Source organism: Linepithema humile, chromosome 5, assembly GCF_040581485.1.
Source record: "Linepithema humile isolate Giens D197 chromosome 5, Lhum_UNIL_v1.0, whole genome shotgun sequence".
NCBI classification, from domain to species: domain Eukaryota; kingdom Metazoa; phylum Arthropoda; class Insecta; order Hymenoptera; family Formicidae; genus Linepithema; species Linepithema humile.
Window position 1 is genome coordinate 13180811 of NC_090132.1, and position 60948 is coordinate 13241758.

At 28.0% G+C, this 60948-nt stretch overlaps 1 protein-coding gene and 1 long non-coding RNA gene across 4 annotated transcripts; both read right to left on the minus strand.

Annotated features, from left to right (window-relative positions):
- Positions 1 to 23341: 23341 nt before the first annotated feature.
- Positions 23342 to 60379, minus strand: LOC137000221 (uncharacterized). The gene is made up of 2 exons (XR_010890498.1): positions 59579 to 60379; positions 23342 to 24436 (listed from the first exon to the last, which is right to left on the minus strand). It is a non-coding gene; the product is annotated as an uncharacterized lncRNA (long non-coding RNA).
- Positions 35273 to 51949, minus strand: LOC137000219 (uncharacterized). Of its 3 annotated transcripts, XM_067356247.1 has the most exons (4): positions 51048 to 51949; positions 36757 to 36980; positions 36246 to 36491; positions 35273 to 35987 (listed from the first exon to the last, which is right to left on the minus strand). In XM_067356247.1, the coding sequence occupies exons 2-4, from the start codon at positions 36965 to 36967 to the stop codon at positions 35839 to 35841; spliced, it is 606 nt and encodes a 201-aa protein (XP_067212348.1). In that variant the 5' UTR covers positions 36968 to 36980; positions 51048 to 51949; the 3' UTR covers positions 35273 to 35838. The 3 variants fall into 3 exon arrangements, 2 of the variants coding, with proteins under 2 accessions (XP_067212348.1, XP_067212346.1); XM_067356245.1 differs by lacking the exon at positions 51048 to 51949 and having other exon boundaries at positions 36757 to 39032; XR_010890497.1 differs by lacking the exons at positions 35273 to 35987; positions 36246 to 36491; positions 36757 to 36980 and adding an exon at positions 46854 to 47852.
- Positions 60380 to 60948: the final 569 nt, after the last annotated feature.

Consider the following 60948-nt stretch of genomic DNA (forward strand, 5'->3'; position numbering starts at 1 on the left):
TGAAAGATAAAATACTGACAGAATATCAATCTTTTACGTCTAGAGTTTTCATAGGATTGAAGACACTATCTAGTTTACTTGTATTTTGGGACACTGGATTTGGAAAAACTTTATTAGGATTATATATAATTAAGAATATCACATACATATATCCTTCGTGGAGAATATTTATATTTGTAAAAGCTAGTTTACACAAAATTTGGGAGGAAGGAGTATCTGATTATTGTAATAAGAAAGTTGAGATACTACATTATGATGATAATAACGTTTTTTTAAAATTTAAAGGAAAATTAGAAAATTATAAGAACAAAAGAGACAGAGTATTAATTATAATTGACGAAGCGCACAATTTCATACTACGAAATAAAGAAAAGGATTACGACAACAAAGAGAGAAAAATAAACAGATTATACAGACTTATAAGTAATGTTTGTAATGAAAAATACAATAAACTACTTCTAATGTCTGCAACTCCGGTTGTAAACTATCGTTTACATCTAAAAGAGTTTAATATTCTTGTAAATTTGCTTAGAAAAAATATTGTAAATTTTGACGAAAGATATTTTGATGACGAAAAGTTAGTTAACAGAAATAGGTTGAAGAACGGACTACTTTCAATAGTTTCGTACCAAAAAGTTGAAAACGATTCGTTAACAAATACAATTGAAAATGATAATTTTGCATCTAAACGCATTCACATATACAAAATACTAATGACAGATTATCAAGAATCATTTTACAACGAGGCAGAAAAATATGAGTCCTTGAACAAAGATTTGTATAAATTGAAACCTATAAGGAGAATGGTTTCAACATTTGTATACGACGGTTTGAAGATCAGAGAGAAAATGACAGAAGAGGAATTTAATAACTTTATAAAATCAAAACTTTCTTCTTTTAGACGCAGTATAGAAAATATGAGTTTTGATGATAAAATTATCCAGAAATTTATAAATAATGATGATGACAATATAAACGATGAAAATTTTCATAAACTAAAACAATATTCATGTAAATACATAGAAGCATGTAGACTTATATTAAAGTCAAAAGGTAAATGTTTAATATATGAACCATTCGTAAGTTACGAAGGAATATCCACACACTTAAGGAATATTTAAAATTATTTAAAATTAGTTTTATAGAATATTCCAAATTATCAAATATTAGGGAAAGAAACTTATCAGAGTTTAATCACATTAATAACGACAGTGGAAAATACGTAAAATGTTGTATTTTTACTAATGCTGGTAGTGAAGGAGTGTCTTTTACATGTGTTAATGATCTTGTTGTTTTGGATATACCGTGGTCAGAATCTCAATTAAGACAAATTATAGGAAGATCATTGAGATATGGATCTCATTATAATATAGATAGAAAGTATGTAAATGTTCATATAATATTAGCATTTACAAAAAATGGAAAATCTTCTGATAACGAAATGTTTCAACTTATAAAAAGAAAATTAAATAGAATAACTCAATTGTACTCTCTTCTCAAAGAGTCGTCAATTGAATTTATTTATAACAAGTACAATACATTAGAACCTATAAACGAAGAATATATTTTCGATACTATAAAAAATAATAAAATAGAATATGTAAATGAATCTAAAACATATAAGATCAAAAAAGTTATCAAAATAAAGTACGTTATTTCAGATATTATTGAAGACGGATATTTTGATTCTGAATCAAAGTATATATATGACAAAGATATGAATTTAGTTTGTAAGGCTAAAGAAACTAATGGTATTTTGGATTTGTTCGTTAGAAATGGAGAATTGATTTATAATGTTGATAACTTATAAATAATGAAGAAATCACATTTTTGGAATAAATATAAGTTCAAAAATGTTGATGGTATTATAGATACAAATGATCCTTTAATTAAAACAGATAATAAAAATTTTATAGTTGAATTAGCATCTATTAATGATTATGTATGTATTTATTTATTTATGAAATACAACTATCCTATATTGTATGACGAGATATATTTTATGAATTTTCTTAAGTCAGAACATAACTTAGTACTAAAATTAAAACATAATAATAATATAATTGGAATTATAACTGGTAAATTGTGTAATCTTAATATCGGTAAATCATATATAATTAATCATTTATGTATTAAGAAAGAATACAGGAACATGGATCTCTGTACTATATTAATAAGCAAAATATCACGAATTATATATTTGAAAAAAAATTTATCATTCAATATTTTCGTGTGAAAATCAAATATTTAATTTAAAGTCTTTTTCTATAAAATCGAATTATATATTCGTAATAAACAAGATTAAATTAAATAGTAAAACAATTTGTTTATCACAAAAAGATAAAAAATTTAATTATAAATTATTAAATAAGATAATTTCAAAAAAATATAGTATAAATTTATATGATAGGAATTGTTTAGATGATATTCATAAAGAAAATATCATAAAAAATTATAAAAAAGAATGTAAGAACAAAAATTTATATTTAAAATTTGAAAGTTTTGAAGATCTAGACTTTGAATTTAAAGATTGTATATTATTATTTGATAATCGATATAACTTTATTTATTTATCTTTTAATACTATTAAGGATATCAGGAGGTGTTTTGCATCAATTTTTTACATAGATCATTTCACGTTTATAAATAAAGTAATATATCATTTAAACATTAATAACGTGTGTGATATTCTACAGTTCAATATTAAAGAAGATGAAAAATTAATGAAATATTTCATAAAGTTGGAAAGTGAATTATACTATTACTTCTACAATTATAATATGACATGTGAAGTACACGACAATATATATATAACGTAATTACAGTGGCATCTAATAATCTCAAGGATTGTAAAGTACTTGTTTTTTGAAAGAAGTACAAAGACTTTAATAATATTAATTTCTTATAAATTGTATTTATATATATAATCATTATATGTATAAATGATATTTTTTTTTTTTAATTTTCCGCATTTTTTGCATATCCTACAACAATAAAAATATTGTAATTTACTTTCATCGTTTTGTGATAAATACTTATTATCATGATACTTTTTCATTAAATTTGAAAGTTTATCTTTATCATTCATTTATAGCCTTGAAATTTTGAAGTACTAATTTATTGAAAAATTATAAAAGTTATTAAACATTAAATTCTCGGCTTTGTAATTAAATAAAAATATTAATTTTGGTAATTACTTGAAAAATTAATATAAATAAGTAAATTATGAGTGACAATCAAACTTTAAATCACTATCTTGGAGACAGAAAATTGTCAGATAACGAGTGTACAATACTCCAGGGATATTCAAATAAGATTTCAACCATATGTAAGTTTGATAAGCAAAAATTAAAAAGTCTACTTAATAAATTTTCGGAAACGTTTTTTCAGAATGAAATGTCTATAGACAAAAATATTATTACTTATAACAGAATCAATGATAGAGTTAATGAATATTTTAATAGACAAAAGAATTGCAAGTATGATTATAGGGGGATTATAAATATTATAAAATATCAATTTATAGTTGTTACAAAATATACAAGACTACTGGGAGTTTTAACTAAAGAAGATAATCAAGATATATCAAGGACTCACGTAGATGTCAAGTATTTATAAAACCAGTAAATCGAAAGAATACATAAAGAAAATATCTACTGAATACATAAATAATGTAAAAATAAAAGGAAATACTAATGGTAATGTAAAAAATGGTAATACGGACGACGAAGAATTCAAATCGTTGGAATCTATTATCATCAACATTATGAGAAAATCATTATATATACATTCGTATTTAATATGTTATGGATCGTATACAAATCACATAATACATAACGTAAAGTATGAAGATATAGATGTATATTTTCCAGAATCATTCTTCTATATGATTTTACTGATGTTTGCTGTTAAGATGATAACTGGTTACAATCTTCATATTCTTGGTTATCCATTTATTAAAGGACACTTGTCTTTGTTTTATAATAATAGAAAATTGATAGATTGCATATATCTTAGTAATTACACACTCGAGAAAATAAGAACAACAGATATAAACGAAATTAAATTTATAGATCCGTTATTTCAACTGTTAAATCAAATAAGAATAAATAACGAATTATTTAGATGTCATAAAATATATGAAAATAGTGAGAAATATGAATCTGTTTTATACTCTTTTTTACTTTATATCAAAGATAAATATAAGAAGTTTGATCTTAAAAAAGTTAAAGAATATAGAAATTCTATTGACTTAAATAATATTAGTTATAAACTATATGGAAATAATATATGCATGCTTAATATTGACAATTTTATAGATATTGAAGATATAAATGATAGATTCGATAAATTAATTGTAATATTATCTGAACCCGAAGTTATAATAGATGAATTAAATAGCGTCAATGGAGTATATTCAATAAAATATAACGCGTTTCTAAATGAAATCTTTTTCGAAAGTAGGACTGAGAAAGGTGGAAAAAAATCAGAAAATATTAAGAAATCAAAAATCAACAGGAGAAACTTTGGTAAGTATAGTTTCTCGAATATAATAGATAACAACAAACAATATCTGATAATGTCTAATCTAACAAATACATTTTATATAGATATAGACAAAAATAAAATATCAATAAAAAACATACAATCTATGTTGGCTACACTAGCATTATACTCTTTTCTAAAAGATAAAAATGAATACGGATGGAGAATATTCAATTATCTTATATCATTGCTTAAATTTAAAATTGAAGACAACTTCAGCGACTATCAAGAATTATCAAGATACAGAACAGATGGCAATCAAAAGCATATAAAATTGAACATAGAAAACAATACTTTTAACGACTTTACCACAGATAAAAATCAAATAACATCAAATTATTTAGATAAATCAGTCTTTATAGCTACATATGGAAATAATGGAGGATTTTAAATCGCTCTCTTATTATAAATAAATAAATAATGAAAAATATATATTTAGAATTTCTCGAGATGACATTTGTAACTGTAAAGATGAAAATACATTGGATAATTTTATATCAAAAATAAAAGAGAATAAAGAAAATAATATAGATAATTCATTTAATCATTACCACATGTACGATCAATGTCAAAACAGATGTGATGTATGCAGAAAGATCTATATGCTCGTCAATAATATGGAAATTTCTAATGAAGATTATGAAAAGGGAGGTAACAAAAAACAAAAAAGAAAGCCTGAAAAAGAAATTGACTTCTTAGAAAAACCAAGTTATTTTAACATTCAAAATATAGACACTTCCAAGATAGAACGATTGGGGAAGAAGGCTATATATGATTTAATCAATCAGAATATTTTATTATCCGCAAACACCTTATCTAAAGATATCATAGAAACTATTTTAAGAAATTACAGTACTGATATAAATAATTTTGAATATGACGCGTTGGTAAAATATATAGAGGACAACACTCCTTATGTCTTGAAACAACAGATATTAAAAACACATCCATATTTTTCTCTTTCGAATCTTAACAAAATTGTTTTGGATAAACAAATGGAAGTGATATATAAATCACATTCGTATCAAACATGTAATTTTAACAGCAGAATAGTCTCAAAACAGTATAAAAATCTATCTAGTTTAGATAGTGGATTTATAAGAGATGTAGTTTCGTTCGGAAATAATAACGATTTTATAGAGCCTGTTATATTTTGTTTATTTGCAAATAAATTAACATTTTTGGACGATTTAATAAACAACGTTGATCTTCTTACTGTACTGACAGACATGATAGTTAACAAGAAAATAACTGAAGAGAATAAATTTAGAATGTTTTTGAAAGCGTCTGATCCTACAGATTTTATAACAGGAGATACTAAGATAATTAACGGAGAAGTAAGATTAAAACACGAATTATATAGATTAATATATCACAATATGTTAAAGATGATTGTTTTAAACTTGAGACAAGGTAAGTGGTACAGTCAACTGTCAGGAGAGTTATCAAAGATAACAAACAAAATAGGATTCAGATCTTACAAAACCGAAGAAGAAAAAATATTATCAACAGTCCTATCGTGTGTTCCATTTAAGCCTATACTTGTAACAAAAACAACAGACCCTATATCGTCTGTACCTGAATCCGTTGAATTTGTAGAGTTTGATATCATGAGAAATAGATTAGGTAGTATTAAAGAATCTTTGAAGTTAGATAGTTCTGTATTTAATAATATAAGTTACGACTCTCTTACTAAAAGATTGTGTATAGTTAGAAAATCTATTGTAAAGGAGGAAAAAAATTGTGCGTATCTTGGAGAAATTGGTAATTTAGGTCCATTTTTAGGTAATAAACTGTCATTTGATATGTTTAGAAATATAAATAATAATTCTGTTCTATTTGCAAATGGTGTCTTCTTTATTAGTATTTCTAGAATTCACAAGAAATCTTTATCAAGATTTTATAATTCTGGTGCAAAAAACATTGTACTAGACGATCCTATAGATATACCTGATGATCCAACAATCGGAGGCAAAGTATTCTCTCTAATAGGAGCTGTATGTTGTAAAACACTAGAAAATTCAGGAATATACGAAATGTGTTCATCGAAAAAATATATCGGACGATATTCATATAACAAAATTGATGACGATACGTGGATAAAGTATGACCCGTTTGCAATGTCAGTTCCGTATATGAAAAATAAGATCATAGAAGATTCTTTGAGAAAATTGTTTAGAGAACAAAATGTAGAAATAGAAAATTTCGTAATAGATAATGATACTCCTTATGCTATAAAAGAGAAAATTAAAAATATTTCTAATGACAAATTTTCAATAAAAGATTTTCTATATAATGGTGGTCATGTTAAAGACGATATTTCTAGATACGCAACATTATTGGTATACAACAATGCTGGATTTGAGAATATTATTTGTGACGTAGGTTACATATTTAAGGTTACATATTATTTAGGTTACATATTTAATTTTTGTTTAATTTCATTCATTATCTTCTTTGTAACTTTTGTTTTCCAAAAATTATTTTAAAAACAGAAATAATACATTTAAATTGAAAGATGGATTCGTCAAATAATAAATTAAAAATCTTATACTGCGAACTTTATTTCGACGAAACATACGTGTATAATTTGAAGGAAAAATATGATAAGTTAAGTAAAAATGACAAAGAAATTATACAAAAATGTTTGAAAAAAAATTGAAATATAAAGTAAATGAATTATTAAATTGTAAAAATCTTTATGTTGTAGACTATATATCTAATATAAAATATGAAAGTATAGTAAAAAACATAAACAGTTTTAATACTATTATAGATTTATATAATAAATACTACAATGATAAAGAATATGTTAAATGTATTATACTATATATGAAATTTAAAAATAATAGATTGTTCTATACATTAAAACTGGAAGAATCATATTACCATTTATTTTGTATTTCATGTAATAGTATATGTGAAAAAATAAAGGTAAATTCAGATTTGAAAGTTGTTATATGTAATATATTTTGTATACATCTCTCAAAATATAAATACTATTGTAAGTGCAACTATTAACACAATGAATTATCACAGATATATATATGATAGAATAAATTTTGATAAGGATTTAATACTTAAAATTAAATTAAATTATGATAATCTAGATACATCAAAAAAAAAAAAAAATTACAGAAATACATATTTACAAACAATAAATCAAAATTATCAAATATCATTAATTGTAATAATATATATATATAATTCAATATATATCATTATATAATTTGGAATATATAAAAAAAAATTTAGATGATTACGAATATAGTATAAATCGCTACAATACACTATTATCTTTTAATAATTACAGAGAGTGTTTTAAATACAAGGAAATTGTTAATAATAGATTATTTTATTTGGCTGATATTTATAAGACTAAAAGGATTAAGATATGCTTATATATAGTGTGTAATGAAAAAATTAATAAAATACAAATACATTATGTGATATTATTATGTTCAAACTTATGTGTATTGGTATAGATAGATATACTTATTCTTGCAAATGTTCTAATTTACATTTTTATAATATATAACTATATTTTTATAATATATGACTATTATATATGACTATTTTTATAATATATAACTATATTTTTATAATATATGACTATTATTATATGACTATTTTTTATAATATATAACCATTATATATATACTATTTTTATAACATATAACTATATTTAACTATATTTTTATAATATATAAATTTTTAAAAAAAAAATATAAAGAAAATTATATAAACACTACAATTAGACATGAACAAGATTACGAAAAAAAATTTTGATAAAATTAAGGAAATAAGCATACATGAAATAGAGAAATATGTTGATAAATTGAACGAGTTATATCTCATAAAAAGGGAAAAAGTCCAATAGATGATGAGTTATACGATATGATAGTTGAATACTTAAATAATTGTAAAAGTCATAGTTCTGTATTAAAAAATATTGGAGAAAAAAGAGGAAAGGAATTCAAAAAACTTCCAATATATCTTGGGAGTGAAGATAAAACATATGAACACGACAATAAACTAAGTAAATGGCTAAAAAACAATAACATTTCAGAAGAAGATGATGTTGTACTGTCTGCAAAAGCAGATGGGATATGTATATTAATATACAATTCTAATATATATACAAGAGGAGATGGCAATTATGGCAGATTAAAGAACGAAATAAAAGATTTTTTGAATTTCGAAGTTACGAAGGAAATAAAAGTTAGAGGAGAACTTATTATCAAAAAATCAGATCTTGATGAAATTAATAAAAAATACAACTTTAAAAATGTTAGAAATTTGGTTTGTGGACAAATAAATCGGAAGACTATAGACGAAGATATAGGAAAAAATCTATTTTTCTTGGGTTATGATGCAATAGATGATAATATTACACAACTAGAAAAGTTCGATATATTAAAAAATGTATATAAAATTGGTACCGTAAAATATGTGGTTGTGAAGGCTAAACATCTTAATTACGATTATTTAAAAAAAATATTAAGTGATTGGAAATATAATCTTGACTATTATATTGATGGTATAGTTATAAGAGACAATAAAGTACATAATATTTCATCGTCAAACAAATATTCGTGGTCTATCTCATTTAAACATAATTTTAATACGTACAAAGCTAATGTAGATCATATACCGTGGCAAATATCTAAAAGTGGTAGATTGATACCTGTTGCCATATTATATCCTCACGTTGAAATAGATAATACTATTGTGAAAGGAGTAACATGTAACAACGCTAAATATGTGATTGACAACAAAATTGGTAATGGATCTATTATAAAAATAAAATCTGGAGATATAATTCCAAATATAAAAAGTATAATCAAAGAAGGAGATTTGAAATTACCTGAATATGATTATTACTCGAAAGGAGTTCACATATACATAAAGGATTCTGACGATACTATAAATGTCAAAAAAATACTATATTTCTTAAAATATTTTAAGTACGAAGATATAGGAATGAAAACTTTGGAAAAAATAAATTCTGAGCATAAATTGACAGATGTTTTTAGTTTTTTAAGATTGAAAGAAAAAGATTTATCTTTCTTAGGAAAGAAAACGTCATTGAATATATATAATATTATTGATGACTTGAAAGACAAGAAGTTGTTTATAGTCGACTTACTATCGGCTATCAGTATATTTGATAATATATCGCGCAGAAGGTTATTTGAGATTTATAAAAATTTTTCTGATATACATACATATAACAAACATACTATATACGATAAACTAATATCTTTAAAAGGATTTAAGGAGAAAATAACAAATGAGTTTATTGTCGGAATAGGAAAGTTCATCAACGATAGAGACAAATATAATAAGAACTTTAACATCTATTATAAAATCAGTGATAATGATAATATAGTATTGTATGTGTCTCTATCTGGTTTTAGAGATATGACATATATACAAGATAAAATAAAAAACTATAATATTATAATAACGACAGTCAATAAATCTGATGTTTTAATTATTAAAGAAAGAACTCCTAAGAAATCATCAAAAATAATAGAAGCTGAAAAACAAAATAAACGTATTCTTACAATAGAGGAATTTATTACACAGAATTTTCTACATAAATTAGTTTTATATTAAAAAATATCGGTTTATTTTTATTACTTATAAATGGCAGATTTTGATACACTACTAAATGGACAAACTAGTATATACGATACTTTATATTTATTCACTATTTTTATACTTCCATTTTTAGGATACATATCTTCTATCATATACAGCCCAGAGTCTGGGAGAAAATGGTACAAAAGTAATAAGTTTGTTCTTTTGGATTTATCCAATAGTAGTTATGGATTATTTTTTACATTATTCATATATTTATTCGCTGGAATGGGAATCATATATATAGCCAATCATTACCTAGGAAACGATAACTTAAAACTTCCTCAAGGAAAACATTTTACAAGAATTAACGATCCTTTTCAATATTAGTAAATTTTGGGACAGTATAATATTAAGCTTACTTCCAGTAGGATTTTTATTGATATGGATATCCCAACCTCTAATGTTACAATTTAATTCATTAACAATACCAGGATCTCTTTCTATAATATCAACAATTCTATTCCTATTATTTTCAATATATATGATTAAAATACATTGGATTATAATGATTTTATTCCTTCCGTTGTGTATATGGTGTATATATATGTCTGCACTCTACTTTCTCACTCAAGACGAAACATGTAAAGCTAATCAAGATTCTAAAAATGAAGATGAAAAAAAAATAAAGATGATAATAAGACAAAAGACGAATCTAACGACGAGTTAAGACAACCATAATTTTTCTTTTTCTATAGGAGTTCCATCTATTGTTGCTTTCGAAACTGGAGTATAAAAGTTTACTGTTATATTTTTATCTAATTGATTTTTATCTAACTGATACAATTCTGATAAAGGAGTGATTCCAGTACCTATACTTTTTAAAGCATCTATTAAATTCAATGTATATAATATATCTATGTCTTTCTCAGTAAAATTAAATGAATTCTCGAAATTTTGATTATTATTTGAGTTGTTTTTTACAGGCGATGAATTATTTATATTATCTTTATAATTTTCAAGATTGTTAACAATATTGTTAGCAGACATATTATATTTATCATTAAATATCTTCTGTATATTTTCAGACGCTTTGTTTCCAAATACCACGTTTAGAATATCGTTTCCACTTTTAGTTACAAATTTTTCTTTATCAACATTATAAGGTTCTAATTTAGGAATTTTTATCTCTCCTAAAGAAACATTGATAGCACCGCATAATTCTGGGTCTTGAAGTAATTCTTCTTTTGAAATTGTTTTATTCTTTATCTTATTAATAATATCGTGAATACTTTTACTTCCTCCTTGAAAATCGTCAGTTATACTATTTGATATGCGTATGAAGATATTTTTGAAATCGTTTCTGTATCTTACATCATTTCTTGATATAAGCTCGTATAACTTATTTAAATTATCTACAGTCGTTCTCTCAACTATCATTCTACTTCCTCCTTTTTCAAGTGTTTTAGACATAAAATACAAACTTAATAATTTTGTTAATACTTCTGTAATTATAAGATATTCTATCCCGTAATACATATCTATGTAACATCCTAAAGAGTCATTTATCTTTCTTGAATCAAATTTTACAAATAATTTATTAATTTCAATTTCTCCTTCTATAGTTTTTATTATGAAAAATCTTAATATATTTTGAATAATATTAGATAGTAAAACCTTAACACAATCCAATTTAATATCTGATATATCACTAAAACTTAAAATTTTTTCAGATAATAATACATCTCTTATGTTTTTATTTTTTATTTCTTGTGGAATAATATTATGATACAATAATATTTTTATTTTTTTAGATATTTCGATAAGATTAAACTTTCCATTATAATTTATTTCATTAACTATAAAGTTACTTAATTTCTTGTTGTCATCTGATTTTTTATGATATTTTTTTGAAAAGCTTCCAAGTATACTTTTTAACGAGCTATTTTTTATATCTTTTTTGTTATTAATAATATCACTATATATTTCTAATATTTCCTTGTTTATATTATTTAAAAAAATACCCTCCATTTATTTATAATATTTGTTTAAAATTAGAATTGATTAATAAATGGAAACATATAAGTGCCATAAATGTTTATCATACTCGTGTATTAATGTCAATAATGGTTATCTCTGTAAAGAATGTAATGTTCTGTTTTCAAGTACAACTAAAAAATCTAGCAAAAGTAAAACTTTCAACAATAAAAAAATCCATTTTAACAATGTTATGAAAGATATTTCAAAACAATATAATATTGAAGATATTATGGAGATAATATATGATTCTATAAAAGAAAACAATATAGAAAAAAAATTTATAAATCAATCATTGATATGTAGTATATTAAAGAAAAATTCCAACAAGTTAAAAGATTACAAGATGGTATATAATATTTTAAATAAGTTAGAAAATAACGAGAAGAAAATATATATACCAATTGATATGAAAAACAATATAGAGATATTATTTTTGTCTTTTATTAATTTCCTATATTCAAAAAATAAGCTTGTGTGATTCGATAAGCTATAACCTAATATTAAGTAATATATTTAAGCTTTATGGGTTAAATAATACTTTAAAGCCAACTGTAAAAGACGAAAAAGAAGATTTGTGGAATATGTTTATTTATACTATAACTAATAATTATTTTAATAACGTAATTGAGGTAGACAAAATAAAATATACCAATTATAAACCAAAAATGATAACCAACTCTTTATATAAAATTGAAAATAGCACAGACTATCAGTAATTTTTACCTTTTTGTCAATATTGTTATTTTTATTTTATTATCTGACGTTATACAATCCAACCCTCCATATATATACGTGTCAGAAACATTTTTTATTATGTTGATAATTTCACTGCTGTCTTCAAAAAATATTATTGGTGGTATGTAAATATTAATTTGTTCATCTATATATATATATCGTTCAAACAATTTTAAATACGAGCCTTTACAAATCACCGAACAAAAACTTATAAATAGATTATCACATTTTAGAATATTATGATTGTTTTCTATTTCACTATTGCATAATAAACACCTTTTATTATTATATATCAATACTATTTTAATTAATTTATCGTATAAAATATTAAAATCTTTAAATGCTTTTAAGTGAAAATAATAATTATTATTATTTTCATAGAAATATCCTTTGAATTTAGAAAAATCTTTTGTGTCATCTATAAGTCTGAAGATATCATCTTTATTTTCTATAATATTTATGGGAATCAAATTTATATCAACTTTATCTACATAATTAAACATAGTCTATATATTTCCAAAAAACACTTCACTGCACATTATAGAGCAGAAAAATCCATACCTTTTTCTATCCCAAATATATTTTTCTATTTTCCTGTTACAGTACCAGCATATATCTTTATTGTAGTTAAAATTTAACTGAGAATTAATATTAACCCTAAAATTAATATTCGAAAAATATTTATGTGTTTGAATAAAAAAAAATTATCAAAAATTTTTTCATTTATAATTTTAATGAAAGTTTTCATTGGATTTTTTTGTTCATGAAAATTAATTGTATATTATTTTTTTTTTTTTTTTTTTGAGGTAAAACTGATTCGGACATTTTTAAAAATTATTTAATGGGGTATTATTCCAGAATAATTAAGAGCAGAGTTTTATTTAATATTATATATATTATTTATTTTTTTGCTTTTATTGATTTATTTTTTTGATTATTTTATAGATTTAAATCTTTTAATATAAATTCAATAATATATTATATAAATAATTATTTAATAAGAATTTTTGATTATTTAATTATTCATATAATATATTATAAAATTTATATTAAAATATTTAAATCTATAAAAAAATAAAAAAAAAAAAAATTAAAAAAAAAATCAATAAAAGCAAAAAAATAAATAATATATATAATATTAAATAAAACTCAGCTTCCAATTATTCTGAAATAATACCTCAATAAATAATTTTTAAAATTAAATTTTACCATTGACGTATAAAAAAATAAATATCGATACCATAAAAAAATATTTGGAACCGGGATCCGTTTTACTAACAAGCAATCATTACAGCAAAACTTTTATCATTACTCCTTCTCCGATAAAACACGGAGCAATATATTTCGGACACGATATACATAAAGAAATTAATACATTATACAATAATATAAAATTATATTTAGAATATAAAAAAATTAACCTTCTAAAGCCAAAAGACGAAATATATGTACCTGAACACATCAAATATTTAGATAACATATATAATATTATAGATATAAAAAAATTAATGGATAAATTAGAAACTTTGAAAGATAAATATAATAGTGACAACGACTATATAGTAGAAATTTCAGATAAAGGTCCTAGAATTTTAACATTTGACAAGTTTATAAAAAATAAAAATGAAATATTTACCATTATTACAATAAAAATATGATGAAATTAGCATCTATAAATTCTTTATATTTTTTAGGAACAAAATATACGTTTAATAAAGATAAAAAAGGAAAATATTGTTTTGAAATGATAATTCAATCATACGAAATTATAGATAAGTACTTTAAATCTCTAAAAGTTTCAATAATTTTTGATTCATATTATACATCATCTTGTTTTACAAAAAGCAGATATTTCAATCTCGTGTACAGAAATTAAATTTAATGAAAATTTATAATAATTTTAATAAAACATGAATAGAATATACCAATTTCTAGAACACGGAACTCTTCTTGGAATTAATAGCAATAATTCTGTAATTTATGAAATAAACGATTACGGATCTTATACAACATTATCTAGTGACAATATTGTACTTAAAAAAGTTACAAGAAAATTTAGAACCAATATTTTTAAACTATTTGTAGAATATTGTAAAAAACACAGTTTAATAATATCAACTTTTATAGATATTACAATGTATTCAAAAGATAATAAAGTATTACATTACAACACTATTTGCAATAACGTAAAAAATACAAAAAAATATAAATTTAAAATATCAGATTATATAAAATGTAAGCATAAAATGTGTAAACTGTGTTACGATGGTGGTTACGTAATTATGGTATAATAGATAACATTTAGAAAATTATTTAATATTTATCTTTAGTTCGTTTGTGTTCATAAATATGAAATCAATCATCTGAAATAGGTACTATCAAGGATAGAAGATTGGGAGAAGTTAATAATGTATAATGTGATACATGTCAACTTACAAAAAATACTGGATGTAATGGCCATTCTGGGAAAATACCATTAAGAAATAAAATATTCGTACATCCAAGTATGATAAGCGAAATCAAAAACATATTAAGTACTTTTTTGATTTCAAGAACATTGGGTGATTACAATTGCAAAAATATTTCATATTCAAGATATACAGATCCACTAACTCCAATACCAGATATCAAAACACTCGATATATCTAGAAAAATTTATTGTATTATGATAATTGATTGTATATATACGAATTGATAAATATCGATTTTTTTTTTTTTTATAGTTAATACATTTAAAAGAGTTAAATTCAATACAATTCACGAATATATTTTTAATGAGTGTAATAAAAAACAAAGTCAAAAGGACAATTTTACAATATTATTTGAAATTTTTTCAGAAAAAAAATAGTAATTACTTTTTTAATATTTCAGATAAAACATTAATAAATTCACTCTTTGATACTTTATCATCATTATTACTATCAAATAAACATTTTAATATCGATAATTCTTTATCTATAGATACTAAATCATTATGTGGAAGATACGTTTTATAAATAGTCTTTATCTTATCATAAACTAAATCATCCTTTTCTTTATTAGACACATTATCGTAAAATAATTCTTGAGAGCTTTTAGATGAATCAAATTCTTTAATTCCATTTTTAAATTCATCGAAACTTATTTTATTATCTTTATTAATGTCATATTTTACAATTATATCTTCTAATTGTTTATCTTTTAATTGTACATTTTCAAATATCTTATAGAATTTCATTAAATCTTTTTTTGTAATATACTCGTTATCTGAAGAAATATAATCGAATAATACTCTATTAATATCAGAAGACATTTATACTACTAAAAATAAGTTACAGACTCGTTAACTTTGTCATTGCAAGTATTAAGAGGAAGTATTTTGGAATTTAATATATCTTCGTCTATGTAAGTATTAAATATATTTGTTGTAATTGAAAAATAACCAGTTCTATTTATTATTTTCATAATAATATCTTTATTTTTATTATTATCAATGTAATAAAACCAATTAGAGATTAACTTGAGACCAGAAACATACGAGCAACAAATTATTTCAACTAATTATAGCGTTTTTAATCCGCGCCGTATCAATCCGCGACGACAAAGTGTCGCTTCTCAATACTTTAAAACGAGCAACAAATTCAGTTTCTTATTTTTTTTAATAGTATATTGTTCATAAATTAATTTGATACCAGAAACATACGAGCAACAAATTATTTCAACTAATTATAGCGTTTTTAATCCGCGCCGTACCGGTCCGCAACGACAAAGTGTCGTTCCTCGATACTTTAAAACGAGCAACAAATTCAGATTCTTATATATTTTGATAGTACAGAGTCTGTAGAATAATTTGACACCAGAAACATATGAGCAACAAATTATTTCAACTAATTATAACGGTTTTAATCCGCGCCGTATCAATCCGCGACGACAAAGTGTCGCTTCTCGATACTTTAAGACGAGCAACAAATTCAGTTTCTTATTTTTTTGAATAGTATATTGTTCGTAGATTAACTTGAGACCAGAAACATACGAAGAACAAATTATTTCAACTAATTATAGCGTTTTTAATCCGCGCCGTACCGGTCCGCAACGACAAAGTGTCGCTTCTCGATACTTTAAAACGAGCAACAAATTCAATTTCTTATATATTACGATAATACAGAGTCTGTAGATTAATTTGGTACCAAAAACATACAAGCAACAAATTATTTCAACTAATTATAACGTTTTTAATCCGCGCCGTATCAATCCGCGAAGACAGTGTCGTTTCTCGATACTTTAAAACGAGCAACAAATTCAATTTCTTATATATTTCGATAATACAAAGTCTGTAGATAAATTTGGTACCAAAAACATACAAGCAACAAATTTTTTTAATTAATTATAACGTTATTAATCCGCGCCGTACCAGTCCGCGACGACAAAATGTCGCTTCTCGATACTTTAAAACGAGCAACAAATTCAATTTCTTATATATTTCGATAGTACAAAGTCTGTAAATTAATTTGGTACAAAAAACATACGAGCAACAAATTTTTGAACTAATTATAACGTTTTTAGTCCGCGCCGTATCAATCCGCGACGACAAAGTGTCGCTTCTCGATACTTTAAAACGAGCAACAAATTCAATTTCTTATATATTTCGATAGTACAGAGTCTGTAAATTAATTTGGTACCAAAAACATACGAGCAACAAATTTTTGAACTAATTATAACGTTTTTAGTCCGCGCCGTATATATCCGCGACGACAAAGTGTCGCTTCTCGATACTTTAAAACGAGCAACAAATTCAATTTCTTATATATTTCGATAGTACAAAGTCTGTAGATAAATTTGGGACCAAACACATACGAGCAACAAATTATTTCAACTAATTATAACGTTTTTAATCCGCGCCGTATCAATCCGCGACGACAGTGTCGCTTCTCGATACTTTAAAACGAGCAACAAATTCAATTTCTTATATATTTCGATAGTACAAAGTCTGTAAATTAATTTGGTACCAAACACATACGAGCAACAAATTATTTCAACTAATTATAACGTTTTTAATCCGCGCCGTATCAATCCGCGACGACAGTGTCGCTTCTCGATACTTTAAAACGAGCAACAAATTCAATTTCTTATATATTTCGATAGTACAAAGTCTGTAAATTAATTTGGTACCAAACACATACGAGCAACAAATTATTTCAACTAATTATAACGTTTTTAATCCGCGCCATATCAATCCGCCACGACAGTGTCGCTTCTCGATACTTTAAAACGAGCAACAAATTCAATTTCTTATATATTTCGATAGTACAAAGTCTGTAGATAAATTTGGTACCAAAAACATACGAGCAACAAATTTTTTTAACTAATTATAACGTTATTAATCCGCGCCGTACCAGTCCGCGACGACAAAATGTCGCTTCTCGATACTTTAAGACGAGCAACAAATTCAATTTCTTATTTTTTTGATTAGTATATTGTTCGTAGATTAACTTGAGACCAAAAACATACGAGCAACAAATTATTTCAACTAATTATAACGTTTTTAATCCGCGCCGTATCAATCCGCGACGACAAAGTGTCGCTTCTCGATACTTTAAAACGAGCAACAAATTCAATTTCTTATATATTTCGATAGTACAAAGTCTGTAAATTAATTTGAGACCAGTAACATACGAAGAACAAATTATTTCAACTAATTATAACGTTTTTAATCCGCGCCGTATCAATCCGCGACGACAGTGTCGCTTCTCGATACTTTATAACGAGCAACAAATTCAATTTCTTATATATTTCGATAGTACAGAGTCTGTAAATTAATTTGGTACCAAACACATACGAGCAACAAATTATTTCAACTAATTATAACGTTTTTAATCCGCGCCGTATCAATCCGCGACGACAGTGTCGCTTCTCGATACTTTAAAACGAGCAACAAATTCAATTTCTTATATATTTCGATAGTACAGAGTCTGTAGATTAATTTGGTACCAAACACATACGAGCAACAAATTATTTCAACTAATCATAACGTTTTTAATCCGCGCCGTATCAATCCGCGACGACAGTGTCGCTTCTCGATACTTTAAAACGAGCATCAAATTCAGTTTCTTATATATTTCGATAATACAAAGTCTGTAGATTAATTTGAGACCAGAAACATACGAAGAACAAATTATTTCAACTAATTATAACGTTTTTAATCCGCGCCGTATCAATCCGCAACGACAGTGTCGCTTCTCGATACTTTAAAACGAGCAACAAATTCAATTTCTTATATATTTCGATAGTACAGAGTCTGTAAATTAATTTGGTACCAAACACATACGAGCAACAAATTATTTCAACTAATTATAACGTTTTTAATCCGCGCCGTATCAATCCGCGACGACAGTGTCGCTTCTCGATACTTTAAAACGAGCAACAAATTCAATTTCTTATATATTTCGATAGTACAGAGTCTGTAGATTAATTTGGTACCAAACACATACGAGCAACAAATTATTTCAACTAATCATAACGTTTTTAATCCGCGCCGTATCAATCCGCGACGACAGTGTCGCTTCTCGATACTTTAAAACGAGCATCAAATTCAGTTTCTTATATATTTCGATAATACAAAGTCTGTAGATTAATTAGAGACCAGAAACATACGAAGAACAAATTATTTCAACTAATTATAACGTTTTTAATCCGCGCCGTATCAATCCGCAACGACAGTGTCGCTTCTCGATACTTTAAAACGAGCAACAAATTCAATTTCTTATATATTTCGATAGTACAGAGTCTGTAAATTAATTTGGTACCAAACACATACGAGCAACAAATTATTTCAACTAATTATAACGTTTTTAATCCGCGCCATATCAATCCGCGACGACAGTGTCGCTTCTCGATACTTTAAAACGAGCAACAAATTCAATTTCTTATATATTTCGATAGTACAGAGTCTGTAAATTAATTTGGTACCAAGCATATACGAACAACAAATTATTTCAATTAATTATAACGTTTTAATCCGCGCCGTATCAATCCGCGACGACAAAGTGTCGCTTCTCGATACTTTAAAACGAGCAACAAATTCAGTTTCTTATTTTTTTGAATAGTATATTGTTCATAAATTAATTTGAGACCAGAAACATACGAAGAACAAATTATTTCAACTAATTATAACGTTTTTAATCCGCGCCGTATCAAGCTGCGACGACAGTGTCGCTTCTCGATACTTTAAAACGAGCAACAAATTCAATTTCTTATATATTCTGATAGTACAAAGTCTGTAGATAAATTTGGTACCAAAAACATACGAGCAACAAATTATTTCAACTAATTATAACGTTAATAAAACTGGTTAATAAAAATTCTTTAATATATATTTATAAAAATGGAGAACGTGTGGAATATGGAAACGCGCATAAGCATAGCAATACATATGTTACCGTCTGCGACGAAGCAACAAATATAGGCCGTTCGAGAATCGCGCAATCGCAATCGAGACGCATCCTGGCAGATGGATTGGACACTAATAGCGAATTATTATATAACAATTAAAAATGAAATGCAAACAGGCGCACGCTTTCGATTGATTGCGCGATTGTGCGGCCGACAATAACCATAAGCGAACAACGGAAACTTCGAGCCGCTTGACATAAAATAATTCAGTGCTTAACAAGCCGAAAAAAAGAAACACTAATTATATCTTCACATAAATATCCTATAATATATTCGAAACCAAAGCATTGTAACCTTCTAGAGGCAAAGAAGAAATAGAAAAGTACCTAATCTTGTATGGTTTAGTTCGACCACTGATTTGTCCGTGTGTGTTCGTTACTAAAATATGTTTCTTTAGTAAAAAAATTTTGAAAAATTTTTACCAACGTGTTTTAAATTTTCCAGTTTAATGTTCCTCAATCCTTTCTTTGTTATGCAAATTTATATAAAAACAGATGGCAAATTGTTAATAAAGATTGAAGTTTATCTAACAAATAAAACTAAAATTGTAATTAATGAACGACAATTATTAAAATTAAATATTAGCAAAGAAATATAAGATATTTATATGTACCAGTTTTGGCCATTATATTTATAACTATTTAAAAAATTATTTTTTTTATAGTTGGAGATTGAAATGTGTCTAGCCATTGAGACATTTATCTTATTACATTTTCTTTTAACAACAATTTAACAAATAAAATTTAAAAAAAATCTTTTAAGATGATGTTTCTTATATGCAAGAAACTTCTTCCACTCTCACAAAAGAGAATCTTGCTGAGAATCTTTACCTACCCACAGTCATTATCTTTGTCAATAAACTGCAATCTAACTGCCAAAGCAGAAGTTCCAAAGTTTATCGACAGCAAAAAATAAAAAAAAATATAGAAATAATAAAAAGTTTTTAAATTCTTATATGCAAGGAACATTCGCTCTCGCGGAAAAAATCTTGCTGTTTGCCCACCCAAAGTTATGTCATTATCTTTGTTATCAATAAACTGCAAACTAACTGCCAAAGCAGAAGTTCCAAACTTTATCGACAGCAAAGAATTAAAAAAAAGAAGTGATAAAAATTTTTTAAATCCAAACTATCTGAAAATTCTAATGGAAAATCCTACCTAATAGAAATTCTACCTAACACAAAAACTTATCTATAAAAAAATTCTATACCTAGGAGTTCGTAAGAAACTATAAACCAACAAAGTTTAATAAGATTGAATTCTTCGCGGAATCGTTTGGGAGTTTATCGCAGAATCATTTAGGAATTTTTCGCAAGATGCTTAGCGCAGAGCTCAGCTCAGTTACCGCTATTTACATCTAAAATTCGAGAGGGAGTTTTTCGCAGGACGCTAGCGCAGAGCTCAGCTCAGTTTCCGCTAGGCGCGTCTGAAATTTATGTTGATAGTCAACCATTAATCAATGGTTGATCGTATCAACGTTATTTCGAGATTCGTGCTCGACCATCATCGATAGGACCACGAATATCGAATTTCCGTGCTCAACCATGGGATCAATTAAGCCATAGGACCACGGATGCATGGATAAGCTAGGAAAGATTGCGAGGAAATTGGCGTATAGCAAAAAATCATACATACAATATATTTAGTAATGGTTAACTGTAATTGCGTTATTTATTAAATAAATCATTTCAAATATGATGTCAATTCTTAAATTATATGTTTTTGCAAAACATATGCTTTTTATTTTTAATTTATACTTATTTGCAATAAATGTATATGAATTTTGAATTTCTTTGACTTGCTTTTCTACGCCAATTTGAACAAAATTTAATCCTGGATATAAAAATGCAAATCACTTACCGTGTTGAAGGAAAAGGAAGAAGGGAACAAATTTGTTGTCATTCATTTTCTCATATAAAAATATATATAGCAAAATATATAAATAAAAAAAATAAAAATAAAATTTTATTTAAGATTATTATTATATTATTTTTCTCTCTTTTTGTTATTTCCTCATACATAAAAAAATATGAAAAAAATTTAAATAAATATACGAATAAAATTCAATATTATAAAAATAAATATTATATAAAAAATTATATAAAAAAAATTAAATAGTATATAAAAATTAAATATGATTCAAGTTAATCAAAATATATTGAGATATTCGAAGAGTTCGTAGTAATTTTTATAACAAAATTAAAAGCAATTTTTATATGTTTAAGTCCATTCTTATTCAACAATGTATGTATCGTTGTTTTCGGCAACTTTGAGTCATCTCTAACAACAGAGCATACATTAGTGAATAAAAATCGACATATAAACATGTAACGATTGTTTTTAATTTTGTTCTAAAAAAGATCTACAAACTTTACGACTTACTAGCCCAATATATTCGAGTTTGATCTATAAATAAATAAATAAAAAAAAGTACATACATGTAATATGAATATCATGAAAAATTATAAATAAAAACTTAAATAAACCTTGTGTAAAATTAGTACTTTATTGTACATTATTATAAAAGAATTTAAATATGCAATAAACTAGAAAATTTTATGAATTAAAGATAAATGTTTAATCTATTATACAAATAAATAAAAATATATGTATCATATTAAAATTAATATTTTTTCATGGTCTTCATATTAAAATTTGGCGTACGTACAGCCTTCTTGGCGTGCAATATACGCTTTAATTTATAATTTTGTATGTGCATTATAACGTGCACATATTCCAGGGTTAAATTACGAACAACTAATCTAAGTCCTAGCCTCTCCATTTTAAAATAATGGATCAAAGAAATAGTTTTATTTCTTATAATTTTATGTAAAATATTCTTATATATGATTATATTTTTAATATTCTGCTATCGTTCTACTTATTTATAGACCTATTCATAATAAGCCTTTAAATTTTAACACACTAACAATATTAATTCAAAAGACTATTAGGCCAATACAAGTTGTCCGTGTTCAAATTTATATGTTGAATAATATGAATAATAATATGAATAATATGAAAAATTAAACGGCAAAGTCTGCAAAATGTCTTAAAAGTATATTTATTGTACCATTGTTCGATCCACTATTTTAATAAGACAAATTGGACTGACTCACCGATCGATGCGCAGCAGCGGAGTTGTTGTTCTGTTGATCTGCAAAGCTGATCTGTAACACAGAAAAGTAAATCGGTTAAAGCTGCATTCAAAATGATTAATATTTGTAAAATAATAATTGTGCACATTCAACTTTTTAACTTATTTATTTAAGCAAATATTTAATAAAAAATTTATTGAAAAAAAGGTTAATTATATCAAAAATTTCTAATAATTAAATATAAATATTAAACATTACAAATATTTCATTAAATATTTCTAATATTTTGTGCGCATTTTGCAAATAATAAATAACAAATAATTACTTACTTTAAAGTTGCTCCACCGGCGCCCGATGCTCCTCCTGAGCCTCCTCCTTCTCTCAGTGGTCCTTCGAAGCACTCACATTGAATCTCACGCGTTCGTGGCGCATGCATTGCTCGCATGCGTACCTGAATACGAAAATCGCGCGATACTTAAAACGGCACTCCCGACATCACAGGCGAATCGAACCGAATTGTCCAAGCTGTGACGTTACGCGCGAATTCCGTCCGCGTTTCAGACGACCACATTTACCAATTGGGGCACGATTCTCTCAAAACAGAAGGCAAAGATAAGCTCGAAGAAGATGAGGTGATTAGTCATCCAATCAACCGACTAGATACAAGACATCTGAAAAGCAATCGGTAGCGTTTGACTAACTCCGGTAGCCGTCCTCGACTACCTTCGACAGTCCGGCTATCTGTACAACTAGCGCGCTGCACGTAAAACCGAAGATTGCCCTGCCGTAGTGGAGATTTTATGATTGAAACCGACCTTTCCCTCCCCCGAGCCAAGCCTAAAGTCAAAAAAAATCGTGTCCCAATATTTGTCATACAGCAAAAATGCGTTCATCTATAGATTCGCTATAACTCTCGGCATTAACGGCACTCCCGACGCGCATTTTGTTACACTATACGACGGAACGAATATATTTTGTAGCACCGATTACGCGCACAAAGTTGATCTGTAAAATAAAAAAAGAAATGCAGATTAGTGTTTGAAATAATTAATATTTATAAAATAATTACTGCGCACATTAAACTTTATATTCGTTTATTTATGCATACGTCTAAACAAAGAATTAAAATTTTCAAAAATATATTTTTTGAATAAAGAAAAAAGTTTAATTAGTTGAATAATAATAAATATGTAAAATATTTCTAAGAATAGTGAATATCAACTATTGTAAATATTTTACTATATATTTAAAGTATTTTAAATATTTTATGTGCGCTACATTATATTAATATTTTATATGCAATATTTTATGCAAATAAGAAATAAGAAATAAATGATTAATTACGCAAACGTTGTCCCCCCGCGCTCGATGCTCTTCCTGAGTCCCCTCCTCTTCTCAGTTCTCGCAGTCCAAGGCACTCACTCGCGTTCGCGTCGCGTATATGAAAATCGCCCGATATTTTAAACGAGATTCCCGACGTGTACTTTGTCATTTTAAGACAAAGATGTAACTCAAATATTACATGTTTGACACTCTGCGCGACAGATTAAGACGGAAAAGCATGACATGGAAAACTGTGAGAAATAGTAAAGGTATTATTGAAAATAATAACGCGCCGATACGCCGATTTACCATTCGTATGAGTGCCGCCGTGCGAATAATAACGGTATAATAGGAAACACAAGGTCGCGCCGATTCCGACTTAAAGGAATGCGAGAAGTGGGGGGCAACAATGTTTACGCTGATACACGAACGTGCGCACGAGAGAGAGAGAAAGAGGATGTGCGCGCATACTAAGCGTAACGACGAAAACAACCCCAACGCTACGAGTCGGTTTCGAATAAATAAATGTTTGATAATTGCTCTGTTTCGAAACCGACTATCGGAAGAAAATTAACCCGTATACTTTATGCGAATTTACATCACGAATTTGACACGCTACGGTCCGCGAAACGAATACAAGTTAAACGTACTTTGTGCCGCGACACATCCATACATATAATTATAGTATAAAACGATATAAATTCAACGATTGATTCTACAATGTACACTCATAATATGTATGTTCCTACACATCGCGTTTCACAGCTGAGATGAATGGACTGAAGGATATCGAGTACATTTTTGATTCTGGCAATGACTTGAAATGTTATCAATTTTGACAGCTTATAAATAGCTCGTGTTTCTACCGCTAGTATTGTTCCCATATTGTCATTTTTAAGCAGTAGAAAAGTTAAAAGTATATATTAATTTAATCCAAAAATATATTTTTTAACCAATCCAAAATTATTAATTTGCAGTTTGTAAAAGTTCATAAATAGCCTCGGAAACATTTTTTTCTTTTTTTATAAGATAGAAGAAGAGAGCAGAGTTGAACAGAGTAGTTTCCAATTATGTCGTAGGACAAGAGAAAATGACCAAATTCGCTCACCCTGGTTTTATTTCCGCGTGCTTTACACGTATTTCTACATTATTTCTTTTTCTTCTTCTCCTTTTAGTACACTTTGTTAGTGTGCCAGTAAATGAGTTCTTTTGACGATTTATTTTCGAAGCTTTTCTATTAAGTATTTACAGTTTCTATTTTGTTTTCTTTCAAGTAAATTTTTTTTCAATATTTGGATAATGTTTTGACCATATTCTATTTTCAATAACTTTTAATTTTATAATTAAACATATATATACCACATACATATGAGACATTATTGTCTCCACAAACTCATCTCTTTCTACTACACAAATATAGAAGCGCAGCAAATCATTTACTCGAAGAAGCCAGTCAATAAATAACGTTTTTGTAATAAACACGCAGCCACCTGGGACCTTTTGCTCCAAATAAACACGATCCATATCGAAATCCGGCCGGTACCGTCATGATGTTATCGTGATAATCGATGTGATAACTGCAAAAAAATGATCTCTTAGAATATAGGTATATTTTATTTTTATTAAATGAAAGAACTGAATGAATTAATAGGCTTGTTACTTAAAAATATACCAAATTTAAATAATGTAGATTATATTAGAAACAATTACAATTCATTAAAAAAATTACAAGAATATATTAAAATTGACAAGATAGTTCCAAAGATAAGTGAAATATCAGAAAATAATATACTTAAATAAATATGACATTAAGGATAATTGATAGTCATAAGAATATAGGAGAAATATTAAATGAGAATATTAATAAAAATTATAAACATGTAATTTTTCTAGATTGGGACGATACTGTTATAAGTACAAGTTCACTAAATAATTATAAGTTTGAATTTCGAAATCAAAGAGAAAAGTTTGATATAATTGAAACATTTAAAGCTTTTTATATAAATGATTCGTGCCTTGCATTATATATATTGACATACAGACAGAATCCATACGATGTTCAAGGAGAAGCTACAGAATTAAAAATAATGGAATATTTAAAATCAGATTATAAATGTAGAAGGACAGATACATATAATAGAATAGGTCCTATAATTTCTGTAGACTATGGATCCTAAAATAAACGTAATTCAAGAAATCATTAATGAAGATTTTAATAAAATAACTAATAATGTTCTTTTATATTTTGTAGATGATAACTATAAAAATATAGTAGGATGTTTATTATCGAGTAAATACGAAGATAACATGTTTATCTATTTTTTTCCAGACTCAAATGAAGACCTAACAATATCAAGAAATATAAACAAAAAAGCTAAAGAAATATTAAAATATTTAAAATAAAAATATATTAAAATCTATTGAAATTTAGTACATTGTTTTACAATCATTCCTAAGATATTTTCAAATTCTTCTATTGTCATCTTTTCAAATTGATAACTTTCGTCTTTAAACTGTTTTAATTCAAAATTATCATTTTTATATACTATATTATTGATTGATTTTATTTTTAGATTTTCCTTCGGATTTGGTATCAACATGAAATTTCTTCCTATAATATATTCCATTACTGCTGTAGTACTATCAATAGATTCGATCTTATCGTCATCTTTCTCTTTTTTTACAGGCTTAAAAAATTTCAAGTTAGAATTAACTTTAAAGAATATAACAATGGGTCTATTTTTTTTCACTGAATACAGTCTTTTTACTTCTTACAATGATTTTTTTTCCTTTTGTATTGATTTGTTTGAGATATATTATATTTTTATTGTCTGTATTTCCAAAAATCAATGGGATATAATCCCCGTTAAATATATATTCAGAGATATGCTTTTCAGTTAACTGTTCCTGAGACAATTTAGCTTTGACTAAATTACTGTCGATAATAGCTGCCATTACAATATCCTTGCCACTAGGTTTAATACTTTCAAACTTATAGTTTTTAAAATTCTTCTTAAACTTAGGATTTTTCTTTATTTTATTAATAAAAGTCTTTACTATATCAAATTTATAACCTCCCTGTAGACATTCCGAATCTGATGTGTCGTCAACAGAATCTACAGAAAAAGAATTGATATAAAATATTCTTTTTTTTCTATCATTTTTTTTTTTTAATATGTTGCTTATCTTAATATCTTCAATTAAAATACTATCGTCTGATTCTGAAGTATATTCCTTCATAATTCTATTTAAATGCAAATATTTTTATAAAATCTTCTAGTAAAATTAGTTCCTATAGATCCGTTACTTGATTTCTATATAACACCAAATATATCATTATATCTCTCTTTAGTATAAAATATTTTAATCTCTTTATCATCGTCAATATCTTTTTTAAATACCGTTTTTACTGATTTTTTTAGTGAATTTACTATTTCTTCCATTTTTTGCTTATCCATTAATATAAACGTATTATTTCCTATATTTGATATGTAATTAAACGAAAGTTCTCTCTCATAAAATATATTTAACTCGTGTGTTTTTGTATCTTTCTTTGACAAATTTGCCTTAGATGTTAATATAATAGGTTCTGGATATACGTTTTTTCCAAATTCTAAATTATTTAAGCCTGTAACTTTATCTATAAATACATAATATATATATTTAAAATCTTTACAACGTGTAATTATTTTATAACACGTGTTCAATTTCTTTTTTTCATAAGTCATATCCGTAATAGTATTTTTATTGTACATAATAGTACTCAGTTTATCTCTCTCTCATTATATCCCTTTATAATTTTAGTTTTTATTAATAAAATATCAATTAAATTATTTAGCAAATGTTTATTAACTTCCATACTAAAAACAGTTCAATTTAATAATTTATATTTCATATTTTATTTAAACTATAAAAAATCGGGATACAATATTTTCTCTTTCACAATTTTTGGTATTATAATTTTTCCCCTGCAATTTAAAGATTGTAAGAATACTTTACATGCATATGTAAAATTAAACTTATTCAATTCTGGAGAGTAACCCAAATTTTCACATCTGGTACACTTCCATCTAGAATAGTCAGGATTACTCTCATGAGTTGCGAAATCTCCGCATCTAGTACATATAAACGATTCAATTCTGTCTTCCACTGAATCTGATAGTAAAGAGAGTAATACATCTGAAGCTCCATGCCACGCAATTCCGTCTCCCTCCGAAATCTTTCTCCGAATCTTATTCCTCCTTGTCTTTTTTTTCCACTAGGTGCTTGAAGTAATTTTGTCTTCTTTCCTCTGTTCCTCACTGTTATTTTCTCAATAGCCATCTGAGTGAGTAATAGGTAATACTCCATACCCATAAAATGTTTATTTCCACCATCACATTTTATCAATTCGTGTGTATAAGGATTGTATAGATCAACCAAACAAGATGCCTTTTCATCATACTCCTCGTCTGTAAGATTATCATTATATCTCTTGTATCTATTTATTATTTAAGAATGATAAGAATCTAATCCTGTATTTGTCAAGGTTGATAATTTATAAGTTTAATACTTCCCTCGTTGTCTCCGAAAGGATTCGAAGAATAACTACTGGTAAGTTTTATCTGATTGTAGAAATTAAATGTTTTCCTAGATATAATAGAAACGCTGTTTATAATTATATCCGGAGTTACCCCATTAATAGTATGAGGCAACATCTTGTGTTTCCGTCAATTCTGTTAATAGTTCTCCAACATTATCATATACGTCTTTCAACCCTCCTTTTGGATTATCATCAATGTATTTCAGGAAATCAGATAAAGTCTCGTACACTTTTTTTCCTTCGTTGTTTTTTATTTTTTCATTCAGTTTATTTGTAAATTTCTTCTTGTAATATATATTTAGTGGAACTATATCAGATATAGTATCTATATTAATATTATCTGATTCATTGAGGTATTTTAGACCTTTATAAAAATCAATATCTTCAGATGCAAAAAAATTATATTTTCCTAAATCATCATCATTTATAAAATTATTGATATCTTTATGATTCAGATCATTACATAATGATATTGGATCATGACTTTCGTTAAAATGTAATTCTTCGCAAGTTTTATTTCCTCCTTTTTCTTCTTCTATAGTAGAAAAACTATTAATAAAATTTATCAAAGGACCCAATTTTTTTATTCTATTGTTAATATCTGGAACATTTTTTTTTGTAGATAAAATGTTTTTAAGCAAGTTACATTTGGCAGTGGACTGACATCCAATTTGACTACTTCCTTGTTACATCTTATCATTTTAGTAGATTTAACTTTAAATCCAAGTTTTCTAAGTATAAATTCTATAAATCTTTGTTTTTCAACATTATTGCTGAATATTTCGTCGTTATTTACATTTTGATAATCATCGAATAAATATAGATATATATTTAGTATTTGGTAAGGAGATTTTAAAAGTTTTGCATTTTCTATAAATTTTATAGAACCTTTTTTATCAAGACCAAAGTTGTTTTTTGTACCGCACTTTATCTCAACAGGCTTTTCGATCTTGTCATCATATTTGTATTTTAAATTTTTAAAGAAATCAAACATTGTAATTTTATCATCGAATGGAATTGGAATTATAGATATTAGTTTAATATCATTTTCATCGCCTATCCTATCAAGTATATCAGAAAGAGGATATGTGTACGTAGAGCCTTTATGATTAAAAATAGCAAATACATAATTTACATTTTCTAAAAAATATCTAGTAAATATATCTAATTTTTTATAGTCAGAATACTTCATTGTAGTCTGATTTAAAGTTGATGCTTTTCCAATATCGTCTCCTTCTATTTCCATACTGTATAAAAATCTTAACGGATCTATATATTCAAACATTTCACTTATATTCCTATCGTCAATATTTTTATAACTTTCGTATTTAATATTTGATCTATTATTCCTAATTAAATTTATAATATCGTCATTAACATTCAAATTATTGAAATGTTTTGACAACACTTCTCTCAATAAATATTTATCATTGTCTGACGTGGTAATATTAACACAATTATTAACATCATTTTTTTAAAAATTATCATATTCTGTATTTCCAATTTCGTTTTCGTGTTTGTTAAATATATTTTTTATGAAAAGAGAAAATAAATAAAAATCAGGATTTTCCTTTATATTATTAAATTTTGGATCAGTAATATATGACGTGATATTTTTTAAAACTTCTACGTTTACAGGTGCTAAATAATAGTTATCAGATATCATATCAAGAATAGATGTTTTCTTACTATCGAAAAAATTGAAATTCGGAATGATCTCTGGAAAAAGATCTTTTAAACATTTTCCGTCTGAATTATTTTCTCCCCAAGCAATTCTAGATATAGATTCAGGATATGTTGTTCTTACAAACTTTAAAAAATTATTTGTATTTTCATCCAACAGTGTGTAGTTATCATCATGTTTTTTGTAAGGATTTATTATAGATAAGTCTGGATTTAACTTTATTCCTCCTCCTAATTTAATTTTGTACGGAAATATATTTTTAACATAAAATGATAGTGTGTTAGATACTAAGTTAGCTAATCCTACGTCATCTTTGTTATCCTTTAGATGACAATTGTTTTCATTTAACTTTAATAACTTTTCTATTTCATCAAGTTCGTTCCTTTTATAATTATACGATAATAAATTTATTTTATCACATATAAAATCTAGTTTTATTTTTTCTAGTTTACCCATTTAGTAAAGAAAAAAATACTAAATAAATAATTTATATATCAATATGTTGGACAAAGATAGTCATATCAATTCTGATTCTATAGATAATAAGACTTTATTGAAAGCTCATGATTTCAAAAGAGATGAAAATCCATTCAAATTGAATAAATATGATGTGGTTTACGGATCTCTTGATTATGAATATGTAAAGAATTGTATTGAAAATTCTTCAGACAATAAGATCGATTAATTGGAAGAGATATGATAAGAAATTTATTTTTCAATTTTTATTTTTTATTCGGACTTGAAGAAAAGAATATCTTACGAGTCAAAGACTTATTTGATATATGTGAGATAAATACGGAACATGGTACTGAAAACAATAAGGTTCTTGATAATATAATCGATGATAGTATAACTGATGATAATATAGCCGATGATGATATAATAGATAATATAATTTTAGATTATAAAAATGAAGGAAAGGATTGTACGTTAGATTTTAGTGTATTGGAAGACATAGATGAGATAAGTAGGTTGTACGATGAAGATATAGTTGATAAAGTAATTGAAAAAAATGTTCAAATGATCGAATACAAAAATACTCCAAAGATAGAACAAAATGTCGATCCAGAAGCTTATATTAAGATTCAACGTAAGTATAAAAGCGATAAACTGAATAAATTAACAGAACTTTTAGAAAATCAAAGTATTTCTGAAGTTATAAGAAAGAAAAGAGATATTGTATATTTCTGCAAGAACAATAATCTTAATATGGAAATGTGTGATTTGGATGATCTATCAAATTCTGATATTAATAATATATACAACAAAATCTCAGAAAGCGAATCATCTGATCTTACAACTATATTAATAATAGGATCGATAAACTTGTTAGAGTTTATAGCTGTAAAAGTATTTAAGATAGAAAGTCTTAATGGATTTACAAACGACGAGTTCCTTAAAGAGACAAATAAATTTAGAACAAAATTTAAATCGACAGTTAATTATATAGATGATAAGGTAGGAAAACCAAATAAACGTGGGATGAATATAATTATATATATAGGTTTCAGAATTCTACAGAGACTAACTATGAAGTAATTGTTTACTTTTTTTTTGTATTCCTTTTTCCTCCCCAGCTATCGATGTCTTCAACTCCATCTATTCCGTCTAGTACATCTGATTTTTTTGAAACTTTTAATCCTCCGTTATTTTCTGAATTTGGATGCTGTATTAGATCGCTAGTGATTATATATTTAGTACCGGAATTAGTTTTGTCCTCGTAGTACGAAAAATATTTGTCTGTACCTTTAACATGTCCCCATTTTATTTCTTTTTCAAATCCTTTGTTTCCTCCTTTTGTGAAGTTCATTTTTTCACGAAAAGCAGGCATCTCTGCTATAACGTTCAATCTCTTAATGGCCAATAATTGTTTGTCTATTTTTTCTTCCATTTATATATATTAAATAAGTTAATATTTAACTAGTCTCTCTTAAAATAATTTCTTCTTTCACAATCTTATTTACAGATGATAGAATTTCTTCTTTCATACTATTGATTTTTTCATTAATATCTTTTATCTCTTTTACAATATTTATATTAATCTCTTTCTTTAAACTATCTAGTTTATCATCCATATCTGACTCCTTGCTGCAGTCACTAATGTACTTTTCGTAAAGTTTGGGATTTTCTTTGAAAAATTCTTTTGTATGAACAAAATTATCTTGAACATTTATAATATCCCTTGATGTAATCTTGATATACAAGAATAAAATCACTGTTATTAGCACAACAATAGATACAATTAGTAAAATGCTCATTTATATAAATGAATAATTACAAAAGCTTATTTTTCCTCTAAAATTTTTCTTTTAAGCACATTAATATCGTCATTCTTTTCATTTATTTTAATTTCTATATCATTAACTTTTTTTTCTACATCATTTATTTTATTTGACACTTGTGTTATTTGAGATGGTTAATCTAGAGATAATTTATTTAAATCTTTAACCAAATCTTCCAATTCTTCTATATTTTCAACTTTAAAGTCAAATATTTGTGTCTCTTTTTGTCTTAAATCCTTAAAATATTCGTCGTTAAATTTATCTATTTCCTTTCTAGTTTCTTTTATAATAAGATGTTCATTATAATTAAAAAGAAATATTATAATAATTATGACTATGATTACTACAGAAGTTATTGGAATAAAAAAATTTTCATTCATATTATTTATATAAATAATAAGCTTCTACATTTTTACAGATCCGTATCCTATGCATAAATTAACGAACAAGAACATACATAATATTACTGATAATATATCAAAGTATCCCAGATAGCATTTGGATATTCTGACAATGTTCGTAGGATATTTGACCGGGAAATTAATGATATTCTTAGAATATTCAAAACATATCCTGGGATATTCTCAGTATAATCTGGGAATGACCAAATGTCCGCTATTTTCTGATCCTGAGTATATACTGGCGATATTCGAAAAAAATCCTGGCCATATTCAAGGAATATTCTGGATATATATGGACAATATGCTTAGTATATGCGGAGAATATTCTAAGCATATGGGTAAGGTCACAATGTATGGATTGAATGTCTTTATATAGAATGTGCACATTATATATATATTTTTTTTAATATATATATATATATTAAAAGTAATGTTCTAATAATATGAAGATACTCTGAGATATATTGAAAGAATTTCTTAATATTATTATAACATCCTTAACGCGTATAACATGTTCACATTCTGTAAAAGACATTCAACCCATGCAATGTAGATATGCCGATGCATATCTAATAATAAAAATTAATTACAGTATATTTTTCTATTTATTTATATAATGTAAACATTTAAAATTTAACAATCGTTATACTTTATATATATCGACCATCATAAAATAACATAGTATAGTTTTTCTATTAACGTTGTCATTATAAAACGATTAAAATAAATTATTATCACAATGAGCAAAATTAATGCCGCAACTAAACTTTTCGAGAAAATGCAAAAAAAATGTTAGTAAATTAAATGTCGTTCAAAAAAAAAAATTACGGTATACTTGTATGATCTTAACAACTGAGTTTTTTAATTTACTTTTTTTTTATTTTTTGCGCTATTAGCGCGTTCTTTGGCGTGTGCTAGCCAAGTTTTTATTGGTGCAGCAATATCATCCTCGGTTGCACCTGTAAATCGTTTGCCGACCACATCTGGAAATTATATATTATTTAAATAAGCTGTATTAATAAAAAAAAATGGTATTTGGGAAAAGCTATACAACATTATGCACAATTATATGCTAAAAATATGTATGCGGTTTTAGCCGAGAATAATTATACATAATTATATGAAATTATGCATAATTATACAAATACTAAATACTATTTTTATTTAGATTGCACATTTATGCATTATTATTCTGGGCCAAAATTGATGCATATTTGTATAATTATGCAGAATTTTTTTGTCGAGTAGTACAATGAAAAGTAGAAAACTCACACAAAATTGCTTTACAAATACGCAAGTCTGAGAAAACTTCTTTCTTTTTGCCACCAACCCAACTAAATTGTTCTGCCAAGTCGTCGGAAAACAATTTACGCATTAACTGTAGGGACATATGTTTTAATGTCTTTCCACCGGTTTGCAGAAGCTGTTTTATAACTTGACTTCTGAATTCCTTGTTTGTCAAGTTCTCCTCCAATTTCCGTAAATCGCCATCAATAGTTTTGAGAGGGAGATTTATTAGTACATTCTCTTTCTCCTCCTCTAATAGATCATCTTCAAATTTTCGATTCAATGTTGCAAATGATTCCTTCCTAATTGTTTTTATTTCCCTTTGCAAATTCTGTATATCAAACTTTATGTTAGTTAATGATCTCACGACAAAGCGTTGAAACACGTTTACACCTATAATAATTAAAAAGAAATACTTTAAAAATTGTTTCTTTAATAAAAAAAAGATACATTCTAATAAAATATAAGTTTGCTTACTTTGATTATTATTAAATATATGACTTATTGGCGAATAGTCTATCAAAGGAGATGCATTTTCTTTTTGTTGTTCGAATTCGGGAAAATCAAAAATAATATTGTCATCAATATTCAAAGTTGGTTCTGACGTTATTACATTCGTAGCTTGATTTTCAGCTGCATGAGAATGAATGTGACGTACAACGGTACCAGGACTATTTTGATTTCTTGCAAATTCCGTATTTTTTCTTGCATATTTATTCGATAATGTATCCTGCGAATTGATACTTCCGTTATTGGATGCATAACTCGGTTCATTTGGCAATTCTGTAAGGGAGCAAAAACAGAAAAAAACTTATTTCAACATAAAAAACCAGAAAGAAAAGTTTGTTTTAAGAATATAAATAATTCTCTGTATTTTTTTTCGCTGGTATGCTTTGTGAAGTACAAGGAGATTTATTGAAGACTGGTATATCATTTGTTATCTGCGGCGTTGTATCATTTATGGCCAAGCGTTGATTACCATTTTTTATCAAAACAGCTGGAAATTAAAAGAAAATATATTCATCATTTTAGGAATAATGGGAATCTTAACAAGTAATAAATAAAAGACATCTATATTTTATGTTTTTATAATACTACAAAAAAGTATAGTATAACTTATGATTGAGGAATCTTGTCACGCAACTTAATAATTTCAAATAAAATTAATAATTAACCTGCGCGCGATTAGTATTTATAAAATTTCTGCATAAATCTGACGAATTTATATTTTTTACTCCAAATTATTTTATTTTACCTTTCTCTTTCTTTGCCTTGTAAATGTTAATAGGAGTCTTTGAATTGATGGTTTGAGGAGGATGGGGAAAAGGGTCTAATTGAACTTCTGTTCCATTGAATTCTTCCTCGTCGCTGCTGCTATTGCTCATTCGTGCTCTCTTTTTTCTAGATCGCTTTAACTTGTCCGCTCTTGCGTCTGAATCGTTATCAAAATCCGTTAATAATTCTGCATCTTTCAGCTTGGCCTTAGCTTTCTCATACGATGCTATAAATAAGAATTAATTATATAAATATTTTATATATATAAAAAATATAAATGCATATTAAATATTAAAGGCTTCCGTTGTTTAAAGGAATTGGCACTTTATATTGTAGTTTGCGAAACGTTATTCTATTGCAGAAATACGCACTTATCACTCGGAAACCAATGCCATAGAAAATATGTGAATATTATTTTAGCAATAAAAAAACTGCGTCAAAGAAGAAGAATGTGCAATATATTGCATAAATTATTAAGAATTTATACTTACAATCCTTGGCTATTATTTTTATAACTGGAATGTTCGTCCATAATTCCTTAGGTGGTTCCATGTTCCGAATAGCCTTTTCGTAGCGCTGTACATTTGTCAAAGTGGGCCATCGAGCCATTGACATGTCCTCATTTAACCAATTGCTTGGTATTAGTTGCAATCCATCGGAAAACTCGATGACGGCATAATAATCATGTTCCGACGGTGACATTATTTTTGGAGATCTACATTCAAATGGCATTTATATCAGTATGCAATAAAGGAAATACAGCAAAATTGTTTTTTGCAAGTGTAATTTTGACATATTTCATGACAACTTTTTGTAAAGACCATATTTGTAATTCTGATAGAGTATGTACTGCATATATTCCAATTAATGAAGAGTTGCAAGGTTGTTTATAAACGTCATCTCGATGAAGAAATTCTCGTCCTATAATTACGAAACTCTTTAGTTGCAAACAATATGCTATGTTTTCTATAAGAACAATTTTCCCACAACTTAAACCACAGCAGCAATTTGCATTGTTGCCTGCCTTTAGCGTCACATTTCCACGTCTTATACATTTGTATTGGGGGTCACTACAATGTGCAATAAGAGGTCCAGTGTTATGCTTTGATTTGAGATCAACTTTGAATTCAGTTTCCACCGAAGCCTTAATGATAACTGTGTTGTTTTCCATTTCAGCTATTCGTCGTACAATTTGCTGTAAGGGCTGATTGGGTTTTCTTACAAATCTTTTCAATGTCTGCATATAATTTTCAAATTTATATGCGCTAAAACCATCTAAAGGACCAAACTTTTCGACATCCTCGACAAGGTGTACGAGCCCGTGGACATTGTGCGAGACATTGTGATTTCCATACAATTTTGCGAAAGAAAAAACATAATGTTCTAGCACCTATGTGAACTTGGCACCCGACTTTTAATAAATAAAGTTTTAAATAAGTAAAATGATAGTACTTCGTTTGTAGTTGTTTGTAGTAAAAATATTTTCGTTTGTAGTTCAACCCATTATCAAAAAAAAAATGTTTAAAAAATGACTGTCACCCGACTTTAAGATTTTTCAAATCCGCTTCTTGCACGTGATTCAGAATCGTTTGTAGTTGTTTGTAGTGATTTTCCTTTCGTTTGTAGTTGAATAGTTTAAAAGTTATAACATATTTGCAATAAACAAATAATGTAACTTTGTCAATTTTGAAGATTTTTCAAATCCGCTTTTTCCACGTGATTCAGAATCGTTTGTAGTTGTTTGTAGTGATTTTCCTTTCGTTTGTAGTTGAATAGTTTAAAAGTTACAAAATATTTGCAATAAACAAATAATGTAACTTTGACAATTTTAAAGATTTTTTAAATCCGCTTTTTCCACGTGATTCAGAATCGTTTGTAGTTGTTTGTAGTGATTTTCCTTTCGTTTGTAGTTGAATAGTTTAAAAGTTACAAAATATTTGCAATAAACAAATAATGTAACTTTGTCAATTTTGAAGATTTTTCAAATCCACTTTTTCCACGTGATTCAGAATCGTTTGTAGTTGTTTGTAGTAATTTTCCTTTCGTTTGTAGTTGCACCGTTTCAAAATTATGATTGTTTAAACAATTAGCCAAGAGTGAACTTTGTTAATTATAAAGATTTTTTAAATCCGCTTTTTCCACGTGATTCAGAATCGTTTGTAGTTGTTTGTAGTGATTTTCCTTTCGTTTGTAGTTGCACCGTTTCAAAATTATGATTGTTTAAACAATTAGCCAAGAGTGAACTTTGTTAATTATAAAGATTTTTTAAATCCGCTTTTTCCACGTGATTCAGAATCGTTTGTAGTTGTTTGTAGTGATTTTCCTTTCGTTTGTAGTTGAATAGTTTAAAAGTTACAAAATATTTGCAATAAACAAATAATGTAACTTTGACAATTTTAAAGATTTTTTAAATCCGCTTTTTTCACGTGATTCAGAATCGTTTGTAGTTGTTTGTAGTGATTTTCCTTTCGTTTGTAGTTGCACCGTTTCAAAATTATGATTGTTTAAACAATTAGCCAAGAGTGAACTTTGTTAATTATAAAGATTTTTTAAATCCGCTTTTTCCACGTGATTCAGAATCGTTTGTAGTTGTTTGTAGTGATTTTCCTTTCGTTTGTAGTTGAATAGTTTAAAAGTTATAACATATTTGCAATAAACAAATAATGTAACTTTGTCAATTTTGAAGATTTTTCAAATCCGCTTTTTCCACGTGATTCAGAATCGTTTGTAGTTGTTTGTAGTGATTTTCCTTTCGTTTGTAGTTGAATAGTTTAAAAGTTACAAAATATTTGCAATAAACAAATAATGTAACTTTGACAATTTTAAAGATTTTTCAAATCCGCTTCTTCCACGTGATTCAGAATCGTTTGTAGTTGTTTGTAGTGATTTTCTTTTCGTTTGTAGTTGAATAGTTTAAAAGTTACAAATTATTTGCAATAAACAAATAATGTAACTTTGTCAATTTTAAAGATTTTTCAAATCCGCTTCTTCCACGTGATTCAGAATTGTTTGTAGTTGTTTGTAGTAATTTTCCTTTCGTTTGTAGTTGCACTGTTGAGAAGTTACAGTAGTAAAACGGATAGAGAAAATACATATCTTCGCCACTTTTCAAGATATGTTAAATATACTTAAAGACCTTGCAATGAACCGGTTAACATGTTTCTGGATATGTCGGAGTTATTCGGTTTGTAATCGTTTCAAACCACTTTTATGTATAAACTTTTTCTCTGTGCATGCGTGCGTGCGTGCGTGCGTGCGTGCGTGCATGTGTGTGTGTGTGCAGTTAACAATTTTTTATTTTAAATTTTTTGTTTTTTTTTGTATTTTAAAGTTTATTGATATATTAATAGGTTTTTTAACTATTTTCAATACGCTTAATTTTTTAAGAACTTAAAATACGCTATACTATACTATATAAAAGGTTTTAAAACCAAAAATTAAAATTTTAATTTTATTAATAAGAAATCCGAAAGAATCATTTTCGGATAAAAACAGAAAGAACTTAAACATATAAAAACATAAGATAAAATACTCGAACATAAATGAAAATAAATGTTAATAACTTATATTAATTAATAAATCACATGTGAGTGTGCGTGCACGCGCACGCGCGCGTGTGCGTGTGTGTGGTGTGTGTGTGTGTGTGTGTGTGTGTATGTGTGTGTGTGTGTGCAGCTAACATTTTTTTAATATTAAATTTTTTGTTTCTTTTTTTTGTATTTTTAAATTTTTTGATATATTAGTAGGTTTTTTAACTATTTTAAATACGCTTAATTTTTTAACTACTTAAAATACGCTATACTATACTATAAAAGGTTTTAAAACCAAAAATTAAAATTTTAATTTTATTAATAAGAAATCCGAAAGAATCTTTTTCGGATAAAAACAGAAAGAACTTAAACATATAAAAACATAAGATAAAATACTCGAACATAAATGAAAATAAATGTTAATAACTTATATTAATTAATAAACCACATGTGAGTGTGCGTGCGCGCGCACGCGCACGTGCGCGTGTGTGTATGTGTGGGTGTGTGTGTATGTGCAGTTAACATTTTTTTAATATTAAATTTTTTGTTTCTTTTTTTTGTATTTTTAAATTTTTATTTTCAATTAACGTTGGCTGAACTATCAATAACAAATATGTAGAGCAATCTTGTAATTCAATTTTAATATTGATTAGAAACATAAGCATGGGAGGAATTACATAGAAAGTATATCGTGAAAGAGCTGAAATAATGAATCGTATTGTCTCTTCGAAGGACAATGTTATAGATTGTGCCATGAATGTGTCCTCTTTGATATCTAAATTAATAGATAAAAACAAAAGATACTTAAACATATAAAAAACACATAAAAACATATTAAACACATAAAATAAAATAGTTAAACATAAATTAAAAAAATCAAAGTTAAAATAAATATGTTAATAACTAATATGGATCAATAAACCATGTGGATATTTTAATCTTAAATTTGGGTCTGGTTTTGGCTTTTAACATAATATAATATATGTATGCTCTTTTTTTGGAGAAGTTCACGATTGCTTATAAGACACGGTTTTCTATTCGTTGAGAGATCATCATACTTTTGCCATCTACCAGTTATTTTACGTACATATGTAAGATAATGGCCTATAATTTCACCTGGAATATATATTATAGCTGCGACAAGTTTATATTGCATTTCAAAAAAATACAATTCGGTGGATAGTTCAGCCAACGTTAATTGTTTAGACGAGTCTGGATATCCAAGTCGTGAGGCCAATAATTCATTTTCAAGGCATTCAGTATCTATGAATATATGCTCTCCGCCAATGTTAGTCGAATTGACTTTGGAGCCTTTGCAACGATTACAAATGGGATTTTTTATTTTATAGCATTGATGTACTGCTTCTTGCAATCCTCTTATACCCTGTTTGTACAATGGAATGGTATTTACATTTAACACAGGAATTATATTTTTTTTTTGGAATTCACAATCGTTGCAATCACATGTATTTTCTAATGATGGCACATCATGCATTAACTTAGATATCAAAGAGGACACATTCATGGCACAATCTACAACATTATCCTTCGAAGAGACAATACGATTCATTATTTCAGCTCTTTCACGATATACTTTTTGTGTAATTCCTCCCATGCTTATGTTTTTAATCAATGCTAAAATTGAATTACAAGATTGCTCTACATATTTATTGTATTCGGACCATTCGCTATAGCCGCCAATAATGCATTGTGCAATCGCATCAAAGGGACATGTGTTTTTAACCATCATGCGTTTATTATTTACTCTAACTGGAGGCAAAGCATTACCATTTATTAATAAAGGTGCAACGCTATTGCATTTGGGTCGTTTATGTAAATTTTCGACCTCTGGACATACGGTTAAATATTTTCCTCGCTTTTTTATTTTATTTAAGCCTCTCCATGATTCCATTTCATTTAGGAAATTTGCATTACTTGCCGTATCCTGCAGCGTATCGTTAACGTGTAAACTGCTATTTTTATTTAGTTCTGTAATCTCCATAAAAGTTTCTTCATTTTTAAGTTGTAGGCTGCAATCATCACTCGCATCGGCGATGTCACTCTGTTCGTTGTGAATATTGGGAATACAGGGATCGTTGAAAGCATTGCAATCATGAGATATCTTTTTTTCAACAGCTGCTAGGTTGTTACAATCTAAATAAGTTTTATGCTGCGATAGAAAATTATTAGGTGCATTTAAAAGTTTCATCGTCCCGGCCAATGATCTCAAATGCAAAATGACAAATTTGTCCACTCGGTTTGATGTAGCACCTTTAAATATCAAACTTTTTATTTCTCGAAAATATTCCTCGCTACGAGCAGAAGACGCAATCAAGTTTTCAGCTGTTGTGGACATAACAGCAGTCCACAATAAGAAATGTCTGCTCAATTTGAGAAGACGAACTCCAAAATCAGGACAATAATATGGATTAGGACGAGTTCCACTGTCTTCTTTCCTACTATTTTTCTCAATATTTTGTAAAAATTCATAAATTTTACTACCGGGTGTCACATCTGTATCATCCTCAGAATCCGTGAACGTAACAAATATATCAGATTCTGTATCATTGTATACGTTCGTATCTATCTTGATGATTTGAATAAGTCTACGTTGCGCACTGTAACAGTGGTTGTTAATATTTTCTACGTCTTCTGAACTAGAAAAAGATACAGACAATACATCTGTACATATACGACTAAAATCATTAATTGTGGAACATTTCGATAAGATACCAACACATCGAACAAAAAAGTCCTTAACACTGGCTGGTTTATGAATAAAACAAGGCCATCGACACACTAATTTTATTATATGTGCAATATCGATGCGTATTATGCAGGCTATTAATGTTTTATGTGTTGGTAACGAGAGCATCCTCATGCAATTGTTAACATAACTTTGCAGATCGGTATTATTAAATGCGAGAGCAACAGCATTAAGAAGCGCCAATGAATAGTCCGTCACTACTTGTTTAGGACACGGCACACCTGAACGCAGCCACTCCCGCATCCAATATGTTAACATATTTGTGTCATGTTTTTCAGACAACATTTGAAATATAGGCAATATTTTGCCATTGAATGCTGTAACTGCTTGATACAAGAATATGGAAGCTTTCGAATTGTCCGGTTTCAGAAGCGACTTTACTAAAGATCCAGTTGCATCAATACTTATACTACCGGTTTTATCGTTTTTCATAAATTCTTTAAATAAAAATATTTGTTCCGGACTCCAGTAAATAATATAAAATTTATCAATTGCTATTTGCTGGATACAGCCAGCAAACTCTAAACTATATTTCACTTCTATTAGAGAAGAGATTGGATCTTTTATTTTCAAAACTCCTAATTCTTCATCGCGATACAATTGTTTTGCTTTGCGCAGAACACTTTCCGAGTATAGGTTCGCAGGCTCCATATCACCGAAATCCATCAGTTCATTGGCCTTATTTCTACGCCATGTATATGTTGATTTTTCAAGCACTTCTTTTACAACATTCTTTCTGTTATTTCCTCGTAATTGTCGTTTTTTTACATGAATAACATCTCGGGTGTCATAAGTAGAGATATATAAATGTATGCCTTCAGCAGTCGGTTCATCGGTGCTATAAATATTAATCTCAGTACTGCATTCTGAGCATCTCCCTTTAATTTTCAAAAAAATATCACCGGGAATATGACTAATTTTGGCATTTTTGAAATGGAAAGCACATGGAATTTTTAACTCTTTCCATACATGCTCATAAATAATATCGGTCCACCCAGGCTTTAATACTTCGTACGTGCGATTTTTATAGGAAATAATGCACGGATCGATCTTATCCCACTCGCATTTTGACATGTGAATTTCTGCACGCAATGGTGGTAAAATGTGATTCGATTCATTCATGGACCAATTTGAATGAATACTTTGATCCGAATTGTTCTTCGAAGTATTAGAGTCAACAATATTCTTTCCATATAATTTATCCAAAATGCCATTTCTATTTTGTGTGATATACATATATATGTAACATTTCGTCATCGACCCATCTAATATGTCTGACGCAGTTTGCCAGACGGAATCATTATATGGTTTAAACTTATCTTCGTAAAGAAAGTGTAACTCTTTTAGAGCTTCATAAATCTCAGATACGCTCTTCCTCGGTTTGCGAGGCATTTTAATTTCCGCACACACAAAAAAATGATCTTGCAATAATAGCTAAAATTTTCTAGGTGTAAAAAATTAACTAAAACAGATAAATGATTAGCAACTGTTGTGATATTGCATATGTAATTACTTAATCAGTTTAGATGACAGAAACAGAATATATATCTGTATTGTTTGTGAACTTTAAAAAGAAAGTTTCTCTAAAGCGGCTATCTATATAAGATCAATCACGTGTTAGATCATGCAATGAATAACATTTAGCAATGGTACCTAAATTTTTCAGAAGCTATTGCTAGAACATTACTGCTATAAATTCTGTATGTGACAAACAATGTTTTCACAGATACGAAAAATAGCGATATATTCTTGTTGCGATATCTAGAAATCTAACTACATCAGCGAAATATTTTTTTGAGTGCAGAGACTGTCTCACGAGATGAATGCAGAAAGAAATGCTCTCGCAGGCCGAGCTTCCTATTTATACTCCTCCGTATCAGTTGGAGGGGCACGACTCATGCGCAGTGAAGAGAAAATGCAGTATAGGCATATATATATATAACGCTCCTATATTGTTAGCCCCGCTTACTTTCCATGGACGGTGTGTGTGCCGATGAAGTGAGACAGACGATTTGGCTGTTCTGCACATGCGCGATGTCTGTATCTTGCGTACACTCAAAAAAATGATCTTGCAATAATAGCTAAAATTTTCTAGGTGTAAAAAATTAACTAAAACAGATAAATGATTAGCAACTGTTGTGATATTGCATATGTAATTACTTAATCAGTTTAGATGACAGAAACAGAATATATATCTGTATTGTTTGTGAACTTTAAAAAGAAAGTTTCTCTAAAGCGCCTATCTATATAAGATCAATCACGTGTTAGATCATGCAATGAATAACATTTAGCAATAATACCTAAATTTTTCAGAAGCTATTGCTAGAACATTACTGCTATAAATTCCGTATGTGACAAACAATGTTTTCACAGATACGAAAAATAGCGATACATTCTTGTTGCGATATCTAGAAATCTAACTACATCAGCGAAATATTTTTTTGAGTGTAGGGAATATATGTACAGGTATGTACAATACGCACAACGCAGTCTGCTCCAGAGTGAAAAACGAATATCATCCGCACCGTAATGTTTTCCTAAACTCTCGAGCTCAATCAGCAATATAAGAGTATTACATATATATGAGTATAGAGAGAAGTGACTCTCTACTCTTCACTCTCCCGCGAAATTACGTCATTTGTTAATTATAATACGTTATAACTTTTAAACTATTTAACTACAAACGAAAAGAAAATCACTACAAACAACTACAAACGATTCCGAATCACGTGGAAAAAGCGGATTTGAAAAATCTTCAAAATTGACAAAGTTACATTATTTGTTTATTGCAAATATTTTGTAACTTTTAAACTATTCAACTACAAACGAAAGGAAAATCACTACAAACAACTACAAACGATTCTGAATCACGTGGAAAAAGCGGATTTGAAAAATCTTTATAATTAACAAAGTTCACTCTTGGCTAATTGTTTAAACAATCATAATTTTGAAACGGTGCAACTACAAACGAAAAGAAAATCACTACAAACAACTACAAACGATTCCGAATCACGTGGAAGAAGCGGATTTGAAAAATCTTTAAAATTGTCAAAGTTACATTATTTGTTTATTGCAAATATTTTGTAACTTTTAAACTATTCAACTACAAACGAAAGGAAAATCACTACAAACAACTACAAACGATTCTGAATCACGTGGAAAAAGCGGATTTGAAAAATCTTCAAAATTGACAAAGTTACATTATTTGTTTATTGCAAATATTTTGTAACTTTTAAACTATTCAACTACAAACGAAAGGAAAATCACTACAAACAACTACAAACGATTCTGAATTACGTGGAAGAAGCGGATTTGAAAAATCTTTAAAATTGTCAAAGTTACATTATTTGTTTATTGCAAATATGTTATAACTTTTAAACTATTCAACTACAAACGAAAGGAAAATCACTACAAACAACTACAAACGATTCTGAATCACGTGGAAAAAGCGGATTTGAAAAATCTTCAAAATTGACAAAGTTACATTATTTGTTTATTGCAAATATGTTATAACTTTTAAACTATTCAACTACAAACGAAAGGAAAATCACTACAAACAACTACAAACGATTCTGAATCACGTGCAAGAAGCGGATTTGAAAAATCTTAAAGTCGGGTGACAGTCATTTTTTAAACATTTTTTTTTTGATAATGGGTTGAACTACAAACGAAAATATTTTTACTACAAACAACTACAAACGAAGTACTATCATTTTACTTATTTAAAACTTTATTTATTAAAAGTCGGGTGCCAAGTTCACATAGGTTGTTCTAGCAGCTGTTGTGTATATGGTAAAAGAGAGTGTAATTTTTCACAGCACATTATTCTTACAGCCACGTGCAAAGATACAAAATGATTATACAGATCAGATCGCAACTTTGATTTTAAAGCTATAGGGCCCGTGTACAACAAGAATTGGCGATATTCCGTAGCTTTCCACATTCTAGCATATCTTAGCGACTTTGGTTTTCGTCCAAATTCAATTGGAAGGCATGGTAACAACTCGTTTTCTAAGCGTGCTGATATTTGCTGCTGTATAAGAAGTCGAAGACGATATTTTAAGTCACCATATAACCATAAGTTTAACGATTTACGAGTAACTCCCAAACAAACTAGATGCATGTAATCTTCGGGTACATTCGTAACGGGGCCAAAATTTGGTATTTCCAATAGATTGCATGTAATGCCGTCTTTATGATATGATTCATCAGTTTTATTTTTAAAATTTTTATCTGTTCTTTGCGGTGCGCCAAAGCGTGGAAAACAAATTCGGTTTTTAATGTAATCTCCTTCAACTGTGCATTTTGTGCAACTTCTGTAGCCCGTATGTGATATTACGCTTAATGCAAAGGACTTTGCTGGTGTATCACATATCAGTTGAAATATATAGCAAGGGAAATGTCGACCATTGAATATAATTCCGTCTGAACATAATATTTTAGCTTTTTCTACTAAATCTTCAAAAAAATTATTTGCCGAGGCAGGTTTTTCTTTTCCACAATAAATTCCAACAGTGAAAACATTTCTGTACGGTATTACAGATGCTAAAATTGGCCACAGCTGATCCGGCATTGATTTCCAAAGTGGTAGTCCATCAACACTAAGTTGCAAATTAATGCAATCTGTAAGGTCCCCGGTTACCCGGGATAGTATTTTTAATATGCCACTTGTTAAACCAAGATGGAAATATATTCCTGGTGGAACATCTCGTAATGTAGTTTTTTTAGGTGTTTGCAGAAGTGTCCGTGAATCTACAGGTAAACAGGAAAATTCAGTACATTCATGCTGTCGTAACCGTCTTAATAATTGTGATAACGCATCATGCTTGATATGATATCTAATTGCCCAATCAATAAGGAATTTTTTCATCGGCTCATTACCCTCTTGTTCTTCGTACTCTTGAAATTGTGGCAAATTAGCTACTTCATCATTGATGTCGTCTTCTTGTTCTGAAGATTCAGAATCGCTGAATTTGCGAACGTGAAGATATTCATATTCATATTCGTTCCATAACACTTCTGTTTCGCAATCCTTTTGTACCTGTTCCTCATTATTATTATCACTATCATTATTATCATAATGATTATCTTGAAGATTTATCTCATCATATCTGCTTTTGTTGGTTTGCAATAACTCGTCTTCTACATTTGAACTGGTCTATGGGGAAGAATCAGTGTCATCCAATAATGCCTTCGATAACAGTTGTATCTCTTCTTGCCGAAGTCTGCGACGATGTCGATTAGAATAGGAGCTTATATTTTTCAATAAGCTTTTTCGATTCATTGTCACCTGCGCATTTACTAATTTGTATTACTCTTCATTATAATAGCCTTGTGCGAATTTATCGATATAAACTGCCACGCAAAAAATATATAATTGCCAGTAATGACAAAATACAAAATACAAATTATTAAAAAAGACCGGTGGTAAAAAACACTAAACTTTAATTGTTATTAATTTTTATATATTTTTAATAATCACACAAGAGATTCTAGAGAGTGTTAAATAGCGCTAGATTTATTTTATGTACATTTAGAATCTGTTTATATTTGGAAATGTTTATGAAAAAAGTCTGATTTCTTTGAAATATTTTAAATAATTTTAAATACTTACTAAAATATAAACAACGGAATTAAAAAGTGTACATAACAAGACTGCATATTTGCAATAGTGAGAAAGCATGATATGTAGCGAAAAATATGAAGTGCAAGTATGGGAGAGAGGATTCAATAAACACAAAAAGAACTACGAAACATATAAAGTCGAACGAATATATAGTCGTTTCTTTAAAATTATTTATGTTAGGTACTACTTAAATGAGTTCCTAAGACACCATTTCATTGATAATATAAAATAAGTAATTCTGCAGACATGAAAACAATACTTTACGAAATAGTTTTTATAGTAGTAGTATTTAATAGTCACTTCTTAAAAACGGATCTTAATACTTGTATATTTCATAGTCATGTTATTTCTTATAAGAACATTAAGCTTTTTCGTGCTTCATCTCATTAATCTAAAAAATGTTTTTTAATATCAAAGCATATTTTATTTGTGACCGCGCGCATAGAATGTTCTATAAAATATAACCTTAATTATAAGTATCAAAAATTTTCTGAGATTTAACACTGGGAAATCTTTGATATTAGACTGAGGTTATTTCGCAATTCGGTGCATGAAAAACACGAAAAGTTGTGCTCTCAAGTCGCGTCTTACTTGAGACTTGTCGGGATGTGAAATAGATATATTGAAATTCAACAATAAATCTTTTGCACCGGCTAAAAGTGCAAAAAAAATATATATATATATACAGGGTGTCCCAAAGCACCCTTAACAACTATCGTGAGGTGATAGAGGAGATCGAGACGAACAAAAAAGTCTAATACCATTTTGCGATATTTGCAATAATAACAGAGATATTTAATGTTAAAGTCAGGCGAATAAGAGCGCGCCGCGAGAAGCGCTCGAGCCGCCTGAGCCGTAGGACGGCCCAGTGTGTACCATTATAGGCCGTCGGCGCGCGGTAAGGGGAAGGCAGCGCGCCGCTGCCCATGGTTACGTCGTCGTTCCCGCGTCTTACCGCGCCGCGCCAAAAGACTCGATAACCGATAGTACAAAATAATAAATAATGAAAATAATAATAAATAATAACAAATATAAATTAATAATTAAATAATAATATGTATAAAATGTTTGAGCACGTTTTCCGTAAAATATCGTATAGTATTTCAATACATGAGATAACGATTACAACTTACATTCTGCTCTGCTTCACATAATTCTAGTGTCTACAGAATTGGCAAAACGCTCTACACTGAGAGAATTTTCTCTTAGACTTTATCCTGAAAATCATACACATGTTTGATTAACTTTACTAAACTACATAGTAAAATTAATCAAACATATTTTATATTTTATTGTGATAGATATTTTTATTTTTTATTGTGATAAATATTAATCATAAAAATTCTTATAAAATTCTTTCCAAATTGTCCCACGATTATCATGATTTTTAAAGTATAAATTATAAGAGAAAATTCTCCCTGTGTACGAATTAAAAAAAATACTAAGAGTTCCAATAGCACTTTTAATAGTTTTTCGATAAAAATTAAAAGATTCTATGTACATACACATTTCTTATTAAAAGAATTAAAAAATTAATTTATTAAAAATTAAAATTGAAAAATATCGTTTTAACTTTGTAAATCTAACACGACATTCTCTTCCCTAATTACTAACACGCATTAAATATTATAATTTGTAGCAAGACTTCCTGATAGCTGTTCAACTGCCAAAATGCTTCTTGCCAAAAATGATAGTATTTAATGTGTTTTAGTACTTAGAATTAGAGGAGAGGAGTACGACACTTCGCAAATCTAACACGACGTTAGATTTGCGAAGTGTCGTACTCCTCTCCTCTAATTCTAAGTACTAAAACACATTAAATACTATCATTTTTGGCAAGAAGCATTTTGGCAGTTGAACAGCTATCAGGAAGTCTTGCTGCAAATTATAATATTTAATGCGTAAGTTAGTAATTTAGGAATAGAGAATGTCGTGTTAGATTTACAAAGTTAAAACGATATTTTTCAATTTTAATTTTTAATAAATTAATTTTTTAATTCTTTTAATAAGAAATGTGTATGTACATAGAATCTTTTAATTTTTATCGAAAAACTATTAAAAGTGCTATTGGAACTCTTAGTATTTTTTTAATTCGTACACAGGGAGAATTTTCTCTTATAATTTATACTTTAAAAATCATGATAATCGTGGGACAATTTGGAAAGAATTTTATAAGAATTTTTATGATTAATATTTATCACAATAAAAAATAAAAATATCTATCACAATAAAATATAAAATATGTTTGATTAATTTTACTATGTAGTTTAGTAAAGTTAATCAAACATGTGTATGATTTTCAGGATAAAGTCTAAGAGAAAATTCTCTCAGTGTAGAGCGTTTTGCCAATTCTGTAGACACTAGAATTATGTGAAGCAGAGCAGAATGTAAGTTGTAATCGTTATCTCATGTATTGAAATACTATACGATATTTTACGGAAAACGTGCTCAAACATTTTATACATATTATTATTTAATTATTAATTTATATTTGTTATTATTTATTATTATTTTCATTATTTATTATTTTGTACTATCGGTTATCGAGTCTTTTGGCGCGGCGCGGTAAGACGCGGGAACGACGACGTAACCATGGGCAGCGGCGCGCTGCCTTCCCCTTACCGCGCGCCGACGGCCTATAATGGTACACACTGGGCCGTCCTACGGCTCAGGCGGCTCGAGCGCTTCTCGCGGCGCGCTCTTATTCGCCTGACTTTAACATTAAATATCTCTGTTATTATTGCAAATATCGCAAAATGGTATTAGACTTTTTTGTTCGTCTCGATCTCCTCTATCACCTCACGAGAGTTGTTAAGGGTGCTTTGGGACACCCTGTATATATGGGTAAAATAAAAATACCTCTTTTCGCTAGGATTCCTCGCTCGACACGTAATCTAGGTGGATTGACTTCAGAAAATAGGCACGATAGACGAAAACCAAAGGCCCAAAAGTAACAAGCAAACCATTCACGACGAGCACGAGATGACAGCGATTAATAAACAATGGCTAATGTGAATGGTGGCGCGCGCCACGCGCCGGTGGGCGGCGCGACGTGCAGCACTGGCATGCAGTTTTTGCCATAAAAACGCGGACTGATTATTATAGTGTTTTTCATTGAAACTGCACTCGTGCAGTGTTTCCATAACAGCAATGTTAAAATTTGCACAAAGACAGTGTATATTTTAACATTGCTCTCATGGAAACACTGCACGAGTGCAGTCCTAATGAAAAACGCCATTAGATTCAATAGAACGTGACAACATTAATTAATGACCAATGAAAAAATGACTAATGAAAAAAACTATATATATATGTATATATACATGTCCATAGGAAATTTAGAATATACTCAGAATATATTCGGAATATTCTGAAAACACACTTAAAATATATATAATAAACTTTAAAAATTTTTACTTTGTACAATATCCTCAGAATATACCAATAACTCTATATACTTCGTATATATACTCAGTACATTCTCAGAATATTATTTATATATATGGCAGATTCGGTATGTATTCAGAATATACTGAGAATACAATATGCTATCTGGGATGTGGCTCCTAAGAGATAATTATCTCCATTTTCAACATATTTATCGCATATTGCCATTATGAGTGTTATAAATATAGCTAAAATAATAATTCCTAATGTAATCCATCTTGTGTTTTCGCGTAAAAAATTTGATGATTTTTTTACATTATCAGATATAGCACTAGAGTACTTATCCATTTATATGATAACAAATTAGATTGATGTCATTCATTTACTGTATATTATAGGTACAATTTTATCATATTCTTTAACAATATCTAACTCTATTCTAGTCCCGTTTATTGTAAATATAACATTATCACCTACAATATCCATTATACCATCAGAACTATGTATATTATCATTACTACTAAAAACTGTAAATTTTTTAACAATGGGTAGATTATATTTTTTTTTTATCTTATTATCCATATTCATAACAACAGATCTTACTACAAGTTCATAAATACTTAGTGGATATACACTAAGTATAATGAATATTATAGATATACATGTAAAAATAATATTGAAAATATTTAGAAATAGCATTTATATCAAATATTAATATCATTAAATGGGTGAATTGGAAAAGATAGTTGCTCAACACATTAATTATGCAATAGAAAACACAAAAAGTCTAGACATTAATATGAAAGATAAAATACTGACAGAATATCAATCTTTTACGTCTAGAGTTTTCATAGGATTGAAGACACTATCTAGTTTACTTGTATTTTGGGACACTGGATTTGGAAAAACTTTATTAGGATTATATATAATTAAGAATATCACATACATATATCCTTCGTGGAGAATATTTATATTTGTAAAAGCTAGTTTACACAAAATTTGGGAGGAAGGAGTATCTGATTATTGTAATAAGAAAGTTGAGATACTACATTATGATGATAATAACGTTTTTTTAAAATTTAAAGGAAAATTAGAAAATTATAAGAACAAAAGAGACAGAGTATTAATTATAATTGACGAAGCGCACAATTTCATACTACGAAATAAAGAAAAGGATTACGACAACAAAGAGAGAAAAATAAACAGATTATACAGACTTATAAGTAATGTTTGTAATGAAAAATACAATAAACTACTTCTAATGTCTGCAACTCCAGTTGTAAACGATATAAAAGAGTTTAATATTCTTGTAAATTTGCTTAGAAAAAATATTGTGTAAATTTTGACGAAAGATATTTTGATGACGAAAAGTTAGTTAACAGAAATAGGTTGAAGAACGGACTACTTTCAATAGTTTCGTACCAAAAAGTTGAAAACGATTCGTTAACAAATACAATTGAAAATGATAATTTTGCATCTAAACGCATTCACATATACAAAATACTAATGACAGATTATCAAGAATCATTTTACAACGAGGCAGAAAAATATGAGTCCTTGAACAAAGATTTGTATAAATTGAAACCTATAAGGAGAATGGTTTCAACATTTGTATACGACGGTTTGAAGATCAGAGAGAAAATGACAGAAGAGGAATTTAATAACTTTATAAAATCAAAACTTTCTTCTTTTAGACGCAGTATAGAAAATATGAGTTTTGATGATAAAATTATCCAGAAATTTATAAATAATGATGATGACAATATAAACGATGAAAATTTTCATAAACTAAAACAATATTCATGTAAATACATAGAAGCATGTAGACTTATATTAAAGTCAAAAGGTAAATGTTTAATATATGAACCATTCGTAAGTTACGAAGGAATATCCACACACTTAAGGAATATTTAAAATTATTTAAAATTAGTTTTATAGAATATTCCAAATTATCAAATATTAGGGAAAGAAACTTATCAGAGTTTAATCACATTAATAACGACAGTGGAAAATACGTAAAATGTTGTATTTTTACTAATGCTGGTAGTGAAGGAGTGTCTTTTACATGTGTTAATGATCTTGTTGTTTTGGATATACCGTGGTCAGAATCTCAATTAAGACAAATTATAGGAAGATCATTGAGATATGGATCTCATTATAATATAGATAGAAAGTATGTAAATGTTCATATAATATTAGCATTTACAAAAAATGGAAAATCTTCTGATAACGAAATGTTTCAACTTATAAAAAGAAAATTAAATAGAATAACTCAATTGTACTCTCTTCTCAAAGAGTCGTCAATTGAATTTATTTATAACAAGTACAATACATTAGAACCTATAAACGAAGAATATATTTTCGATACTATAAAAAATAATAAAATAGAATATGTAAATGAATCTAAAACATATAAGATCAAAAAAGTTATCAAAATAAAGTACGTTATTTCAGATATTATTGAAGACGGATATTTTGATTCTGAATCAAAGTATATATATGACAAAGATATGAATTTAGTTTGTAAGGCTAAAGAAACTAATGGTATTTTGGATTTGTTCGTTAGAAATGGAGAATTGATTTATAATGTTGATAACTTATAAATAATGAAGAAATCACATTTTTGGAATAAATATAAGTTCGAAAATGTTGATGGTATTATAGATACAAATGATCCTTTAATTAAAACAGATAATAAAAATTTTATAGTTGAATTAGCATCTATTAATGATTATGTATGTATTTATTTATTTATGAAATACAACTATCCTATATTGTATGACGAGATATATTTTATGAATTTTCTTAAGTCAGAACATAACTTAGTACTAAAATTAAAACATAATAATAATATAATTAAATAGTAAAACAATTTGTTTATCACAAAAAGATAAAAAATTTAATTATAAATTATTAAATAAGATAATTTCAAAAAAATATAGTATAAATTTATATGATAGGAATTGTTTAGATGATATTCATAAAGAAAATATCATAAAAAATAATTAAAAAAAAATGTAAGAACAAAAATTTATATTTAAAATTTGAAAGTTTTGAAAATCTAGACTTTAAATTTAAAGATTGTATATTATTATTTGATAATCAATATAACTTTATTTATTTATCTTTTAATACTATTAAGGATATCAGGAGGTGTTTTGCATCAATTTTTTACATAGATCATTTCACGTTTATAAATAAAGTAATATATCATTTAAACATTAATAACGTGTGTGATATTCTACAGTTCAATATTAAAAAAGATGAAAAATTAATGAAATATTTCATAAAGTTGGAAAGTGAATTATACTATTACTTCTACAATTATAATATGACATGTGAAGTACACGACAATATATATATAACGTAATTACAGTGGCATCTAATAATCTCAAGGATTGTAAAGTACTTGTTTTTTGAAAGAAGTACAAAGACTTTAATAATATTAATTTCTTATAAATTGTATTTATATACAGGGTGTCTGGCAATAATCGCCCCACCGGTCATATACAGGTAGAGGAGGTCAAATCGAGTAGAAAAGTCCTTTACCATTTTTTAATTTTCATAATAAGTACTGAGTAATTAACGAAAAAAGATCGGCGAATCCGCGCGAGTAAAGCGCGCGCGGTGAGAAGGACGTCCCACTGCTACGTGATCACTAGGACACAAGGATCTTGCGTTACGCGCCGCTCGTATGTTGCCATTGTCATTTGTAAAGCGCTCCTCCCACGCTTCATCGCGCGCCTAGTGATCGCATAGCAGTGGGATGTCCTTCTCGCTGCGCGCGCTTTACTTGCACGGATTCACCAATCTTTTTTCGTTAATTACTTAGTACTTATTACAAAAATCAAAAAATGGTAAAGGACTTTTCTACTCGATTTGACCTCCTCTACCTGTATATGACCGGTGGGGCGATTATTGCCAGACACCTTGTATATATTTTAAAAGAACAGCGAAAGTTATTACGCAATAAAGCCTTTAAAAAACAAATGGGGCTAATTTAAAAATTTACTGGTTAATAAAAATTCTTTAATATATATTTATAAAAATGGAGAACGTGTGGAATATGGAAACGCGCATAAGCATAGCAATACATATGTTACCGTCTGCGACGAAGCAACAAATATAGGCCGTTCGAGAATCGCGCAATCGCAATCGAGACGCATCCTGGCAGATGGATTGGACACTAATAGCGAATTATTATATAACAATTAAAAATGAAATGCAAACAGGCGCACGCTTTCGATTGATTGCGCGATTGTGCGGCCGACAATAACCATAAGCGAACAACGGAAACTTCGAGCCGCTTGACATAAAATAATTCAGTGCTTAACAAGCCGAAAAAAAGAAACACTAATTATATCTTCACATAAATATCCTATAATATATTCAAAACCAAAGCATTGTAACCTTCTAGAGGCAAAGAAGAAATAGAAAAGTACCTAATCTTGTATGGTTTAGTTCGACCACTGATTTGTCCGTGTGTGTTCGTTACTAAAATATGTTTCTTTAGTAAAAAAATTTTGAAAAATTTTTACCAACGTGTTTTAGATTTTCCAGTTTAATGTTCCTCAATCCTTTCTTTGTTATGCAAATTTATGTAAAAACAGATGGCAAATTGTTAATAAAGATTGAAGTTTATCTAACAAATAAAACTAAAATTGTAATTAATGAACGACAATTATTAAAATTAAATATTAGCAAAGAAATATAAGATATTTATATGTACCAGTTCTGGCCATTATATTTATAACTATTTAAAAAATTATTTTTTTTATAGTTGGAGATTGAAATATGTCTAGCCATTGAGACATTTATCTTATTACATTTTCTTTTAACAACAATTTAACAAATAAAATTTGAAAAAAATCTTTTAAGATGATGTTTCTTATATGCAAGAAACTTCTTCCACTCTCACAAAAGAGAATCTTGCTGAGAATCTTTACCTACCCACAGTCATTATCTTTGTCAATAAACTGCAATCTAACTGCCAAAGCAGAAGTTCCAAAGTTTATCGACAGCAAAAAATAAAAAAAAAATATAGAAATAATAAAGTTTTTAAATTCTTATATGCAAGGAACATCCGCTCTCGCGGAAAAAATCTTGCTGTTTGCCCACCCAAAGTTATGTCATTATCTTTGTTATCAATAAACTGCAAACTAACTGCCAAAGCAGAAGTTCCAAACTTTATCGACAGCAAAGAATTAAAAAAAAAAAGTGATAAAAATTTTTTAAATCCAAACTATCTGAAAATTCTAATGGAAAATCCTACCTAATAGAAATTCTACCTAACACAAAAACTTATCTATAAAAAAATTCTATACCTAGGAGTTCGTAAGAAACTATAAACCGACAAAGTTTAATAAGATTGAATTCTTCGCGGAATCGTTTGGGAGTTTATCGCAGAATCATTTAGAAATTTTTCGCAAGATGCTTAGCGCAGAGCTCAGCTCAGTTACCGCTATTTGCATCTAAAATTCGAGAGGGAGTTTTTCGCAGGACGCTAGCGCAGAGCTCAGCTCAGTTTCCGCTAGTTGCGTTCGAAATTTATGTTGATAGTCGACCATTGTTCAATGATCGATCGTATCAACGTTGTTTCGAGATCTGTGCTCGACCATCATCGATGGGACCACGAATTTCGAAAGTCCATGCTCAACTATGGGATCAACAACACTAGAACTACCGACGATTAACATATACCAATTTCTATTTCTTTTTTCTTTTTTTAATAAAAAGTGATAAAGAGAAAAAGTAAATTAATCAATTTGATCATTTAACACAATGCAACAAGTCACAGAAAAAATCTCAGGAAATACAGCATTATAAATTTAAGTAATTGTTCTAAAAAAATAAACCGGTTATTTTAACCGCTTTGATAGTTCTAGTTCTGTTAAGCCATAGGACCACGGATGCATGGGTAGGCTAGGAAAGATTACGAAGAAATTGGCGTATAGCAAGAATACAAGAATAAATATATTTCAAAATTTTTAATAAAAAATGTGCTCCTTTTTTTTAATTGATAAATTGTTTCAAATATACCATAATTTATCAGTATATTTACGTTTGTGTAAAAGAATTCTTTTTTTCATTTTTAATTTATATTTGTGATACGTACATATGTATGTATTTAAAAATTTTCTCATTTTTGCTTTTCAACGCCAATTTATATATTTAACCCTGGAAATATATAAAAAGTTAAACCACTTACCGTAAGGAAGGAAGAAAAAAAGTACACATTTACACAGAAAAAAAGAATTTTGCTATTGCAATAAAATAATCGTTGCTATTGCATGTTAAATATGTTAGCAATAAAATTTCGCTATTGTAACTACTTTTATAGATTATTCGATATGCAACAAATCTGTTTCGTTCGAAAAAATCGACAAATTTTAAAATGAGAAACAAGTTAAAATTTGCTGTTACAACAAAATAAGTTATTTTTAATAAATTTATTTTACTGTTGCAATGAAATTGTCGTCACTAATACAAATTTTGACAATAAGATAAAAATAAATTTTTTATTATACATATATTAGCAATATAATTTGCAGATTTAACAAAACTAATTTCGGTAAATAAAATTATTATCTATAACAAATCTCTTTGCTGTTCAAATAATAATTAACAGTAAGAAATTTTGCTACGATAGCTTATATAAAATTTACTGCGGCATCAAATACTTTTTTTCCATGTTTAACAAGTTTTTTTCTTTAATTTTATGTATAATCTTTTTTTTTAATATTTTTTTTTTCTATTTTTTCTCATATAAAAAAAATATAAATAAATATATAAACAAACATAAGTACATTATTCAGAATAAAAATATATTGGGTTATTTAGAAAATTTGATATAATTTTTATAAAAAAATTGAAAACAATTTTTATATGTTTAGAGTCATCTTTGTCTGTAATATATGCACCATTATATTCGACAACTTTTGGCCATCTTAAACAACTTGTGCATACATTATTAAATAAAGATATATAAACATATAAAAATTATTTTCAATTCTGTCATAAAAAAATTCTACAAACTCTCTGAATAATTCCAATATATTATGTTCTGATCTGTCAATCATGAAATACATTTAGGAAATATTCCAGGATTAAATATTCATTAACGCATCTAAGTCCTAGCTTATCCATTTTAAGATAATGAATCGAAGAAATAGTGTACTTTTCATAATTTTATTCAAAGTATTCTGGTGTATGATTATATTTTTAATATTATATGATTAATATTTAATATATATGGATTCAAAGGGTTATTAGGCTGATGAAAGTTGTTTCAACTTCGGGCTTAATCAAAATCAAAATTAGAAACACTTTGTTTCTTTTTAATGTACAACGCATTTTGCAGGTAACATATTTTTTAATAATTTTTATAATTATAATCTAATATAACATGTATCTTTTCTAGATATATATAATAATATTGGTAACACATAATTAAATTTAATATAAATTAACTAAAAAAATAAGTATTTCGTTCTTTTAAAAACAAACGCACGCACAACTCCAAATACTTTTAAAAAATACGAGAGAATAAAATTTTGATATAATTACTATAAGACAATAAAAATTATACGACCTGCAAAGTGTCTCGCGTCTATATATCTTCACACTATTATTCGATCCATTATCTTAATAATAGAAGACAAATTAAATTAACTCACCGATCGATGCGCAGCAGCGGAGTTGTCGTTCTGTTGATCTGCATAGTTGATCTGTAAAACACGAAATAAATCAAAATTATAGCAGCGTTCACAATATAAAATATTTGTAAAATCATAAAAAATATTGAGTACATTGAACTTTTAATTCGTTTTCTAAGCAAATATGTAATAAAAGAATTATTAAAAAAGTTTAATTATTTAAATAAAAAGTAAAAAAATATGCGAATAAATTCTAATAATGATAAAAATTAACTAATGTAAATATTTTGTCTTTCAAATATTTTAATGTGTACAATATTTTCAACAAATAAATGAATTATTGCTTACCGTAAAGTTGCTCCGCCGGCGCCCGATGCTCCTCCTGAGCCTCCTCCTCCTCTCAGTGGTCCATCGAAGCACTCACATTGAATCTCACGCGTTCGCGGCGCATGCATTGCTCGCATGCGTACCTGAATACGAAAATCACGCGATACTTAAAACGGCACTCTCGACATCACAGGCGAATCGAATCGAATTGTCCAAGCTGTGACGTTACGCGCGAATTCCGTCCGCGTTTCAGACGACCACATTTACCAATTGGGGCACGATTCTCTCAAAACAGAAGGCAAAGATAAGCTCGAAAAAGATGAGGTGATTAGTCATCCAATCAACCGACTAGATACAAGACATCTGAAAAGCAATCGGTAGCGTTTGACTAACTCCGGTAGCCGTCCTCGACTACCTTCGACAGTCCGGCTATCTGTACAACTAGCGCGCTGCACGTAGAACCGAAGATTGCCCTGCCGTAGTGGAGATTTTATGATTGAAACCGACCTTTCCCTCCCCCGAGCCAAGCCTAAAGTCAAAAAAAATTGTGTCCCAATATTTGTCATACAGTAAAAATGCGTTCATCTATAGATTCGCTATAACTCTCGGTAAAAGTCTATAACTCCTCCTCCTCTCAGTGGTCTATAAAGTATTTACACGCGATCGCGACGCGAATATGAAAAGCGCACGTCACTTTAAACGGCACTCCGCGTTTTATATTACTGCGAAATTACAGCGGAACAATGTTACAATAATCATACGATATTTTAGCCGACACTCCCGACGCGTATTTTGTCATATTAGAATGAAATTTAAACTCGAATATCGCTCATTGCATGGAATACGCGTTCGACACGCTGCCATGTACGCAACAGGTAATGGTAGAAAGGGGGAGGAAGGTGAAAGACTGTGAAAAGTAATAAGAATTGGTGGTAGTTGAGGGGGGGGGGGGAATAACGCGCCGATACGCGAACGGTCTGCCTCGCTCAAGTCCCGCCGTGCGAATAGTAACAATTCATAGGCAAGGATTCATTCGTATAAGGTCGTGTCCAGTGATGCCAATTCGAGCTCGCTGGTACCATGGGTACCGTAGTGGAGGGGATACGCACCGTGTGCTCGCCGAGCAACACGGACATGTGACGTCAGCGATTTCGCTTGTGTGGGTATCCCCTCTTCTACGGTACCCATGGTACCAGCGAGCTCGAATTGGCATCACTGGTCGTGTCGAAGGATTCAAGTGTGATTTAGGAGTAGGGGAAAGAAATGTGCATGCCGATACGCGTGCGAGAGAGAGAAAGCGTGGAAGTGAGGGAGAGAGGACATAGAGCACATAGGCTACAGAGCGTATGTAAACAACCCCACCAAACCTTCCCTTGCTGTGAGTGAAAGAA

What these genes read in the sequence shown, in the direction of transcription:
- LOC137000219 (XM_067356245.1), bottom strand. Translation starts at nt 36,997, where the DNA reads ATGCCATTTGAATGTAGATCTCCAAAAATAATGTCACCGTCGGAACAT. An exon ending in AAAAATAATAGCCAAGGATT is followed by an intron (nt 36,492 to 36,756) that starts GTAAGTATAAAT and finishes TCTTATTTATAG; the next exon opens with CATCGTATGAGAAAGCTAAG. An exon ending in CAAGGCAAAGAAAGAGAAAG is followed by an intron (nt 35,988 to 36,245) that starts GTAAAATAAAAT and finishes TTTAATTTCCAG; the next exon opens with CTGTTTTGATAAAAAATGGT.